This window comes from Typopeltis vanoorti, chromosome 5 (genome assembly GCF_054136105.1).
Source record: "Typopeltis vanoorti isolate ZY-2024b chromosome 5, IOZ_Tvanoo_1.0, whole genome shotgun sequence".
NCBI classification, from domain to species: domain Eukaryota; kingdom Metazoa; phylum Arthropoda; class Arachnida; order Uropygi; family Thelyphonidae; genus Typopeltis; species Typopeltis vanoorti.
Window position 1 is genome coordinate 162,225,654 of NC_143553.1, and position 72,089 is coordinate 162,297,742.

Genomic DNA, 72,089 nt, shown 5'->3' on the forward strand with positions numbered 1-72,089 from the left:
TCCACCACTCTACTTCTGTGTCAAGTCTCATGGTATCCGATGAAATTATGAGAAAAGTAAAAAAAAAAAAAACAACAACTGATGTTTGTTTCACGGGATCAGCGACGGCTCGTGCACAAGCACTACAGAACTGCAGCAGTCCCAATTTGTTTCGATATATATAAATATATTTATTAATTTATTTATATTTGCTTGTAATATTTAATTTTATCATCAAAAATTCTCTTATTTTGTATAAAAATAATAAAAATCCATCTTATAGCACTTAGGAGGGCGAAGGACGCTAGCAGCACTGTGTTTACCACGGTGTCATATTGCTATGCGCTCAAGCATATGCACGTCATAGTGAGATGCAAGCTATTAGCGTCATGCGGCACTGTCCGTCGCGCAGTTCCACTGTTGTTTATATGCAGTTTGCGCCAGTAGTAGAGTGTTCGTAGTGATTATCGTGTTTACTCCGTCTCTTTAAATATTTGGACATTACAATTAAAGGATTTAATTGTAATGTTCAAAAATTGTAAATCCATTCCTTTAATTACATTAAAGGAATGGATTTTATTTAAAAATAATTTTGTAAACTGTATAATTTTATCGATAATAAAAATATTTTTCATGTTTAAATTGTTTTTAATCATAATTTTGATATTTTATCCAAACACGTATACACTGTACTTATAGTGTGTATGTATATTTCAAAAGTTGCAGCATCCGCACAATTTCAAGCCACGAGCCGCCATTGCACAGGATGAAGAGTTATCAGGAGGAAAATTCATTTTACCTCCATGTAAGCAAAGCTAACACACCTTTATTTGAAAGGCTATATCGACATTCCCTTCTTTCCGTACAATATTAGAATACAGAGCTTTTGGACTGAAGAACAAATGTTTCATCATCCTTGAGACTTTCTTATGGAGGCCCTGACTCACAACTCACAAAAGAATTAAATCGATGAGTAAATATGCAGAATCATATATTATCTTCTAAAGCTCTTTTGTGTTTGTTCAATAAAGGGGACGGAAGGGACTCTCTTAAACCTAATTTTGGAATAATCGGTTGCAGACGGACTCTTAACGCCCCGATATACGAGTTTATATCTATAAATATTTTCAAGACTTCGAGTGCCAGAGAATGGTAGCCACCTACTTCATGTAATTAACCCTAACTGCTGTAGTTGTAAAACGGTGTGACTTCTAGACTCGCATATTCTCATTTGGATGGGTAAATATCCAAGCTTCGGAACTATTTTAGTCATCTCATATTTTTGTACGATTACCATACCATACAGCAAAGTTCAGTAAGTATAATAATGTCGAATAATGTCTAAAGAATTCTTCTTAATGTGAATTATGCTTCAAAGAATTAGGCCTTGAAGAAATGTGTCATGCTTGTCATTGATACGAATTCAATTGTTTTTATAGGAGGAAATACTCCAAAATTTCGGAATGGAAAACTTCTTTCTTTCTTTCTCTGAGACCAGCTCGCTTCTTTATTTAGAAATTACAACTTTATCAAGACATAATTAAATAAACGTAGTTGTCAATTAAATACTGTCGACAGTGAAGTGTTGCATGGAATATTTGGCATTGAATCTTACAAATAAGGACGTGTATTGAACGCTAAACAAAGGCTTCTATAACGAACCGTGACAAGGAGGGCTAATCATGTCGAAATCAAATTACAACAAAATTATAACGTAAGAGCGAAAGAACGAACATCATTCGTTCGCTTCAATTTAATTACACTAAAACAGCGCGCGCATTTCGAAGGTGCAGGAAAGTTAATTAATTTAATCTTAACTAATTAGTGTACTTTAGAATAAATTTATCTTCAGAATAAACTTGAATGTTCACTTAATTTTCTATTCTTTTTAATGATGAAGGGGGACTTCGTTAAATGTGTTTCTTTATTCAAACATTGCAAGACGAGGGTTTACATCTATTCGTCAACGTGGAACGAAGAGAAAAATGAAAGGTTTGAACGTTGTTTAGGCCTGCAAAAGGAGGACAAGAAGTGATGCTCTAAACGAGAGAGAGATTTTATATTTAATATGAAAGTTTCAAAGCTTTAGACCGCTGAATTAAGGACAAACTTCAATAATCAAAAACCCATGTAGTGATACACAATCATCAGAATGTTATTATGTATTTCTTGAATAAGAGGGTTTATTTATTTATTTCGCACCTGATTTGTTTTGCCCAATAACACCTTATCCCTACACTGTCCTCTACAGATAACGGAGAAGAAGAAAGCATTCTTTCTCCCCCCCCCCAGTCCTTATAAGGACATGATTTAGAGAATAAATATGAAATTGATTAATCGACTGTAAGATGCGGTGATTAATTAATACCCGTGGAGGGTAATGGATGGCAATACTGTAGCCAATGAAGTTCTAACTGAGGCTCGGCTATTGCTGTTACCCTCTTGCCGTGATCAAAGCTTCAATAGCCAATAACACCTTATCCCTACACTGTCCTCTACAGATAACGCGGAAGATGAAAAGCATTCTTGCTTCGCCCCTTTAAGCCAGTCCTTATAAGGACATGATTTAGATGTATCGTTAGTTATGTTTATAGTCTGTTTTTATGTTATCTTAAAGAAGTATGAAAATTTTAGCAGATAAATGAAATCTTTCCATAACTAAAAGAAAACAATTCGAAGTACAATTGATGTATTATCAATTGTACTTCGAATAGATATATGTGAAGATGCATATATATCTATTAGTATGGGGGTTCGTTTGCTGTACATTGAGATAATTCGTTTCACGCATACTTTCGTTAGTTTGAATCCAAAAGAAATACTTTAATCATTAATATAGTTTTGCTGACCTGTTTAGTTGGTTGGCAGAGTTCTTGGCGTATCAGCTCAACAACGAACAACATAAGGATTTGAATCCATCCATGGGCATGGTGTGTATGATTGTCTCTAGGTGTGAGATAAATTTCATCTGTCGTTGGTATACTACCATCGAACGTTTTTAGAGGCCGAATCTGGCTTAAAACATCTTCCATGTTTATCTCTGAGCAGTGTTTGTTTCCGGATTACCCAAAAAAATAAATATATTTAAAAATAACAGAAAATATCTCTATCCCCAAGTTAGTAGTAACGTACTAAAGGTTTGTAATCTTCTGTAGGGTGGAAATCATACATTTTATACGTATAAGCATGTTTGAAGGAACAATTAAGAGAGAGATGCACAATAATTATATCAAATGACTTCTTAGAAATAATATAGTTTGTTTTACCTGAAAGCAACTTCTAAGTATACATGTGTACTTCAAGTGGCCATGAACGCGTTATAACTTTTCGGTCAAGTGGCTACTCCGGATTAATAAACCAAAGATGAATGCCTCTTTAGATCAACGAATGTAAATCGTTCAAAGGGATGTAAAGTTTGGAAAATGTCTTAAAATTCTAGGAAGTTTGCATCTTTTAACTATGTTGTTGTTGTATGAAACCATTCCAAAGAAGCTATTAATGCATTCTCTTTACGCGACTTATATCTGCTGTCAAATGTCTATTTTTCTTAGCCTAATCACTTCGTACTTAAATTAGTTTCCACTAGAAGTTTTCTGCATTGCTTACTGTAGCTGGAAGTGATTTTGCACAGAGGATTTGTAAAGGGTAAAGCCTGCTATCCAAGCAGACTGCGCGAGCTCAAATGTTCTTAATGATAATCCAGGGACCGCTGACTTAGCTAAAATTGCTGCGAATGGCTTTAATTAAAGAGGAAACTGTGCAGCTGGCCGCACGTCGTAGTTACTAGATCATGATATTATTTTATGACAGTCTTATACGCTTTCGTCTTTTGGATATTAAAATCCAAATTATGATTCCATGGTCACAGTGTTAGGCAATTAACTCGGTTTTATTTCATCCTTAATAAAGTTTTTTCCACAAAAACAAAACAAAATATAAATAAGAGCGAGATAATCCATTAGCCTAAGGTGTAATATTAAATTATTAAATCAAAATTCTCCCTCTGCTCAAATAAAACAAATTCACACTAGAGTTTGTTATTAATTACCATGAAAACCATAAGCGTGTGCACAGTTAGTTAAGAAAAGAAGGGATGTCTATTATATTATTGTACGTTTTTGCACAAATCGCCACACAAGCGTTTACGTATGTACAAAACTAAACTAAAATCGTCTAATGCCTTTTATTCTCCAGAGAGAGAGAGAGAGAGAGAGAGAGTAGTCGGAGTTCCTTTAGCCCTAACTAGCATTTTAAAGACAATTTGGCTTCTTCCAGTTTCCTTAAACCTACATTGATAATGAGCTCAAATTATTAATGAATCAAAGCTTTTCAGGGGAGAGAGTACATTATAGACAACATCGCGGCGCATGCTCTCTATAAAATACAATATGTTTCTTAGAATAATGGAATACCAGGGTTCTGGAAGATTTCACAGATATAATAAACACTGGATCATGTAAAAATAGAACAGCGTTAGTCGTTTTATTGACCTATCGAAAGCATCCGACACACTAACACACAAAACCTTTTTACCCGCAATCTGTGGACTCACAAAGGGAGCTGTTCTCTCTCTCTCTCTCTCTCTCTCTCTGTCCTTCCAGTTCTGTTTAATATATGTGCACGATATTAACTAACTCCATTTCAATAGTAAGATTTTCCAATACGTATATGACAGGGCCATTTTGTCCATTCATGATAATGTTAACACAGCCTCCACAAACGGAGGCTGTGTTTACATTATAAAACGGAGTTTTATTGATCTGAAATACTTCTGCTGATATCTGAGATACCTCTGCTGATATCTTTATATACTCAGGTCTTTCCGACCAAAGGGCTTCTGATATAAACTGGAATAGCCACATAAACTATCTGCACAATAAATTCCCGTATTGTCATATCTCCTAATGCTGAACAAACTGTAAAACACACATCTTTTTAAGCAGCCATTGCAAGCATAAGACAGAGCCTCCGTAGCTCAGTCGATATAGACGAATCCCTTTGGTCGGAAAGATCTGGACTCGATTCCCGTCTATGACTTGAGGAACCTTTATCTGGTCTCTTTCAACGAAAGATGAGTTAGTCGATCTCATACGAAAGTAGGGGATTTTTTCACCCGGAAACTCGGGTTTTTCGTTCCACAGAACACACACACACACACACACACACACACACGCATATGAATTTACAGCCATGAATAACAATATGCGGAAGAGATAGGGTCCTCACTACATGTTGTTTCGCCCGTAGTCAACCATGAGTCAAATCATAGTTGACTACGGGTGTCCTAACATCTTGGATAGGAGACGGCACTTGAATGGAGTATGCATAGAAGATAAAGTGAACATAATATAATAAAATAATTCTAAAATAATTATTTTATAATTCTTATTTAAAATGATTTAATTTATAATTATGTTATGATAATTATTTATATTTTATTTATAATTATAAATAAAATCTTCAATCGTGTCAAAAGGCTCTCTTTCAGCCTGAATTTCATCTCTGGAAACAGGAATAAGTTGCAGGGGAGAGGTCAGATAAACAGAGGACATGGGGAATGACTGCCGTGGTTTTGGAAGCCAGGAATGATGTGTGGGCGGATGCACTGAACCGTCCCATACGACAGTCCTACGCTCTCAGAAACATCATGAATAGTTTGCTTACGATCTGCAAGTATGACATGCTGCACGTTTGTGATGTTATCCGGTAATGATCTCGTCGATAGTCGTCCAGGACGATGATCGTCGTTCGGCAGACGTTGATCCATCCTTGAAGCGTTTGTACCACCAAAAAAAAAAAAAGGTTGGCAGTTGGCTTATAGCGTTACGTTTATCACCAAAAGCTTACTTAATCATTCGGTGGTTTCTGCAACAGATGTTTTGAGGCTGAAGCAAACTTTCATGCAGATTTTTTTGGAGCAGAAATTCGTTGAACCATTAAAATATAAATAAAAATAATAATAAAACTCTAAACACACCCATACCAAATCTTCTATGAGAGTGTTCTAATTCAGCAAATTAATACTTTTATAAAACACATAAAAACAGGATCCTAAAACCGGACATTTTGGTGCCTCGTTCCAAGCACTTCGCCTCGTCTATTTTTCACCAGTTTCCTGGTGACTATCACTACTTATTGAGCACATTTTAATCAGCAGATTCTTATGTGAAACGGTATAAAAAGCTTTGCTGAAATCAGTATAAATCCCATAAAAAGTAAGAAAATTTGTTATACCAAACAATGCTACGGTAATGCAAATATTGGATAATGTTTTATCCATCTTATAGGAAATTATGCTTGCCTCTTTGACCGAGTGGTTAGCTTGGAAAAGTTCTTGAAGTGGCTTGAATAGTTCTATCTTACTCTCTAGATCAGGGTTCTGACTAGTGTAAAAGTTGAATTTAAAAATGTAAAAATTAATAAAAAAAAAAATCCTTAACCTAGTCGCAACAGCAATGTCTATAGCTTTTCAACCTTTCATGGGTATGAGACAAATATAATTTGAATTTCTGAAAACAATCCGATGCATGTTACCTGATTCTACTCGTTCATCGGATTTGAGGCTATGGTCCATTGATAGACGGTATTTGAGCATGGCATTGCGAGTAGTTAAAATCCCAAATTACAGTTGTTTCATTACAAATTCAGCCTCAAGTATTAATGTAATATGTGACGCGTACATCATAAAAAAGACGCACGAGGTTTCCAAAAGTTGTTACTACGCTAAAAGTGTTATTCCCAAAACATCCCTTTCTTTTATTTTTCTGCGAACGTCTTGTTATTGATTCATAGTTTTATCGTTTGCCTCTTTCTTCGGAACACGCCCATTCCTAGATTCAGAAATAATGTTAGCACCCATCGTAGTTTTATTCCCACCCAAAACAAGATCTTTCTCTTGCAGTTCAAATCCTACTTCGAACTTGACGGATTTCTCGAAACGTTGTAAACCCAAGAAAAGAATTTATTTCTTCCGCGGTAAGCTTTATTTAACGATTTCAGGAGATAGAAAATGGTTCTCGTAGCGAGGTAATGATCCAGGTTTTGCTCATACGACTTACGAACCTTTTTTGTAACTTTAAAATAAGAAGAAAATATTTGCGGCAAAAGCATCAAAAATGGTTTTTCACTTCCACAAAGTCTTCTTAAACTAATGGCAAATGTTTTTAATACAATGTTCGCTGCAAATCTTTAGAGCGAATGGAAGTTTGAGCTTTCAAGTAAGGTACAAATTGTTACATGATTTCATTTGCTATTTGTAAAACGATTTTAAACGCCTCCACAGAAAGGTTCTATTGGCAAGTAGATATATGCGTTGCGTAAAATAGTTATGGAGATATCACTAATAAAGTATTTTCAATATAATTGAATAATCTTGTAAAATACATACATTAAACAGAACTTTGTTTTAAATCAATTTTTTAAAACCCAAAAGTATTAATATCATATATTCTACGCATGGTGCATAAAAGTGACTTCATGTCTACCTGTACAAAATACCGAACCCCTTTTCATAATATTATCATCTTCTTACAGACTCACATATACTTATTTCATTTATACAATTTCATCTAAAGAAGAAATAAGATGATAGACGCACAGTGGTAATTACATGTTCAAGATAATTCGGTTAATGAAACTGAATTGCGTTTGTATTTTGATGTGACTCCCACCCATAAATGATTGCAAAGATTATTAGCATTATTAATAAGGTGGATAGGTTGCTTATTTTATTTTAATTCATTTTTATATATTAAATGTGTTGAAATATATAGAAATGTAAGTGTATCGTGCAACATGTAATACTAAATGCCATTTCACCTCGCTAGGTGGCGCTACTATCATGATGGAAACCAGTATACATGATAGTGAAGAACACACTTTTCATTCGAAGCTGTTGATTTCGTAAAAGGCAGGACAGTAGGCTAACGGTTCAAGAAAGTCAGTATCAAGGAAACCGCCACTATTGTAAACTGTTCATATATTGTAGTTTAGGGTGTTCCAGGAGTGTAAAGATACGGAGCAGAACAGAAGTTGCTAGACCGCACGTAGGTAAATGTGGGTGCCCACGTGCATTGATGCACACAGTGAGCGCTGGTTGCCTTGCCTTCTGCAATATGTTAGACGAAAAATTGTGGAAAGGATGACTATGAAATTTAACCACCCAACTAAGTATGTGATCAATCCAGGTACCCACACATACGCCTAATCATCAATGGCGAGTCTACACTTTGCATTTGAGAGAAGTCATTGGACCATTGAAGACTGGAAAAAAGTCATTTCGGATGAATTCACATTTCCAGCTATGCCATGTAGACAAGGTGGAGAGTTAAGCGAAACCTTGGGACAGAAATCATCCCAAAGTCATAGTCCATCAATAACAGACAGGAGGACGGGGAAGAGTTATGGTATGGAGATGTTCTCATTGGAATCTCTTAGACCTTGATGTTCGTATCTCTCTATTGTAGCTGATCAGGTGCACCACGTTCATAGCAACGTCTTCTCCGATAGAACATCTCTCAGATTACGTGCATTGAGAGAGAGAGAGAGAGAGAGAGAGAGAGAGAGAGATCCAACGTGTGAATCATCCATTCTGAACACTGGCAGATCTGTGGGAAGCAATCCAGACTACGTGGTACAATATGTTATAGAGTCTATGATATAAGCCATAATATTTTGACTGTACATTGGAGATCTCTTCATTTGACTGTACATTGGAGATCTCTTCATTTGACTGTACATTGGAGATCTCTTCATTTGACTGTACATTGGAGATCTCTTCATTCTAGTCTCATTCTTTAATTTACTTGTCCTCTTTTGTATCCGTAAAATGTAGTTTTTCTACCCTCTAAAAAATCAACCAAAGTCTTCATGCTATTCGAAGACATTACCACTAGATGATTTTATCCTCCTTGGCGATATATCTAAGCCATCAACGATCCTCGATGCAGAAGCGGTGTTGACAGCCCGTTGATATCTGTTTCAAGCCACTTGTGAGTTTACTACTGTTGGTTCCGCTTTGTGGTATCTACCAATTAGTTATCTGATAAAGATTTTTTGCCACATCTATTAAGATGATTCATTGTGGCATAAAGTTCAGTAGTTATTTTAAAGCAAGTTGCACTTTTTATAAGAGAAAGAAAGAAAAACTTTACTGAAACCATATCTGAACTAGGATTATAAGAAAGCACCTAAAACAACAGGTTCTAAAAAGAACTGGGCGATGGACTGAGTCCTTGACTCTTTATCCCGTCATCTGAATGAAGTAAATCTGTGTGGATGGGGTGTTATTGAGCTAAAAGCCCTTATTATGCCTGGGTAACGGCAATAGCAGAGCCTCAGTTAAAACTACTTCATTGGCTACAGCATTGCCATTCGTTACCCTGGAAGTCCTAAAAATGACTGTTTCATATCGTCCACTACCTCCGTCTAAAACAACAGGTCCTTATAAGGACTGGCTTAAAGAGGCGAAGCAAGAATGCTGTTCATCTTCCCCGTTATCTGTAGAGGACAGTGTAGGGATAAGGTGTTATTGAGCTATTAAAGCTCTGATCATGACAGGAGGGTAATATAGCAATAACCGAACCTCAGTTGGAACTTCATTGGCTACAGCATTGCCATCCATTACCCTCCAAGGGTATTAATCACCGCCTGCTCCCCAACTCATCTCTACCCACTTTCTCATTCTAATGATGTAAATTAAAACCTTTCATAATTCTTCTCCTAATTTATAAAAAAGGATGTAGGAATATTACAACAGTTAATTTCGAAATTTTTAAGTAACTAAGTTTAAAGTGTAATTTAATCGTTATGATATTTATATATATACTTTATATTAGAGTTTTAGTTATTCCAGAGATAAAGTCATCAGTTCACAATAAGAACACCGATTTAAGTGTGATGAATTTCTGATATGCAATTAGTTCTTGGTATAAACACACAAAAATATTCCCTTCATAGTATCCAAAAATATTAGATTTGCCCTTTCGCTCAAGGAGATATTTTACCTCAAAAAGAGCTGTTAATTCTATACAAACTACAAATCCGTCCGACCATTGGAATGCGAATACTTTTCTCAGATTTCCGATGGTGCCTGTAAACATTCCATAAAACTATTTAACATCCTATTAACTAGTGCAATTAGGTTGATTATTTATCCCACTTTTTCTCATTCTCTGGACTTTCTTTCACAAGTCTTCGGTTTGAGCTGTTTGCATTTTCCGTAAAAAGTCTATAGTTTGAGACTGTTTTTTTTTTTAATTAAAAACAATGAATGTTATATTTATTATAACATTCATTGTTATAATAAATTATAACAACTATAACATAACAATGAATGTTATATTATAGTTGTAGTTTCCGTGGAAAACATTTTGGTAACTCACCAAATGCCATAAGTAGAATTCAACAAGTATGCCTCAGATTTAAAGGGACTGGAGAAGTGATTCGATGTCCAATCCAATGCAATAAAAAACAAGGCATTATTTAAACCACCTTTGTTCAACATTTATCAAAAAGACCTTCCTATTAATGAATTAAACTATGAGAGAAGTTACAGAACACTGCAATAATGAGTCACACGATTCACATTTCAACGGTAGATGCATCATCTGGCTTATATTCATTCAAAGTATAACAGTTATAAAAATCTATTAAAACTAATAAAGATTATGTTAAAACTATAAAACAAATGCATCATTTGTTTTATGAAATCGTTCTTATATTTTCCCCATACATGTATTAGTATTGCGTTTTTTCAGGGAAATAGCAACCGCATTTACACTCATGAGCCAAGAGCCTGTTGCCGGTAAACCTAACTGTATGGTTTGCCAGAAAAAGGCCGGTGGCGGCGTGCTCTACCAAGGTGATGTGTTCTTATTGGCATAACTGGGTCCTGTGATCCCTGTTGAAACATTCTGATCCCTAATTTTTATCTGGGGATTATTTCGGACCATACCAGCGAACCTGGTGACATGAGACATTGTCTGAGGTCAGATAGATCTTGATCACATTCTGTAAGCACATCCAAGCCTTCCGTGATTTTGTGGCCACCTACTTCTATCCTGACTTGAATCCCACAGAACAAGGTTTCCCAAACTTTTTTTCCGTGGCCCGGTTATTTTAATACTTCATCTTTGTGACCCACTAAAATTTGTATGGCCAATAGGTAAAATAAAACAGATTTTAATGTTCCTAGAGTTTTCATTTATTATTATTATTAAGAAGCATTAACTCTTACAAAAATATAAAGAAATTAAACTAAAGACAAGTAATTTATTAATGAGAAGTGTGATGCTGTTGTTTGTTAACTAGAAACTTCAGGTTTGGAGGAAAAGATGATAACTTTATTCTTAAATTATTCTTAAATTAACTTAAATTCTTAAATCCGGTTCGACTTCCAATCGGTATCTATATTTATTTTTTAGAAAAATCAGTGTTGAAAAGCCTGTTTCACACTTATAGGTGCTGACGGCAAGACAGCCAAAAATCCATCCGTGGTATTGTGTTGAAGATGTCTTTGAGTGCCGTATCACACGACGTGTGTTTCGTTTCTATTAATCAAATTATTTATTCATTAGTTCCGATTAAACTCCATTTACTTGTATTTTAGAGTTTCGTGGGGAAAAAAAAGAAAACTCAAAAACGAAAAACCTAGGTTTTCGAGAGTTTCTTTAGGCGATCCGGCATTTAGCTTTCGTGACCCGGTGCTGGGTCGTGACCCACCATTTGGGAAATGTTGCCATAGAACATTTCCAGGATCGTGTGGAACGCGACAGGCAACAGACTGTCGATGCCAGTGTTTCGCTTGGTTGGTGACCTGTAGAACGTTATTCTGTCTAGTTGATCCAGAATACCTCAAGGCACTTTCCGAAGTCTAGTGAAGTCAGTGAGAAGACGGGTAAAAGCGGTTATCTCGGCCAGACGAGGCACAATACGGTAACTACTCATCGCTAGTTGCCCATAAGTATATCTCTCTCTTTGTGGAGATTAATATGAAAGAATGGATGGTATTCGTTTTCTTAATGTTCTGGTTTAAACTACTCATCATAAAATGCTGTGTGCATTATATGCTCACTGTGAGAGTGCGTCACTTACAGTGTATCAGAGGAACTAGCACGAAACTTCACCGTAAACTACATGAGTGTCTTTTACATAAAGCTTCATTTATATTTTTTGTAGTCTTTATTCTCAAGGACAAATTCACACAGTTGTAAATAGTAGTCTTTTATGTTTTCCCAATTAGCAGATGCAGAGGATTTAACCTTTTTTGAAAGCAGGAGCAACAATAAAAAAGTCCTTTTTTATCACAGTTTTTTCTCAGGTTTTTTTTTTTTATTGATAGTTCAGTTTACACTCATCGAGTACGAAGACGTCTTTGCTTGTCTTGTGCAGCTGTTGTGTCATTTTATGTTTATAAAATGAAACATCGCACGTCAAAGGAAGGATCGACTGATCATTCTCGTAGCCGCCCTGGATCCGCACGAGTGTTTACTACTTTGACTCTTAAGGAAACACAATCAGTTTTTTTTTTTTTTTTTAGTGAACACTGGTTTCAGAAATCGCTTACATTCTAATTTGTATTTCGTTAGCCACAATTCTTCGACATCATTCTGTCAAGAACAGACATCTTTCATAAAATGTTCAAGGATTTAAAAAAAAAAGAAAATCGGTTTCGAGAAACTGTAGTTTGTTTGATTTGAGCAGAGTTCTCAATTTTTTTTATAGCATTTTTGTTTACAAAAGAGAGTTGCTCGATTTAAAAACATTCGGCTACAACATATCTGATAATGATAAAGTATATTTCTTATTTAATCAAAATGTATACAAAACAAAATATAAACATAAATAAGATAAAAAATTAAATAACTAAAATAATATTTTCAAAACTCAAGTATGAAATAAAATAAAATTTATACACCTTAATTAATTTTATATATTTATTTATAAAATAAATAAACGAATGAAGACTAGAATGAAATGCATGTAGAGTGGAAGGAAGATCGTCGACCGATGAGATGCGGTCGACTGGTTCATTAATGCCCTTGGGGGTAACGGATGGCAACAATGCAATGCTGTACGAATGAAGTTTAACTGAGGTTCGGCTGTTGCTGTTATCTCCTTGGGCGATGAGCTTTTGAGTTCGCTCTCTTAGGGTTTTTACCTTAAGGGAGCACTTTGAGTCTCCGGGGAAGGTGTTCTCCGCCACGGCCCGTTGAGGGGCTTTGTCGGTGAATTATTTTCCTCGGAATTTGAGCGGTTCTGCTCAGTGGTCGGGGAGCCCGTCACTGAGTGGAACCAACGCTGAGATTAGGACGGTCTTTCGCCCACTATGGAGTGGCCTAGAGATCGTCCGTATTTTTGAGATTTCACCTTTACTTACATAGTCGGTGATTGATTTTATATGAGATGCCCATATAGGGTAACGGATGGCAATGCTGAACCAATGAAGTTTAACTGAGGTCGGCTGTTGCTGTTATCCTGGGTTAATGAGTTCGCTCTCTTAGGGTTTGCCCTAAGGGAGCACTTTGAGTCTCCGGGGAAAGTGTTCTCCGGCACGGCCCGCTGAGGGGTACTTGCCGGTGAATTATTTTCCTCGGAATATGAGCGGTTCTGCTCAGTGGTCGGGGAGCCCGTCACTGAGTGGAACCAACGCTGAGATTAGGACGGTCTTTCGCCCACTATGGAGTGGCCTACAGATCGTCCGTATTTTTGAGATTTCACCTTTACTTACATAGTCGGTGATTGATTTATTAATGCCCTTGGGGGTAACGGATGGCAACAATGCAATGCTGTACCAATGAAGTTTAACTGAGGTTCGGCTGTTGCTGTTAACCCCTTGGGCGATGAGTTTTTGAGTTCGCTCTCTTAAGGTTTTTGCCTTAAGGGAGCACTTTGAGTCTCCGGGGAAAGTGTTCTCCGGCACGGCCCGCTGAGGGGCTTTGTCGGTGAATTATTTTTCTCGGAATTTGAGCGGTTCCACTCAGTGGTCGGGGAGCCCGTCACTGAGTGGAACCAACGCTGAGACAGGGACGGTCTTTCGCCCACTATGGAGTGGCCTAGAGATCGTCCGATTTTTTGAGATTTCACCTTTACTTACATAGTCGGTGATTAATACCCTTGGAGGGTAATGGATGGCAATGGCAATGCTGTAGCCAATGAAGTTCTAACTAAGGCTCGGCTATTGCTGTTACCCTCTTGCCATGATCAGAGCTTTAATAGCTCAATCACACCTTATCCCTACACTGTCCTCTACAGATAACGGGGAAGATGAAAAGCATTCTTGCTTCGCCCCTTTAAGCCAGTCCTTATAAGGACTATATGGAAATGCATTTATTCACACTTCACGATCAAACATTTCAAAACTATTAAGAATCTAAAATAAGTGCCTAACGATGATCCTAGACATCTCATGGTTTATCAGAAATTCACAGATCCATCGAGAAACCGGCATTCCATACATTTCCTCCTTTCTCCACAATCTCGCAAAAAAATTCTTCGTCAAGTCAAGTTTGCATTCAAACTGATCGTAAAATCTGTCAATTACAATGAAACAGATTACTACAAATACAAAATACCGAAGGCTATTCTACTCGCGACTGATCATACCTAACACAACTGCCCCCAGAGGGCGAGCTTAATTTCTCACAAAACTCCTTTCCCAAACAACTTTCATTACAAACAAACGGGAATATGAAAAACACTTGTGCTTCACCCATCTTGATATGTGTAAAGTAATATATAAAAACATAAAATTTAAAATATATAAAATTATAAAAAATCGTTCACGACCAAGGATAGCACCGAAAAGAGCAATGTAAAATCGCAAACCTTTTGCACTCTTAAATCGAAATTATTCTCACCATGAAAAGGTTTTTTGAAATTACTGTACGTCGTTATACATCGGAGGGAAAAAGTACCAGGACTCATAAACGTTTTTGTTTTGTATACGAACCTAAAATAACCTGTTCTGATTATTTATGACCTCTTACTCATTTGAAACTTGCGAATCTAATACCCATCACTGTGTTGACGCTTAGTGCTAAGTAAAAAAAAATTACTTGATAGCACACACCATTCCTAAACCTAGAGTTATATCACCTGCTGTCACTATGGGGTTAGTAATTTGTTTAAGTTTTTCACTTTTCCATGAAAGTTTATTAAATTATATTCATTATCACATGAATAACTATATTAATGTGGTAGTTTGGAGCAATCATTTACCATTTAAATATTAATTCGCATTCACAGAATGAATATGTACGAAAATTGTCTCAAAACGCTTTTTTCCTTATTTTTCTTCTGATTGGTTGCCTATATTTCTTACCCTCTGAAAATGAAAAACATTTTACCGTACAAGATGGTAACGGATAGAATTTTACGAATCCTGGTGGAGAAAAGCAATATTCAAAGCCGGTATAAATTGCAGGCATGTGATGCTCACAAGTCAGTGCAACAACTGTGTCCGGGCAAAATGGCTGCGAGAAGAAAATTGACTGAGTTTCAAGGCAAACTGTTGACAGTTTAACAAATTGGGCTATCACAGCTCAACATTCAATGATACCATACTAAGATGGAAGCGCAGCGAGTCAACTGCACGTTCTACCCGCAGAGGACGACCCACACACTCAGCAAACGTCACCGTAGGGTGCGACAAACGATTACATGCAAACACCGCCATTTGTCGGTCGATATATTGAATGAGTTTATAGAATGAGTTTCCGAGGCTCAACATTGCTTTCCATGGTAGGACTGCAATATACAAACCTCACATTATCCGATCGGATAATGTGGGACGTGGAGTCTTAGAAAGCCCCTACCAAGCAGATTGACGGGTGTGGGATTGGTGGATGCCCGGTGAACGTCTCTTACCCGAGTGCGTAATCCCAAAAATGAAATTTCGAGTTGGCTGTGTGATGGTATGGTTCTATATTTGCAGGTTTGGCCTCGGACGTCTGTTTGTGGTGCCACGAACATTGAACTCCGAGAGTTATCTGAATATTCTGGACAATGCTACTTTGTGGTGTTTCTACGAAATTGGTCACTGTCTCTTTCAACAAGGCAGTGTCGTAAGGCTGTTGCTGTAACTGCGTGTTTGTGAGCATGAAGATCATCACACTTGACTAGCCTCTACACAGCTTTGATCTCAACTCTATTGAATATCTATGGGATGAACTAGACCGTCGGATGGATTAAAGGGAGTCCTCCCCACGGCAGTTCAGGACCTCATTATATTCCTGCAGGAACAATGGTCCAAAATTCCCATTGATTGCTATCGTATGCTTATGGAAAAGTATACTCGTAGATTGCTTCAGTCATAGCGCGAAAGGAGGTCCTACATCTTACTAAAGCGAGTGCCTTGGCTGTTTGTTCCTCACACAATGGCGCTCGTTGACCTCTTTTCAAGAAGTGTATTTGGAGTAAAATTTATTAAGAATAACTCTTGGGTGTTAGGTGAATAAGGAGGAATTTGTGATATTGTTAATAGGTTTACAATTTGTATCAGACTATCATCGACAGTAAATCATTTGTCTTCTTCGAGCTTTATCTGTGAAATTACAGAGGGGAAGGCATTCTGAATGAACTCAGAGGAACACACTCTCAAAGTAAATAATTAAACAGCGTCGCTGTTTTTAGAATGCTAGAGGCAGTTATCCATTTACTTATTTTTATGCATTTTACAAGTGGTGGGAGAATCCTTTTGCTCATACTTTTAAGTAATTCTTAAAATGTTTTAAATTTCAAAACACTCTTCTATTCATCACAAGCACACCTACCAGCCACTGCATTAGAAACTTTTATGCAGATATTCTTCACTTAGAGAATTGCAGGGTATATGCAAAATACTTGGTCACGTGTTCTGGGAAACTATTTAAGAATGCTGCTGGTCGGTAATCGTCAAAATTGATGATCACAATGAGGGGGGGGGAGGATTTTTACACACACATACTTGTACACGATAACAACAGTCGAAAAACTGTTCTGTCGTGGTAATTAAATCTCATCTTATGATCACGTCCTTAATCCATTTTACTAATCATACGAGAAATTTTAAACAATCATGGCAAAATTAGATAACTAAAATGATCACAGAATAGTAAAAGGCTTGATTCTGGCGATATACAAAAAAATGGGGGATATCCTCCGTTTATGATTACATAATTAAAGGAATGGTAAGCAAATGTAAAATGCATGAGGAAATAATTTTCTCTACTTTTGAAATGTATTGTCTAAAAAAATTACTTCGGCTGGTATTTCAAAATTTCCTGCGTCGATAACCTTTGTAAAAATTTACATAGTTTAAGGTATTTTCCCACATGTCGAGCTATACTCGACAATATTATACTGTATACTTAAGGGGGGATACCCCCCTTGCGCCCAAACCCCCCGTGTTCCAGACTGGTAGGAGGGTTCTCCTTGAATTCTGATGATTCGAATTTTGAAGACTCGACACTCAGGGTGTCGAGACTTTGAAGTCTCGACAAAGTCCCTGAAGTTGGCGCCAGAGGACTCCACCCCCCCTGTCGCCAACGGCACCCAACCCCCCCGAGTTCCGGACTGGTAAGCTGGTTTTCTTGAATTCTGATGACTCGAATTTTGAAGACTCAAAAGGGGGGGGGGGTTACCGCCGCCCTGTCGCCCAACCCCCCGAGTTCCGGACTGGTAGGCTGGTTTTCTTTGAATTCTGATGACTCGAAAGGGGGATTCCACCCCACCCACCGAATTCCGGACTGGTAGGCCGGTTCTCCTTGAATTCTAATGACTCGAAATTTGAAGACACGAAAGGGGGTTTCTCTCCCCCCCCCCCCCGAGTTCCTGACTGGTAGGCCGGTTCTCCTTGAATTCTGATGACTCGAATTTTGAAGACTGAAACTCAGGATAACCCCTGAGTTTCAAAATGTTTTAAAAAACGTGACATAAACAGGCATATTATTTTATATATATAAAGGGTGGATTTATCGACATGTTCCAAATGACCATTTAATTCCATATATATATATATATATATATATATATATAGGGTAGATTCATCGATCGACATGTTACAAATGACCATTTAATTGCATATATAACGTCTACATTTAAAATTTATTTTCAATATATTTTCTTGAAATCAAATTCAGCAATCATTATTGTAATATCACCCAACATGTAGAATTTTAAGTCTAACACTTACATTACCCAATACGTAGAATGTATAATTTCAAGTCTAACACATACAGCAGCATCACACAAATAATAGCCCTTATAGTCCTTATAAGGACTGGCTTAAAGGGGCGAAGCAAGAATGCTTTTCATCATCTTCCCGTTATCTGTAGAGCACACAAATAATTTTTGCAGTTACTCTAGATAAAGTTAAATAACAAAAAAATTATTTTTGGTGTTTCAATTACAATTTAATTTACTAGAAAATAATTTTTAACTAGGAAACATTTTAAAGAAATTTATTATTTCAATTATTACTTACAAACATTTATTTAATCAAACTGGTAAAATTTAAAATATATCTGATTGGAATTTGAATCTCAAACACCTCTTTTAAATTTTTCTGAAGAAATCTCAAAAATGTGCAGCTTCGTTTCCATACACTGATTTCTCCAATCACTGTGACGTTTAAAATTTTGGCGGGTTAAATCTTAGTGATTACTGTATTGGTTAATTAATTATATGAGTAACTAAAATGCTGTTTGATTTATAAGATGAACTTATAAAAATGAAGATGAGAAGATGGGTCTAGAAGAAAAGTACAGTGGGAAAATAACGAAGAAGAAACGGTACATCATTTTAAGTATAACTGGTCACATTCAGTGAAAAGAGAGGACTGCTTCGGCAATCTTCCCTGTTTAAAGGGAAGGGCAGTGCACATTTTTAGATATTAGATAAAAATTGAAACGTGTGTTAGAAAAAAATATGCATCAAAGAGAAAAAAGTAACAGACTGGCACAGAAGTTTGGAGACTATCAGGTAAAATACATTTTACCAGACAGCTTTCATATGCTTCAGCCAATTGTTGCACACAGGAAGTTCCATTTGTTCGTACAAGCTTTCTCGGGTGACAGCGACCTCGTCCAATGACGGATTCTCTTAGAACCACAGTTAGTACCTCTTACACAAGCAATGTGCGTTATTTCTCCCTGATTGAACAACCGGGTTATCTTACTTTTTGAGAAAATCAGTCTGCTATGCTGTTTTCAAAACCGTGTCTGCAGTCAGAGGGGAGCTGAAAATAAGCCCTTTTATCGAATCCCGAACGATCCTTTGTTTTTCACATTGTGATCAATACTATTGACGACGATTACTGGCCACTTGATTCTTAAATCTAGTTGTCTAGAACACGTGATGACTCCCGTGACCACCTATTTTTCATAAAGGCTGCGAATGTGACGTTTGCGCCTATCTGCATAAAGGTTTTTAATTTAGAAATTTGCTGGATGTGAAGATTTGATAAACAGAAAATACTACGAATGAAAATATGACGAAACTATGGATTTTGTCAGTGTCTCAACACAAGAATTGCAAGGGGGAAGCACCACAAAAACTAATATTAAAAAATGGGTCGGACATGAAAGAAGGTTGAGAAACACTGCCGTAAGTGCTTCGGTTGAATGTGTAAATAAAAAAAATAGTAAACTGTTTTGGGGTCACATTTCATGTTGTTTATCGATCTCGACCAGCACAAGTGACTAACCTTGATATTCAAATTCTAGATTTGAAATTTTATCGACACTTCAGGAGTCATTTCCGTGAGTGTGTGTGTGTGTGTGCATCACTGCACAGACCGTTTTCGCTGATAGGAGAGATCTTTCTACTCCTTTTCTCCTTCTCTCTCTCTTAACGAGTGTGGCTTACAATGGAGTGGTATGGATATTACTAAGTCAAAAATATTCAGACATTCGTCGGGGTTACAATCTATGCCACGTTAGGAGATTATTCTCAAGCAGGTTAGTGATTTTTCTCAGTAGGAAGTGAGCTGTTCAAACTCCAGCTTCTCTCAGCAGTATGCAATGGAAAGAACTCTGTTTCGAGCATTCGCGCGAATAGTCACATAAATTTGAGAAGATAGGAATTCTCCTCAATAATATTTATTCGTAACTAGATCACAAATGCACATTTAAGTCAAAATACCATGCGAACTATATAGATGTAGAATTACAAAAAGAAAGAAAGAAAGAAAGAAAGAAAGAAACCGCGATGTTCTCTCTAAAATCATAATTACCGAAAAGAACGATAAAAATCATAATTACCGAAAAGAATGACATCAAAGTCCTTCTACAAGCTCTTCGAAATAAGTCCAACTCGTAGATTCAAGAAAAAACATGCTAACTTAAAAAAAATTTTTTTTAGAAATAAACGTATTAACATATTATTAAAACATACAGAAAATTTGAAATGGTAGATGAATACATTCAGAGTAGTAAAGAAAATTTCAAGCAAAATTTTATTCTGTTAAATTAATTATTTAGAAGATAATTATAGTTTTCATAATTTTTTTTTAAAAATAATAAATATTTAAGAAACTTAAGAATGCACCTTTCTTTTTTCAAGTAAATTAAGCTTGAATTACAATTGCGAGAGTGGCGTCATTGTGTAGAAGTTTTAATTTGATTAAAATATTTTGAACAACATTTTTGAACAAAATGTGAATAAATATTTATTCACATTTTAATAGCAAAATATGAATAAATATTTATTCCATTTTGACGCTGGGAGAGGGATATTTATATTATCTGAATTATTATATATAAATTACGATTTATTTTATTAAATAATTGGACGTGACGCTGAGATACAAGTTGTTTTTCAATTGCATATATGTGGCCCACTTCCCATTACGTTCTACCTCAGAATGGAAAGTCATTGCAGCAAACATGATCAATACGAAAGACACACGAAAAATAATCACTTTAGTAACCATTTACGTGAGCGTAAATCAGGGAACAGGGGAAAATTTATATAATATTATAGGATTATATCAGGTATATATTATAGGAAAATTTATAATAAACTGGCTTTAAATAAAAAAGGCAATTATAACATACAAGGAAAAATATTTATTATGCAGTTTAACTGAAAGAATTACAAGAATTAACTATAAACTTTTGCATATTTGTGTTCATATCACAAGCATCAGATTTACCACAATTACACAATTTTATATTTTAATATTATACTCCATCTACATGCATTGCAAACATTTTGTTTGAACTCTTAGAATTTTGTCTAAATATCAAGATCGAAATTATATCAGCTATCAAATGTTATTTAAAATAAAGCATGTTATTTAATTTTGTTATCTTATACATCATGAACAGAAGGGTTTTAAATATATATATATATATATATATATAATATTAATAAACCATTTTGTGAATTGTATCGGTAACTATGATGTTATTTTATGTTATGTTTTTTTTGTTACATGTTGACATGTTGATTAATCGACCGTGAGATGCGGTGATTGATTCAATATGAGATGCCCATATAGGGTAACGAATGGCAGTGCTGAACCAATGAAGTTTAACTGAGGTTCGGCTGTTGCTGTTATCCTGGGTTAATGAGTTCGCTCTCTTAGGTTTTGCCCTAAGGGAGCACTTTGAGTCTCCGGGGAAAGTGTTCTCCGGCATGGCCCGCTGAGGGGCTTTGTCGGTGAATTATTTTCCTCGGAATTTGAGCGGTTCTGCTCAGTGGTCGGGGAGCCCGTCACTGAGTGGAACCAACGCTGAGATTAGGACGGTCTTTCGCCCACTATGGAGTGGCCTAGAGATCGTCCGTATCCGTATTTTTGAGATTTCACCTTTACTTACATAGTCGGTGATTGATTCAATATGAGATGCCCATATAGGGTAACGGATGGCAATGCTGAACCAATGAAGTTTAACTGAGGTTCGGCAGTTGCTGTTATCCTGGGTAAATGAGTTCGCTCTCTTAGGTTTTGCCCTAAGGGAGCACTTTGAGTCTCCGGGGAGAGTGTTCTCCGGCACTGCCCGCTGAGGGGTACTTGCCGGTGAATTAAATTATTTTTTTCGGAATGTGAGCGGTTCTGCTCGGTACTCGAGTTTCACTGAGTAGAACCAACGCTGAGATTTGGACGGTCTTTCGCCCACGAATGAGTGGCCTAGAGATCGTCCGATATTTTTGAGATATCACCTTTACTTACACATACGGTGATTGATTTTATATGAGATGCCCATATAGGGTAACGGATGGCAATGCTGAACCAATGAAGTTTAACTGAGGTTCGGCAGTTGCTGTTATCCTGGGTTAATGAGTTCGCTCTCTTAGGTTTTGCCCTAAGGGAGCACTTTGAGTCTCTGGGGAAAGTGTTCTCCGGCACGGCCCGCTGAGGGGTACTTGCCGGTGAATTATTTTCCTCGGAATATGAGTGGTTCTGCTCGGTACTCGAGTTTCACTGAGTAGAACCAACGCTGAGATTTGGACGGTCTTTTGCCCACGAATGAGTGGCCTAGAGATCGTCCGATATTTTTGAGATATCACCTTTACTTACACATACGGTGATTGATTTTATATGAGATGCGTTGGTTCCCAACGCTGAGATTAGGACGGTCTTTCGCCCACTATGGAGTGGCCTAGAGATCGTCCGTATTTTTGAGATTTCACCTCTACTTACATAGTCGGTGATTGATTTTATATGAGATGCCCATATAGGGTAACGGATGGCAATGCTGAACCAATGAAGTTTAACTGAGGTTCGGCTGTTGCTGTTATCCTGGGTAAATGAGTTCGCTCTCTTAGGTTTTGCCCTAAGTGAGCACTTTGAGTCTCCGGGGAAAGTGTTCTCCGGCACGGCCCGCTGAGGGGTACTTGCCGGTGAATTATTTTCCTCGGAATATGAGCGGTTCTGCTCAGTGGTCGGGGAGCCCGTCACTGAGTGGAACCAACGCTGAGATTAGGACGGTCTTTCTTTTTGGAGTGGCCTAGAGATCGTCCGTATTTTTGAGATTTCACCTTTACTTACATAGTCTGTGATTAATAGTTATTGTTCGCTTCTCGGCCTTTTGGCCTTTTTAGGTCCTAACCTAAAAGACAGCTGTGCGGACTACAGTCAAATTGTAGTATCTGTTCTTACACGCTTAAGGACTAAACGTAGCATCTGTTCTGTAAAGTTAAAATCGGATACGGACTCCACCCGGAGTTCACGATCTTTACCGACCAGCACAGATAAAACAAACCCCGGACAGGGGAAAGGAAAAACACTTGGTGGGAAGAATAGTTAGGCCCCCCTAATGTCTTCGGATCTTCCGAGAGTCAGGACCCTCGGGTTCGAGGTTGACAGTGGTGTCGATAAGAGAGCATTCGCCAAGACTATAATTGAATGCGTCGGGGCAGACAATATTTCTGGCTTCACCCCCTATGGAGGGGAAGGTATCAGGTTGTCTGCACAAACGTGGCAACAATAGAAAAACTACTGAAGGGAATCGAGTGCCAAGGTAAAATCTTTCATCCTTTTCTGGTAGGCAGCTCTTCAAAACGAGCAAGAATAGACCGGTTTCCCTTAGAATATCTCGAAGAAGACAGTGACATCACCACAAGGTCTTCTCGAGATGGGGAGCCGTCCGAGACATACGAATCGGCATGGATGCTGACTTACCCCAATGGAAGTCAGGAGAGGTCACCTTCTCAATTATGATGAAGGACGAAATTCCTAACTTCGTCAAGATAGGGTCGGCCAGGGTAATGGTCAGCTACCCTGGCATGAAGAGAGAATGCTTTAAGTGTGGTGCACTCACGCATCTCGGGGCTCTGTGCCCTAAAATGAAATGTAGAAATTGCCTCACACCAGGCCACACTTTGGATAAGTGCCAGTCAGACTACCTAAAATGCGGCGGAAAAGACCATAAAGTGGACACCTGTCCAGACGGAAACCTTGCTGAAAGAGTGGGAGGCACTATCACGCCTAACACTCCAACATCAGGAATCAACATCAGTGGCAAGAACGGCTTCCCACCTCTGCAGGCTGCACATGCAAGGGCAGCAACCGCCACATCCGACGCACCAACAAAGAAAGTAATAGAAAATCCACCAGCAGAAACTGTACAAGCAGCCAAGAAAGAGGCAAAGCTGGAGAAGCCAACCAAACCGCCATTGCAGACAATAAACAGAAAAACCAGCCAGAAGGTCCTACTACCACAGCTGAAGAAACAACAGTGCATATGGAAATTAATAGCGAAGAGACCACCCAAAAAAGGCCAGGCAGCCCTGAAGAAGCCAATGTTAAAAAACAAAAACCAGGGAGCCCAGGTATAGTTGAGACGGAAAAAACAAATTTTCCTTATGCAAAGGCAAATGCTCCACTTCTGCATCTTCTAAAGGACTTTGATGACCTTGTGACCATAATGCGTAATGGAATAGAAACATCATTCGGGGATGTTCTACTCACACTGACAGGAAAACACGGGCCAAATGTGGTCAGTGCAGAGTGGAGCGACTACTTCGTCGACAACATCAATGCAATAACCCCAGAAAAAATCAACGAATTTATCGACGCAAACGACGATGTGGGTTTAGCTTTATACAGAGGCTTGTACATGCTAAACTACACTCGTGGAGACAAGTTAGCAGAGCATATTCTTCGAACCTACAACAACAGAAACCAGCAGGATTCAAACCTCAGCTAACTCCTCGTATAGCCCCCCCCCCCCAAAAAAAAACGGGCAATGTTTCTAAAGTTCTTTGTATGTCCATATCTAGTTCACACAGGAAGGGGAAGACCTGAGAACCCGAGCGGCGAAGGCCTACATCGAGGCGGTGCAACTCCTTGTGGGCTGCATCACTCGGACCAGGCTTCTTTCCCCTCTCCTTTCAGTTCCCAATCTGTTTCTTTGTATGTGTGTGTATATGAGTCCTCTTTCATTTGTTTTTTCACTCACTTTCCTTGGACAGCCACCTGAAGAGGTGACTGGCCGGGGAAAGCTGAAAAAGAACGGATGGAGAGAGGAAATGTCAGAGATCTGCTTGGTGCCTGCCATTAAGTAAGACCAAGTAGATCAACTGAGGCCTCTTTAACTACCTACTACTATCAACTCTATCTTTCTCCTCCTCTCTTACTATCAAGCTGGCCCTCAGCACAACTTTTTGACTCTAAAGAGGCCAATGATGAGAAGATATGAACTCCCATTCTATCTGTTCTTATCAGCTTGGATATCTGCATGGGTCCCTAATGGGAAACAAGATATTGTAAGCTGATAGGCTAATCAAAAGTGTAGTACCTGTTATCTAACACTACTTCTTTGGTCCTTGCGACCTAAAAACCCCGGACTGGGGAAAAGATAAACATTATATTTTTTTCAGAGGTGATAGTAGTCCTTACATTGCACTGGTCTTCCAGCTTGTTTACCTCAACACAATCGTGTTTGAGGATATAGCCGGAAGGCTCCACCCGCTACGAAGACCAGTGGTGGCCGTGTGTATCACAGTTAGGGCCAAGGTATACAAAGCTCAGACCAAGTGAGGCTTCGTCATATTCCACCGTCTACTATTCTATAAGGTTGGGCTGCCCAACACTAATCCAACTTCGTAGTATAGTATCTGTTCTTAGGAATTGCTGTCTTGTATAAAGCAGTCAAAACTAAAAAAGTAGTATCTGTTCTGTGAATTTGCTGTCTTCTATAAAGCAGTCTAAAAACTAACAAGTAGTATCTGTTCTGACTATCCTTTTAAAGTCATGGCAAACAGCAAACTCATTAGAGATTTAACAGTGAGATATACCTTCAAAAAAGCAGTCCAGCCAGAAGGCTTAGCGGATGCTTTAGTCAAAATCATAGATGTTAACAGTATCAAGAATATAAATTGCTGGGATTACCAGAAAGGTCTTTACGAAGTTACCACCACTAATAATTACAAAGCCAAAGACAGTCTCTTTGAAACACCACTTGAACTTGAAAATGAAAAGTTTTTTCTCAACACCATAGGTGGCGAAGGTCTTAAATTTGTCTACCTTAGATTAGAAAACTTCCAGCGGAAATTGATGACTTAACATTAAAAAATACTTTCCAAGAGTTCGGCCAAGTCATAGCAGTGGTTCGAAGCAATTTCACCAAGTACCCTACTATTGAGCAAGGGGATAAAATTTACGTTAAAGTCATTATGAAAAAAACTATCCCAAACTTCATAACAATTAAAGGTTACACTATAATGACCAACTATCAAGGGATGACAAGATTGTGCAGTAGTTGCCAACAAGAAGGTCATCCTGCAAAAGACTGCCCCTCAAACAGATGTGGCAACTGTGAAACTATAGGACATTCTCAACCCAACTGTACTTCTCCTTGTAAAAAATGTGGAAACTCATTTCATAGAAGATACCAAAGTCAACATCAGTAGTAGTGTCTTTAGAGGATTTTCCCCCTCTAAATCCTACAACAGAAAATATCCCTATTCAGCCTACACCCAAAAGTGCTCCTTCTACTTCAGACAAGAAGTTTTCTACGGTTGAGGAAGAAGGAACAAAGCTGTCTACTATAGAGGAGGAAGGAATTCTTACTTCTAAACCCATGGTTATTGATGCGCCAAAAAATACTTCAAAAGAAAATCAAAAGTTAATCAAGGTTCCAGATCCAGACCCTATTAGGGAAGAATATGCTTCAATATTAGAAGAAATGTTCAATAATCCTAGTCCTGAAGGCGATATTGAAATTCTTAATCGACAGTATGAAATGCTCGACGAATTACTAAAGTCAGAAGAAATTTGTAACAACCCCACAGTTCAAGAAAGTAATAAAAAAACATAATAACAAAGTAAAGTTAATGAAACAGTGCTCAGTTATTGTCGATGACATGGCTGTCCAAAACTCAGAAAAAGTGGGTCCTAAGAAACCTAGATCAACCAGTGGAGACACTGACGTTTCTAAAAGTTCTGATCAAGTTAAGAAAAAGTATAAAAAGAAAAACACAACAATAACCATTTCGTAAGGTAATTTCTTATTTCTTACTTTAAAGTCTTCTTTCTTGTTAAAAGGTGAGATAAATTTAAAATAATAACTATTTAAAGTTAACTTTAAACTGCCTTGCTAAATTTTTTTTTAATTTTCCATGTCCCTGGTTTCTTGAAAGGCTGCGAAGCATGCTTCTCCAGACAACAGGGTCAATTTTTTTGTAGACTAATAGCAGGGTCAGTCAATGATGTTGTATACAGAGACTGTCAGTTGCTAAAGTTATAGATTGTTTTTAAAGTTTTAGGTCTTACTTTATCTAAAGGTTTCACTGCAGCCTCGTGGATGTGGTTTTCTCGCTACTCCACGTAACGCAGGTATAAGCAAAAAGTTAGGTTCTGATTTAGGGATTATAGAATCCCTTTTCTAAAAGTTTACCCACGTTTCACAAAGAGCTTTTTAGCTCTTGAACAGAAATGATGACTGGGTAAATATTTCACCAAAGTGATCGATACTCGGCTGATCTTGATGATTAATTAATAGTTGTTGATTGAGTATTATTGCAACGATTGATATTGAGAAGGAGAAAAGTTCTTTTTAGGACTTTTTCCTAAAAGTAACGAATGGCAATGCTGTAGCCAATGAAGTTTTAACTGAGGGCTCAGCTACTGCCGTTACCCCCAACCATGACTAGAGCTTTTAGTTCTATGAACTTTTATTATTGCAACATGTTGCCACATGACACATTTCCGGAATATTATTAGTGTCTCCTTTTTTTACTTGTTCGTTTTTTTTCCTCTACAAGTTTACTGTGGGATCCACCGCTACATTATAGCATGTACTAAATAACGTTCGCGGGAAGTTTTCTTTTTTGTGTTAGGTGAGAAAAACTTGAATTTTGAGATGAAAAATTTGTCTCAATATTATGACATTGACTGAATGACTCAACTGAGAAGAACTTCTAAAAGCTCCTTTCGTTTTAGAAAGGAATCGAACTCAACCAAAGTAGAAATGTTGGAACGTCATTCCGACTACGCTACGCTACGGAGACGTTTGCACTTTGGGAAAGCAGTTTATTAAACAAACTAGTTGCTAGACAGCTTCCCATTAATAATATTCTAAATTGAATTAGCTTCTAAAGTTTAAATAAATGAAAGAATTAAATTAATTATTTCTGTAATTTCAAATGAAGATGTACTTTAGCTGAGTTTTCTGTCTTAATTCCTTTTTAAACTTATCAGAAATGGTACTTTCAGTGGGAAGATTTTGATTAAGGTACACTGTGATTGATGCAATTTTATATTCTTAGCAACAAACAGAATTGATCATATAAATCGACCAAAATATGATTGACTACTAGAGCAAGCAGTGTGTTAGAGAATGTTAGAGAATTGAAACGTCCTGGTATGGGCAGGATGGGGGGGGGGCTTGTCTTTGGCAATCGAAAAAAAAATGAAATTTTCAGGATACAACGAGTTGCTATTGAATATTAAGTGGCTTGTGAATCTTTCAAGTTACGTTCACACACTCTGTTGACATGATACACGCTAATGCAATTTATCTAGAGCTCCGGTATCCTGTATGTTTTTCTATTTCCTAAAAGGGATAATAGTCTTAGAAATATTTAGTCCATTTTCTTAGATAATGATTTCAACTAGTCCTTTAGCTGAGTTGCAAAGTAATCGGAAATTTATGGCAAAGCCTCCATCTTCTTTCTCTAATTACGAAATTATCTTATTCCCATGTGCAATGTCAAACAGGTATCTGAACTTATCTTCTTGGACTTTGAAAGTGTTTACCAGATCTCTTGATCCTGCAGTCTATCATGTTTCACTCAATCAGGGAGATCTACCTCTGTTCGTTGAGAATATAAATATTATACCATTTCTCATGAAGCAGAGAGAGATATCAGGCTTTGTGGAACATGTTACATCGTGTAATCACATTGTCTTTTGGGGAGAAAATAACCTTCCTGACAATTGGTTCAGATGGAAAGGCTCCTTCAAGAAAGTTTTATTAAATCGTTTCCAATTTCAACAGGTTTGATGGACTATCCTTTTCTTCCTCATTGGAAACAATGATTCTGAACTCTGATGGAATTTTTTAAAGCTTTTTTTGCTATTTTTGACTTACTAAGCCATGTTGTGCTCATGTAATTCTCTCCATTCATTTCATATCGAAGATGCCTGTGGAACATTAGCCAATTTGTTTTCACAGGTAAAGTATCCCTGTTATTATTAGCTCATATTCGTCTAATAGCATATCTATTTCTAATGTAAAATTAAGCAGAAACAAAGTTTCAGAAGCAGACTCAGAAGCTTATTATAACGACAGTTCTATATAAAGGAAATTTGGATATCCTAAAATATGCTAAACCTTTTGATGGGAAAGGGGAGATGAATTAAACCTTGTTTAGATCATGTTACGTTCCCTATTTCCTTTACAGTTGCTCGATTACACTCATTCTAGTGCGAAGTGACGGTCCCTCCACCTCCAAAAATCATTGTATTTAGAGAAGAATTGAGATTAAGAAAACAGTTCTGGATTCTGAATTTATTTCATCTTTTTCAGTCTGGTGTGTTTGATCTTGAATTATAAATGCAAGTGAAAATAACAACTGTGGTCCCCATTCACGTACTCCAAAGGAAAAACGTAATTTCGGTCATTCTCCAAGAGAAAAAGTCAATGAAGGAAACGAAAATTCATTGAAGTCCGCTCGAAATCTTTTAGACTTGTTCTTCTTCTATAAATCCATTTCTCTGTGACGTTGAGTTTTATTTTTAAATATATATTTGAAATCGGTCAAATTATTTCTGCTTATGTTATACGTATAATTAAGAAGTTCAATATTTAATATCTTACCTAGAATTACATGAACAAATAAGATAAAATTATTGGCCTCATGCGAAAATACGAATCTGTATTATGATATTAATGCCTATTGAAATTTTCTTTGGATGATTGAACGAAAAATGTTATGGGAATAAAACGATAAATTCATTTACAAACAGCTTTGCACTTATTTTTATTATTTATTTATTTATTAAAGTTTGGATATTTCTGTGTTTCTGAAATTCTGATTGGTATTTTGCATTAAGTGCCAAACGATTGGTTTTGAACCTTAATTTCCGGCGGACATAAGAGAGCAGCAGTTTTTTATTTTCCAGAAGTTGTTTCTATTAATCTTGCGTGATTTTTCTTTTTTGATGCAAGTGTATCAAAGAGAAAAAAAAACTGAATAAAATAAAGCTCCTTTATAGAATTTCATTGATCATTAATGATGTTAGTGTTCGCATCCTAAAACCATATTGAATTCTTTAAAAATGAATTAATATTTTATAACTACTATAAAGAATTTAAAGGTCCCCCCCCCCCTTTCTAACACATTGAATACCTCCGAACTCAACATCACGGCGAGTTAGCATGTCAACAAAATGTTTGTCGAAAATATCTGGAAACTACATTTCCAAATATTTTCGTTAGTTCATATCTTAAAGGGATGAATTGACCGAGAGAGTCCTCTTGCATTAGTAGCAGAATTCAGTAATACTCAAAAGAAAGAATGAACAACAGTGGTGTTAGCTTTCCATAATGTTAGTAGAAGGCCTTCCACCAATAACTGAAGTAATTCTAGTAATAAAAAGACAGGGCAATATGGTATTGATTTTTGTTCATAACGGCATGTTTATTTATTTGTTTGTTTAGTAATCCAAAACAAAATTGTGGTTTTTTCCCTTTATATCTTAGATGAATCATTATGTTTGCATAATTTATGTATACCTTTTTTCTTTTAATTATGTTTTTTTTATTAATAAATAAATTATTATTCACGTCTTTATTAACACAGCGTCTTATAACAAATATACCTGAATTTGTCTTTGAATAATATGCCATTACTCATGGCATATTATTCAATTTTCATCTTACTGGGTGGGAAATACAGTACATAAACAAAGTCTAAATATTAATTTAATATACTGTTATTTGTATTTATGAATATTTTATCAATAAAACTACTTTGTAAGAAATATAACAGACTAAATAAATTAAAAATTAATGAAATAATTGAAGACTTTATTTAAATAAATATCACAGTTTAATTCGCCTCTTATATTTTAGACAACTTTTAATATATGTTATAGACTGAAATATTTCTATCCTGTTCATGTAATTTAATGATTGTTGAAATCGATAGGATAGGATAGGATATTTGCGTGTAAGCATTGCATTTTTGATTTTGGACGAGATCCGTATGTCGTGTGGATCGTATTTCAATAAAAACAAATGCAGAACTATATTATTAAGTTGACGTTATTATTAATCTCCTCTCAAGGATTTTACCCCAAATCAATCTATCACTTGTGAGCATTCCAAAATTGTCAAATCTAACACCTTCTAAAGCACTTCTGACAATCAAAACACTAGACCCTGATCTTCCTCTGGGCCTCTTTCTTGTTTTGCCTAGCCTTTCCCCAACTATTCTATCTAAGTGGCCATATCACCTTACGTTAGCTCTGCTGACACATTCCTGGATGCTAACAATGTCAAGTTCCTTTCTAATATCTTCATTTTTAATATGATTCTGTCATTGGTTCACTCCCCTAATTTTTCTCAGCACTCTCATGTCTGTCGTTTCTATTATTTGATCAAGTGATTCATTTCTAACCCATTTTTTATTAACCCATTAATAACTGGGTCGATAGCAGACCAGCAAATTTATTTTCACAAATCGTTTATTGATGATCCTCTTTGGTCATCCTTCTTTGAAACTTTACGCATCACCTCCATAAGAATCCAAGGACTCAACTCAGGTGAACGCTTCAAAACTATCCATTCCAACTTTGCTATTATGAATAAATCAATATTTATAACTGACTACGTATATAGTTGACAAGAATTCATTTTCATTCGTGACACATTTGAATTACTGTATGTTATGTAGTGTAGAACTGTGTAATAATGTTTTATCTGAGAGAAGTGCAGGTCTAGGACCGTTGATCGCACTCCGATTCCATCTAGTCATTGTCTGTTTCAATGGTCTGCTTTATTATTAGAGGTAACGGCCCTGACATGACCAATGAATTTAGGCTTTAAAGTATCTACTGTCTATAGTTTTGTACTAATCAATGTTATTACTGGTATTAACTCAAAATAGCATTTTTATTTAAATACGATATTCCAAGAAATTAACTTCACTTAAAAGTCTCTAAACGAAATAAATATTAATCTACGTAATATCAGTCAATGGAGCGAAGACATGTGGTAACTTTCAATGTCACCAAAGCACAGTCTTCTCATTAATCTCGTAAAAAAGATCTCAGATGACCCACTCCCACCCTGAGTAACTCAAAAGTCACCAGACAAAATCAGATCCCTCTTCTTGGACTAACATGCACGTGCAGACTCTCCTAGCACAACAAACGCATCACTCAATTGCTTCCTCAGCGTCCAAAAATTAGGAATCCTCTTTCGTTCAAGATGTATACACGAAACCAGCTCTTAACTTTATACAAGTCACAAATGTATTAGAAAACTGCTCACATGTTTGGGTCGGTGCATCTAAAATTTTTCTAACCATTCTTCACGCGCTGTTCAAAGATGCCTTACAGCTCATAATTGACGAGATTATGAATTCAGTTAAGAGTAATCGCTCAGTTTTGTAGGAATTTGAACAGCTTTTCTTTTGGCATCTTGTCATACGCCTTTTCCAGATCCTTAAATACGCATCTTTTTATTTTTTCAGATCTCTTGAAAAATCTGACTATTGATAAGTTTTCTTCCACTCCTTGAGTACCTCTTTAACTTCCCGAGTTGAAGTTTTGATTTTTCGAACCATGACGACAACCTCACTACGTCTCTCTAGCTGAATGATGTTGATCTGCCTTGAACCCCAAGGTTGGTCTCTTGTTTTCAAGCGCCCAATCTTGTTCCTTTCAATTTTTTTCTTGAATAATATTTGTTTATTTGAGTCTGCAATTCATCTCTGAAAGTCGCTCAGTTTCTCTTCTTTTCAATCTGATATTCCATTTTATCCTACTCAAACTAAATGGTGATCACTTCATATTTCAAATCCTCTGTACACTCCAGTGTCCTGCACCAGTGAGAAAACATCAGTATCAACAACAACATGTTCAAAAAAAATTAATACATCAAGTAACTTTCTACTTTACCTATCTTATACTTGGATAAACGTTTTTCATCGAAAATAAAGAGATAAAATCGTTTCAAACATCTCATAACAAACGAAACTACTCAATGTTGAGTGCATAAAATCATGGAGTATTCTGCAGTGCAAAATAATCCACCAATACCCTCAACGTTAAGGTAGTTTCTTCAAAGACTAAACAATATCGCAATGTAGACTCGTGAGTGTATTAGAATCACATGCTCTTTTAGAAGGATGCAAAGTTTTTTTTTATCAAGTCCTACTCACTAATTATTCTCATTATTAAAATAGTTAACTATCTACCTTTGCTCTGATTTAAAAATCGTAGGAATTCTTAAGCATGTTGACTTGTAAAACAAGGTTATTAGCTTTTATTTGGAGCAAAGGTAGATGGTTAGTTATTTTAATTACGCATAAATCAAGAGACACGCAGCCAGAAAAGCGTCTATGAATAATGTTGTTGAACTTCTCTGTTTCTAGAGAACTAGTAGAAAACAAGAGAGATAAAACCTGTACTCTTTTCCACACCACTTCAGAGATAGAGTATCTATCTGGCGCGCTTTCTTTTAAGTGGTATCCCAATACGCTTAATCCACGATTTGGTAGTAGTAGTAGTAGGAAATAATGTGGATAACTTTATTTGTATCAAATCAAGAAGAGAAAATGATATTATTAATATAAACAGTGATTAAAAATGGACCAAAGACTAATCCCTGGGAGACAACGCTGATCACCTTAAATCTTGGAGACTCACCTTCCCCCTACAACTGTATTTGATATCTGTCACAGCCATCCTCTTATCCAAAATGGTAATTTATATCCCAGTTCCATATCGTATACTTATGCAAACAATCATCAATGCTTATTCAGTCAAAACCTTTGACAAAGTATAAAATTCTCACGCTGTAACCATTCACCTAGTCTAACTCAACCGTGGCTTTGTTATATAACGTGAGCAAATTACCCAAGCAACCATCCCTTAGTAAACCCATGCCGTTCAACGCAGAGCACAAAATCTCTGCCAACTCGATTCTGTATGCGGTAACCTTATCAACTTCTTTTTTTTTTTTTTTCAAAATATCCCCACTGCTCTAGAGCTGATATGTCGTTTATCAGACACATTAGTCTTTGTACCACCCTTGGGCATTAAGTGTGACCTCAGAATTGTATTCTACTGTGATACACACATCTAAGAATATTTAACATGGATAAAGATCTTCGATACGTGTCTATCGTTAATCGAAGTTAGATCGTAGACATTTTGTTTAATCGATTGTATACGAATTCGCTCAGCTGCAGGATGGACGCTAGCAGAATGCGATGAATTGTATAGATACTAAAGAGCTGGCGTTGTTTCACGAGCACATATCTAGTACGCTATCGTTGTGATTCACAAGGAATAGAAATCTTTTTGGTATCCAGGTAATCCAGGTAAAGAAGGAAGTGATTTGTCTTGGTCATTTCTCGCGTGTTAGATGCGTCGGCAGTATTGTATTAGGAAACCTCCGCTTGTATTTTAGCGATTTCAGCAACGGTATTTCTTATTGTGGCATCTATAAAACCCATCTTATCACCATGTCACGGACTGGTCAAACTAAAAATCACCAACGAACTTCAACGCATGTTTCGATTTAAATATTTTCTCCACGATGACGTTGCCTTTAAATTTCATTTTTTAAAATGACCCAAATGCATCCCTGATTATTGAAGAATTGAAATCACTTGGTTAAACTATGAAAAAACTTTTAAAAGTACTTTTCATTTTATTTGTTGATATTATTGCATTCGACGTGGATTATATTTAAGATATATTAAGAAAAGTAAATGCCAAAATAACCTTTAAATAAAATAGAATTTTTGCCAACTGTTTGTTTCAATCAAAAGAATTTAATTGAAAAGTGTACAGATAAGAAAAAAAAAATATATATATATATATATATATATAAAGAAAAAAGAAATAATAAAGAAATTCGAAACGCAATCAAGACTGTAGTCCAATGTAATAAATTTTCATGGTTTAGAGTTAACACATTCATGTCCATTTTAAATAATACAATCACGTATGCCTATATTATATGGAAAAGATTGTAGACAAAGTTTTTCATTATATTTGGAGAAATAATTTAAAAAATCCTGAATTTTGAATACGGGCTGTCCATTGCTCGAAAGTATTAATTTTGCAATAAGTTTTAATTTTTTTAATCAATTTTCGTTAAATATTAAAACAAAAACTATAAAAAATAAATTTTATAAAAATAATAATCATATCTCACCAATTGAAGTTTTACATAAACTTCCTTAAAATAATCGCCTAGAAATATAAAAAATCATTCATTGACTTTGGTAGGAAAGCAGAATCGACCGTGAGATGCGGTGATCAATACCCTTGGAGGGTAATGGATGGCAATGCTGTAGCCAATGAAGTTCTAACTGAGGCTCGGCTATTGCTGTTACCCTCTTGCCATGATCAGAGCTTTAATAGCTCAATAACACCTTATCCCTACACTGTCCTCTACAGATAACGGGGAAGATGAAAAGCATTCTTGCTTCGCTCCTTTAAATCAGTCCTTATGATTATAAAATCAAAATCATTCTTGAAATTTGAGAACCAATAAATCTCTCCAGATCTATGAGCAATTTTTTGCTCATTTCATTTGAAAAAGATAAATGTTTTACTGTATTCAGACTTTTTTTGTCTGACCTCACTCGGAAACCTAAGTGGGGTTTCTGGATATCTTCAAAAATAGGTCTCTCTCTCTCTCTCTCTCTCTCTCTCACACACACACACACACTCACGAAATAGGGTATAACGAGAGTTACATGTACAACATCCTTACTTGTGGTAAAAATGACCGATTTGGTATTCAATCCAAATCGACACAAAAAATAATATAAGAATAAATAGAATGTAATATTTCAAATGTTTCTCCAAAGTTTTACAAAACCCTTATTAGATTATTTATAGGATTGAAATATATTAATTATTTCGATTTTTTATTCATTTTATAAAACAAATAATACTCATATCTTACCAATGGTAGTTTTACATAAACTTCAATCATTAAATAGAAGTAGCCCAATTAGATCTAGATTTCTGAGCAATTTTTGCCAGCAACTCGTGTTTTCCTACTGTTAAGATTAAAGACTGTAGTGATGATAATGTGAGAATGCAAGGCGTGAAGATGAAAGAGATATTTATTTTGGCAGGTACCAATGATTAACATTGTAGTGTAGTATATGAAATTATATGGAAGAGTCGCTTGGTGTGTGTGAAAAAGAAGAGCGAGGAAGTAAATGTTGTGCGTCTGTTACTATGGTCTCTCATCTAATAAAACATGCCAACGAACAGAACCCGCACGCTGTTTACACTTTAATGTATTAGGCTAAGTGAGACGAAAAGCATTGATCGCGAATGAGTTACTGGAAAGACTCCACAGATGGTATGGCGTGAGCTTGTTGGATGTGTGGAGTGACGTTGATGGAAGGAAGGATGTATAGAAAGCGGATGTCTCTTCAGTCTAAATGGATTTAGTGTTAGGAGTCTTCAGAAAGTATTGTTAAGTGAGAATTCCCAAGTGGAAAGTCAGGGAAAGTAGAATGTTTAGGGGGGGGGGATCCAGAGGAACATGGGTCCAGGCAACCTCGAGGTTAGTTAAATGGGAGGGGTAGTCAAGTGATGCCAAATGTAGCACGCCAAGTTCTTATTTGTATTGGGCTAAGCAACACAAGATGTAAAGAAGGTTGTGGGAGGATTAAAGGGTGTTGCAGTTTATGTTTACTAATACCAGAAGTAATCGAAGTAAGGGTGGGGAATTTTTGGCATTGGTCAGCCACCCTGGCCAAAAGTGACAGGCATCAGTGAGACTTGGTTGACCGAAGATCACATAGTCATAGGAAAAGAATGCAAAGGGTGTCGTGTCTCCAGAGAGGACAGAAAAAACAAGACCGAGAAAGGGGGGTGCTAATAAGATCAGAAGAATTGAAGCCAAAAAATGTCAAGTACATCAGGGAGGGAGGAATGCAGAAGGAAGTTCGTTCGAAGCCATCTGGTGTGAAACAGAGACGAAAAGGACGAAATTGGTTGCTACCATAATTCAGCGGGTATAGAGGAGAAGGTAAATGACATCACTGGCATATTAGCATGATGAGTGCAGGTCGAATAATTATTATGGGGATTTCAACTATGGGGACACCGATTGGGAGAAGGAATGGTCACAGGGAGGCAAGAAAATAGAATTTATGCATCTGCTGAGAGAGAGATAATTACCTAAAGCATAATTTAAGGGACTTTGATAGTATCAGATCAATAGCTTCAGGGAACTTAACAATCAACAATCTACGGTATTTTTTAATGAAATACTTATTCTGAATAACTCTGTCTATCGCGCGTACGTAAACAATAAAGCTGTACCATAAATTAAATCAGAATTATTATTAGTAAAATATTGAAACAAACATAACTTATCTTTCAGCAGTACGAACCAACGACCTTCACTAAATATCCTCGACCTCAAAAGGGTGATTAGTTCTTCCAATTTTTAAGCACATGCTGTTGATCCTGTTCCACTATTAAATAACATCCATTTAATTATTAATTCTAAAAATGATCCAACTAATTTCAATAGGATTTTCATTCTATTAAAATACACCTTGAAAACATAGAAAGGTAAACTCCGAAAAAATAAAAGAATTATTGGTTGACTGAATATTTCTCAAAACTTGCTCACATCTGCATGCTTCTCATTCTACAACTTCATTTGTCTGGTTTAAGATTGAATTTAGAAATGATAGAAATTCTCAGGTGAATCGAGAAATGGAGAAAATGTAAAGGAGATTTTTTTAGAGCGAGTTCAGTTGATCATGAAAACCTGAATGGTGAACTTATATGAAATGCGTGCGTTGGATCTGTCTGAAGAGTAATCGCATTTTGTTTTCGTGAATAGGCCGATCTGCTAGAAGTGTTATAAGACGACTCGTCGTCCCACTAACCTTCTTTGTTTCTCTGTTTGTATACTTAACGAACTTAATGTTTCAAAACGTGTGCATTGTAAATGAGCATTTTAGTATGGTGAATTATTGACAGAACAGAAGAAAAATGTGTGTGTGTGTGTGTGTGTGTGTGTGTGTGTGTGTGTGTGTGTGTGTGTGTGTGTGTGTGTGTGTGTGTGTGTGTGTGTGTGCGTGCGTGCGCGCGTGCGTGCGTGCGTGCGTGCGTGTACGTGCAAAGGAAAATTTTTCAAAACCAAAGCAACCTGTGTGGGTTTTCACGCACTTACAGAATAATCAGAACTACACGATTAAGAAAATAAAAATATTGAAAGTGAATGAATAAATGCTCATTCATCGAAACCTCTGACTTGAACAAGTAAGAGAAAACACAGTTGAGATATCCAAAAAGTGTATTTGTGGACCCATCTACACGACAATTGCCCACGACACGACAATGTCTACATCTACACGACAATGTCCACGCAAGCTGATGTTGGGAAGAGTCCGTGGAATACGCAAATGTTTTTTACGTGCACTATTGTCGCCCTTCGCGTTGAGAATCCTACAGTATTTTGATATTCTGATATTTTGAATGCAAATAACGAAAGAATAAAGCAAAACACAGAGGCGTACAGAATTATGAAAGAAATATGATGAAACGAATATGAAAGGAAGAAAATGGCAAAGGATGCGTAACTAGTCTGATTTGCTGTCCGATCTTCTCTTGTTGAGAATTCTGGAAATTACTGGCAGAAGAATAGAATGAAACGAGCATAAATATTTAAGAAGTGATTGAAACATAAAACAAGACATTTTCGATACTCCTAAAGTGAACACTAAAGAAAGGGACATGTGTTTGGGCTTGGCCGAACAGCAATTCCTTTTCTAATTAATAGTTCGGCTTTCCACTGTTAGGAATCCATTTCGCGACACAAATACTTCTTAATTCATCAGCCCTGCTTACTTGTTCAGCTATCTTTGGTTTTTTAGCCGTTTCAATTCTTGATTAATATCTTCATGGGGTGAATAACTGATCAGATTTCAAGTGGAACAAAAATAAGAATCTGAAGCACACAGTTTAGAAACTCAAAATAAAAGGGAAATTTTTTTTTTTTTTTTTTGCAGAACAGAGCAATTTGAGGGAATTCTTAGGAGAGGTTTTAAATATATCACCCTCGTTTCTTCACCAATTCTATTGTGAAAACATACTTAAGTGTTTTTTTTTATTATTATTTCAAAACAAGAGCATATGTTGAACTAAAATAGTGCCCAGAATGTCACGGATTAATGATTACCGATGGTCGTCCGATTCTCTTTAACCCAGCACGGACTTAATTTTTTTTTATAATAATCCAGATTTTCTTTAAGGCGATTGCAACTAACTTGAGAAGTCTGCTAAAGAATGAAATGAGTTCTTATAAAGAAGCCCATTCTGATTATACAGAGTTGGATAAAAAGAGACGAGGGAAATTTCACAAATAAACTGAGAAAATGTGCTGGATTAAAGAAATAACACTCGAGATATTAATTTGTTATTGAAGGGCATTGCAGAAGCCTTCAAGATAGCTGGTTTGCCAACTAAAGTAAAAAAAAAAAAAAAATCGTCAGAGCAGTGTCTTCGACTTATTTATCCCTTGGTTCATTCGAGGATAAAATAAACTGAAAATTTTATTTTATCCTTAGTTTAATGTATTAAAATAATACATTAAACTATTTTCTTTAAACTAATACTCCAATAAATGATAAAAACATTCAAGAAATGATAATAAAACAGATTCATATGAAAACAAAGAATGAAAAAGAGGACAAAATCGTTTAAGAAGTTAGAATGACAACAAAAGTGGAATTAATTGATAAAAAAATAATAATGGAGATACATAAGACATGGAAGTATTCAGAGAAAGAAATATGTGATGAAATTTAGTAGAAAAAGGAGAATGTATATATAAATAAAAGTGTAGCGATCCATATTATTATAATTATTATTGCGTATAAGAAATAAAAGTTTTATTAAAATTTTGTTATAGATTTAGTACACCTATTTATAAATTGAAGACATATTTCATAAATTTTCGTACTGAGAATTCATTCCGGCATGGTTATGAATTTAAAATCGATCGTGAGATGCGGTGATTAATACCCTTGGAGGGTAATGGATGGCAATGCTGTAGTCAATGAAGTTCTAACTGAGGCTCGGCTATTGCTGTTACCCCCTGCCATGATCAGAGCTTTAATAGCTCAATAACACCTTATCCCTACACTGTCCTCTACAGATATAACGGGGAAGATGAAAGCATTCTGGCTTCGCCCCTTTAAGCCAGTCCTTATAATGATAAGGTCATTCCGACATTTTTAACTATAAACACTATCAATAAGATACATTTCTATTTCATTTAATTTGCAAATATAATTTAGACATAAAGTATAATTGCATTTATACGTGTAAAGGGTTAAATTTAATCAATTATAAATATTAAAGAGTGGAACGCATTCAGATTCAGATATCATCGCTAACATCCATTCCGGAGTGGGGAGGGGATGACTCAAGTTGGAGATCAGCAACGTCCTTTCAATGAAAATGCTTTGGGAAAGAATATTTGTAAAAGCCGACTCTGGTAAGACAATCTGCGTTTTTTTTGGGGGGGGGGGTTGCTAAAACGAAATTCGAAATCTGAATGATTAATTAGAAAAGAAAACTAAAGGTCTATTTCATAAAATATATAGATTCTTTTAATTTGTAATTAAAAGGAAGAATGATAGGACAGCGTTTTTGTATAATTCTAATTCTAACTCGCGACCTCAGTGTTTGTGCGTAGCTTTGGCAAATCACAACTTCCCATAACGATTTACAGTCTCGCCATCTAGCGACGAGAAAACGGAAGTTGAGAAGTTATTTTGGTTTGCGATGGAAAGAGAAATGCTAACTATAAGCATAACTATTACAGTATAACAATTATAAACATCCTAATATATATATAATTAATTTGCTTAAATCTATTATAATGTTGACATTATTATGTGTAAGAATATTAAATAGACAATACAATAAAATATATAATGAATATATTCAAATGTATCAACTACTGCATATAAATTCATCGGCAGATAGACTATCCGGAATTTAAATCAAAATATCTTAAATTTCTCGTTTCTGTTCTACTTTTAGATACTCCACAGTGCTGGACCTTCGATTGTTTTAAAATTTACTGTAATATTTAACGTAATCTCTAATATGTGCTCGCTCTTTTATTCCTCTTGATCGTTCCAATTAAGCGATTATTTGGATTATTGCAAAATTAATTGCTTGTTTTTCCGGTAACGTCCACAACAGTAAGCACTGATGCAATAATACCTTCAGCTTCTCAAGTCTCAAACTACTAATTCAAACAAATTCGTTATCGTTAACACAGAAAAAGAAACACTTTAGATATAAAATATATAATGTTTAAGTACCAGATAAGTTAGCTGGAAAGATTTGTTACTGTAATTGTTTCCTTTCTCTGGTCAAGATGATATGTGTACGCATTGTAAGGCAGAAATCTCTAAGTGTCGCTTTAAGGTCTTGACAGCAATGCGAACTGATATCATTGTTTCATCTCTATTAGCAATCCCAGAGCTTGAATTATCTGTTGATTAGAAAGATTCCGGTAATTGGACCACATGTTCATTAAGCTAAATGACAATAAAAAAACAAACTCGACAAGTTTCGTAAGTCGTTTAACATACATTTTCAGGGGTCAAAGATAATTAAAAGTTTAAACACAAGAAATGAGAAATTACTCAAAATAATTCATTATATACAGTTGTGGCTGTCTAACTGTTATTAAATTGAATATCCGAATGTAGATTCAGTGCAATGCTAAGTTTCAACAATGCTGGATGCTTCCACGTTCTGCTGTTCACGTTCACATTGTCCGAGGTCTGACTTGGGTATATATTTTTATGAATGCTGACCAAACTTGGTATAGAATTAGGCCCTGGGTTTTTTTACACTGCGTTGGAAGTCTAAGCATGTTTGCAGCTTCCTTAAATTTCCTTATGTAACAATTTTTTCAATGTAAGACATATTTGTTTTTTGCCAGAGTACATTATGGCCGGTGGAAGTTGTATGCTATGCTAGGCCTGATTTGTGTTCTCTTCTTTTTTGTACGTCTTTTTGGTGTTCGTTCATGCAGATTTCCTCCGATCTTCCCGTCTAGCCTACATAGCAGATGCGACAAGAACAATGAATTTTATATACACCTGGTTTTTTAAACGATGATGTGGAGGTTTTGGGGGATGTAGAAATCCTGACATTTTTTCCAGCGGTAGAAAAGCCACTTTGATGTTATGTTTGTTTAGTAATTTGGCCATTTTGTCTTCAACATTCTTGATGTATGGAAGCGTGATTGCGTTCTTGAAATCTTGCTTTTGTGAGATGTTTGTAGGAGGTGTGTTGAGGATTCTTTTTATTGTGTTAGCTTCATAACCATTTTTTGAGGATCTTGTTAAATTTTGAAAGTCTTCATTTATCTGTTTTTCTGTGCTGAAATATTATAAGCTCTGTCCCTCAAGGTTTTAATTAAACCTATTTTTTGCGAGGGATGGTGGTGTGAGGCAGTATTAAGAAATCTTCCTGTGTTGGTGGGTTTTCTAAAGATGGAGAAGGGTAATTTATTATCTTTTTCATTCACTTCTATTAAGATATCAAGAAAGGGAAGTTTTTTATGTTCTTCTTGTTCCAAAGTAAATTGTATGTTGTTGTGTATTATTCAGGTAATCGTTGTAAGCAGTTAGTTCCTCTGTTTTTCCTGGCCATATGATGAAAATATCATCTACATAGTGTACCCAAATTTTCGGTTTTTTAAGATAATTGTTTAAAGCATTATTTTCAAAATGTTCCATATATAGATTTGCTAAAGGCGGGGAGAGGGGGGGGGGAGCCCATAGCCAGTCCTTTTTGTTCCCAAAATTTATTTTGATACATGAAAAAAGTATTTTTTATGCATTGTTTGTAAAGTTCTACGACGTCCAGAGGAAAGAGGTCCTCAAGGAGATTCACTGTTTCATCTCTACGTACATTTGTAAACAGGTTGATTACACCCAAACTTGCTAAGATGTCTGAAGGTCCTATGCATATATCCTTTACCTTCTCAATAAAATGTGCATTGTTCTTAATGAAAGATATTGTTTTTCCTATGTGTGGTAAAATCATGTTGGTGAGATGTTTTGCCAGATTCGAGGTCGGAGACTCTCTTCCATCCACTATCGGTCTTAAAGGAATACCCATCTAGTGTATTTTTGGAACACCATATATTCTTGGAACTAATCGGTGTTTTGATTGTAGAGTTCGTTTTAGTTCTTCAGTCCAATTGGGTATTTTTTTAATAGATCATTGGTTTTATTGTGAGCTCGCCAGGTGGGATCTCTGTCTAAAGGTGTATAGGTATTAGTATCTTCAAGAAGAGTTTTCATGTTTTTGTTATAATCCTCTGAGTTCAAAACTACCGTTGCATTTCCTTTATCCCCCTTAATTATAACGATATTTTTGTCTGATTTCAGTTCTTTGAGGGCTGTATATTCCGTGTAGGTAGGCTCTTTGGTGGTAATTTGCTTTTTTAATAGCAATGCTGAACTCTGTACGGATGATACCTGATGTATCACCAGGCAAATTTCGTATTCCTTTCTCTATTTGAGCTATGATGTCAATTTTTGGTAAGTAGCGTGGCGTTAAAGCGAAGTTGAAACCTTTCAGAAGTAGATTTTTTTCCGTTCTTGATAGGACTCTTGAAGAAAGGTTAATTACTACTTTGGAGTAATCTAAATGTCTTCTTTCTTTTTCTTTTCCGTGAAGTAGTAAGTTAAATTGATTTTAATTAAATTACGTTTCTTTTGATCAGAAATCGCTGCAGCTTTGTTTTATGTGATATTGTCAATGTTGTTCCACAGATATGGAGGAAGCGATGTGGCTAACTCATAAAGGAACTAACTGCTTACAAAGATTACCTGAATAATACACAACAACATAAAATTTACTTTGGAACAAGAAGAACATAAAAAACTTCCCTTTCTTGATATCTTAATAGAAGTGAATGAAAAAGATAATAAATTACCCTTCTCCATCTATAGAAAACCCGCCAACACAGGAAGGTTTCTTAATACCGCCTCACACCACCATCCCTCGCAAACAATAGGTTTAATTAAAACCTTGAGGGACAGAGCTTATAATATTTCAGCACAGAAAAACAGATAAATGAAGACTTTCAAAATTTAACAAGATCCTCAAAAAATGGTTATGAAGCTAAGACAATAAAAAGAATCCTCAACACACCTCCTACAAACATCTCACAAAATCAAGATTTCAAGAACGCAATCACGCTTCCATACATCAAGAATGTTGAAGACAAAATGGCCAAATTACTAAACAAACATAACATCAAAGTGGCTTTTCTACCGCTGGAAAAAAATCTCCAAAACCTCCACATCATCGTTTAAAAAAGCAGGTGTATATAAAATTCATTGTTCCTGAGGCATCTGCTACGTAGGCCAGACGGGAAGATCGGGGGAAATTCGCATGAAGGAACACAAAAAGATGTATAAAAAAAGAAGAGAATACAAATAAGGCCTAGCATACCATACCATACAACGTCCACCGGCCATAATGTACTCTGACAAAAAACAAACATTTCTTACATTGAAAAAAATTGTTTCATAAGGAAATTTAAGGAAGCTGCAAACATGCTTAGACTTCCAACGCAGTGTAAAAAAACCCGGGGCCAAATTCTACACCAAGTTTGGTCAGCATTCATAAAAAAATATACCCAAGTCAGACCTCGGACAATGTGAACGTGAACAGCAGAACGTGACAGCATCCAGCATTGCTGAAACTTAGCATTGCACTGAATCTACATTCGGATATTCAATTTAATAACAGCTAGACGGCCACAACTGCATACAATGAATTATTTTGAGTAATTTCTCATTTCTTGTGTTTAAACTTTTAGTTACCTTTGACCCCTGAAGATGTAAGTAAAACGACTTACGAAACTTGTCGACTTTGTTTTTTTATTGTTATTTAGCTTAATGAACATGTGGTCCAATTACTGGAATTTTTCTTATGAATTGCTAAACCACAAAAAAGTTCGCATACAATATCTGTTTATTGATTGTTAAACTAGCAATAGCGTTATTGACCGGGACGATATAGACCCTCGGGTTTCAAAAGAATTTTTATTAGGACTTCCAGGGTAACAAATGTTATGTTGGAGGTTTAATGGACTTTTTACAGCACTCACAAAGAATTAAAATATAATTTAATACTTCCTATATTTCGTCCTAGTCACTAGGACATCTACGGGGATTACAAAGACAATTAATGTAACATGCACACAAAAACTTACAATACTAAGCCCAACCACGTGGGTGACAATAAAGTCCTATCTAGGTGGAGCGCCCTCTAAGGGCAGTTGTAGGTGGCCTGGAATGTAAGGTGGGACCTCTGGCGATGACTGTTTCCCAAATCTTCGGAAGCTTAATGCAACCGTATTTGTTAAGATTTGGTTGGTTTTTGAGAGCTGCTGCTGCTTCTAAGAAAAGTCTCTCTTTCTTGAATTTGCTGTGGTGGAGCATGGTGGTTTTTTTCCATGATACTCTGTGGGTGGTGTCCAAAACATGGTCAGCCAAGCCTGAATGGCCATATGTTTTGGAATGGTGTTTTGGACACCACCCACAGAGTATCATGGAAAAAAACCACCATGCTCCACCACAGCAAATTCAAGAAAGAGAGACTTTTCTTAGAAGCAGCAGCAGCTCTCAAAAACCAACCAAATCTTAACAAATACGGTTGCATTAAGCTTCCGAAGATTTGGGAAACAGTCATCGCCAGAGGTCCCACCTTACATTCCAGGCCACCTACAACTGCCCTTAGAGGGCGCTCCACCTAGATAGGACTTTATTGTGACCCACGTGGTTGGGCTTAGTATTGTAAGTTTTTGTGTGCATGTTACATTAATTGTCTTTGTAATCCCCGTAGATGTCCTAGTGACTAGGACGAAATATAGGAAGTATTCAATTCTATTTTAATTCTTTGTGAGTGCTGTAAAAAGTCCATTAAACCTCCAACATAATGTCCTCACAGCACTTAAGCCTCTACACAAGGGTAACAAATGGCAATGCTGTAGCCAATGAAGTTTTAACTGAGGCTCGGCTTTTGCCGTTACCCACCATGACTAGAGCTTTTTAACTCAATAACACTCCATCAACACAGATTTTCTTCATTCAGATGATGGGATAGATAAAGAGTCAAGGACTCAGTCCATCGCCCAGTTCTTTTAAGAACTTAAGAATAGCGTTATTATTTCCACAAATCACAGAAACCAAATAATATAAACAGTACGCGTATGTATTAGAACAATGAATAGGGAGGGGCGGTGAAATAAACGATATTGCACTGATGTAATCAACAGAGACAACAAGAGAAGAATGCATAGAGAAAGTATAAATTTGGGAACAAATTGACTACTTACAAATGACTATACAGGAAAAAAAATTATTTGCAAACTGGAAAATGATTTCCAACACGAATGGAAGCATATCACGTATAAAATGTATCTACCCGCCTAAGAAAAAAAAAACAATAGGATCCGGTAATATATCACAAAACACATGCTTTGGTATAAATGACTTCATCGAATGAAAAGAGAAATCATAAAAAAATAATAATAATAAAACTGCTCTTTTTAAAGTTACTGTGTCGTTAAGCAAAAATAATAATTTTTTTACTAACGCAAAGTAATCCTGTTACGATTGTTACATCACAATCAACGCATGCGTAAAAACTTCAAAACTGCAACTTCAATGTCCATAATACGCTTAAAACGTATACACATCAAAATTAACCAAGAACGTCTTGGATTGATGTTGTAAAGAAGTGAATGCTAAACAAGGGCTATTAAGGGATGAAAGATTGCTGATTTAAATATTAGAGGAGATATTTAAGAAGGAATTAATAAGTATCATGGGTAGATCGTACGGTCGGTGGATATGTACACAATAAGAAGATTACGTATACAAGAATTTATGAATAAAATGCAATAATTATCGTAAAGTTATTACAGTAGACCATCTGAGCCTTCTCTGTATCTAGAGGCAAAGGATTGTTCAGTATCGGAAGACCAAAATCTTTAACACTTTTGTCACTTATTGGCTTAACAAGTGATTCAAGCCTCAGTAATGCCTCGTTATATTGGTTCATTAAACTGATTCTGAGAATGAGTAGAACGTTCTTGGTGTAAGATATCTTCCGAAAAATGATTTTTGTAAGTTGACCATAGCAATAGAGGGTCAGTCATGTTTGAGTCAGCGTACAAAAGGGGAAAAGATGACGGTGAATTTTGAACTTATTGCATCTCCAAGACAATTGGACCAGTGGGAATCATCTTCTATCAAATTCGAAGCCTTGTCTGCATCCTGGTATGTCGGACTTAGCATACCATTTACTGTTCTTAGGTCGCCGAATTATTTTGGTCCTTTCACACGCATCAAGAGTATTCGTAAATAAAATAATTAAATAAATAAATAAAATAAAAAATAACAAATTCTTATTTACTTCCGTTATGTAGTAAGAAATGCATGGTTGATCATTCCGGCTTCCACAAAATATTCTCGAAGAATTTCCTATGCAGATTGACCAATGTGGAGGGGCCCCACCCTGCATGAAAATGACTGAATCCATGCAAAGGCACAGTTGTGTAGGTGTTGCACCTTGAAATTGTTTAGCATATCACGATATCTCTCAGCAGTAACTGAGCAGGTCACAGGCCTGACTGGCGAATGTCCTCAAAGAAGAATAGTAGAATTATAAACGAAGCTGTGAACCCGCACTAGACTAACTTGGGGTGAATGCAAAGGTATTGGTTGCATTGCATGCGGGTTTTGCGTAGCCCATACCCGGCAGTTCTGGGTATTCACAGCTCGTTTTAGGTGAAAGTGAGCCTCATCTTCCCACAAAATCATTCACAGTCACGCAGCTTTCAAATCCACTCGAGCAAAACTAATGTCAATCGACTTGCCAAGTCCTGCGAGTGCAACTCCTGTGTCAGGGTTGTCTTGAATATGTAGAAATGCACAATCTTCCGTAGAATTTTCCAGACAGTTGTGTAGGACACACACGAATGTGTGTGTCCTACACAACTATAGCCTACTTTACAACGGCAGAAAAAATTTCATTCACATGTGTTGAAAGTTTTCCCACTTGGTTATATTATAAATTAAAGATGCAAAGAAGTTATATTTTGGTTTCATCCTTTGCTCAAGTAACTCGTATATATTGAGGCTAATAATGGCTTCATATCGATTGCCTTAGTATACCATAACGCAATGCACATATCCATAAACAGACATGTATAATGCAATACATGGAAAGGACCAGACCGGTATCAATCTAGGTATCCTTACGGTAATGTTAAGGTGCGGTGTAAGATCCCATGGCTGAGCGGTCCGCATGACCAAGTCGGAATCTCGGAGAACCGGTAGGCTCTGAACCGTGGCAAGTTCCCCCACCACTGAGCATAGCCACTCATTTGCGTATCTAAGGGATAACAGCAATAGCCAGCGTCAGTTCCAAACGTCTAATCGGTGGCAGTTACACCGATAAGTGAAATATATAAGTGATACAAAGTCCTTATAGTCCTTATAAGGACTGGCTTAAAGGGGCGAAGCAAGAATGCTTTTCATATTTTCCGTTATCTGGAGAGGACAGTGTAGGTATAAGTTGTTATTGGGCAATTAAAGCTCTGATCATGGCAGGAGGGTAACAGCAATAGCCGAGCCTCAGTTAGAACTTCATTGGCTACAGCATTGCCATCCATTACCCTCCAAGGGTATTGGATTGAATGAATAAATCACCGCATCTCACGGTTCGAAGTAATGCAAAAGTCATATTTCTATATACAAATATATAAATGGCGTTTTAACATATTATTAAAATACTTTGGAATAAAGAGAAACTTTATAAAAATTTTATAACTTTTATTATAAATTAAAGATGCCAAGAAATTATATTCTTGGTTTCATCTTTATCTAAGTAGAAGTAAGCAAAGGTTGCGCAAGAAGTTTGCTTACAGTTGGATAAAGGATGAAACGAAAAATATAATTTCTTGACACCTTTAATTTATTATTCATTCACTTTTGAGCAAATTGGTTTGTCACGTCCGAGATCTTCCAATGGTCCCGTTTCTTCTAAACGACTAATCATTCGTCGCAGAGCACATTTAGTAGGTCGACATCTCTTCAGGCGACGAAATTCGCGGAGTGCAGCAACATTGCAGTTGCTTAGGTAGTACAGCTTCACGAGCAAAGCACGTTGGGGCAAGGTTAGTGCAATCACTGCGGAGTATTAACAACTAGTATGAAGGGGAAAATCCCGTGTCCATCTTTGTAAATCCTCCTGACCCCTGCCGAGTTACGTGATATGCAAATTCCATGTATTTGATGTTTACAACGCCCCTGGTGGTGACGTTTGGAACTTTTGTTTTCTCAGATATTGTTTTCGCATGACGTACAATTTATTCCTGCAAAGTTTCGCAGCATTTGGGTCACCGGATAACGCTTCACAATGCCTTAAACAGGGATACTTGATCACACACACACACACACACACACACACACATTTTACAAACTACTAGTTTAGTATTTTCTCTCATTTCCCTCTTATTCCGTATAAATTTGGCTTCCATTACTAGCTTTTCTTCCAAGAACATTGCTTATTCTGTTTTCCATTTCCAAGTTTCATTTATCATCATCATCACTAAAATCTGTGGGGAAATAATAGTAATAATAATAAATAGAATCAGAGACCTCTCTGGAATACCAAACACGTTGATAATTTAACTGAAGTACTTATCGTTGCGAACTGGTTAAAATTACAATAAAATAAACTCATGTCCTCATATATAAATAAATAAAAACTTTTTTTTCACAGATGTTCTACATTAAAGCTTCTAGTGATTGCGAAGATGTTGTTCAACGTACGACTTCAGCGTCAAAAGAAAGCTTACGGCCTTTCAGATGATTTTGCTATTTCTTCTAAATTTGCGAATAACTCAATTGAGATTTCGTTATTCATCAGTCTTCCATAACGGAAGACTGATGCTTATTATGATTATGATTTGACAGACAAAATTTGCAAATTAATCAAAGTTTGTCTGTCACCTTACTGTGTGCAAGGTGACAACATAGCATTTTAATGAAAAGTACGTAAGTGACATATATTCCGGTGATATTTCGAAATATTCTCTAATTTACGTACAGGAACACTGTGGAGTTCGCATATTTATGAAAAGGGGAGGAAATAAGAGCATGAAATAATAAATAATAATATGAAACATAACAAGTGATACAAAATTGTAATACGATTGGAAACAGTCATGAATGCTACAAGCCGGTCTTCAATTATTCGGGATTCAAAGGCAATTCGAAATCGGGTAGAATAGAAGTGAAGCACTTACTGCGTATAATCTTCGTCTTAATTTTTAGCGTCTAAGAAATCTTTTTTCTTTTACTTTATTGTTTATCAAGAACATTTTAAGTTACCTTTTGGAGCTATCTCGGCAGTTGTAACAAATGCTTAACAATTAATCATAAAATGAAAGCTAATTCTTTCTGCGATGAAATGTTAACAATTAAATACGTTGTTTTAGTGTTTAGCATTTGCATATTGTTTACGAAATTTTGGCGGTTATGTCCACATCATTGTTCCACCTGAATTCAAATTCTGTAAGAACAGTCACCTTTCATTAGGTGAAACCTTTGTCAGGACACAACATTTTAATTCCTTATTGTTTGTTTTTTTTATTTTTATCACCATTGTCAATAGAAATATATGGGTTACCAAGTAATTTTATAAGCTTGGTTATTTAACTCCTAATCCCAAGTAAGCAAACAGTTAAGTTTGCACCTGAAACATAGTTCAAGTCTAAAGATGGTACAACACCAGGGCAACTCATTGTAAAGGTGGGTAAAGCTCTGATCACTATTCTTAGTATTTCCCACAATGTAAAGCAAATCTCACTAAAAGATGTATACTGCAATACATTATTGCTCGGGTCACTACCTAGACCGATTTCAACCTTTTTTGAGTGTAAAAGTGAAACGGGCTCTAAAAATAAGACTATCCCGAAAGATCGTCCAACTCTGCGTTGTTCTACTCAATGATAGCTCACCCCGTCACCGAGAAGAACTTCTCAGTATTGGCTCTACCCAGCGTCAGACTCACCCCCACCACCAAGCAGAGTCATAATCTCAACGGTGGCCCCACTCAGAGACAGACATAGATAAACATTTATAAGGATGTTAAAGTTTCTCTATTTTATATGAGTGATTATTAACGTTTGATAATATTAGTTTCCAAATGATGTTTTATATTGATTAATAAGTTGCAGAACAACAGAGCACTTGATAGCTAACCCACGATTTCCAATATGAATTCCAAAATGATTTCCAACTCACCATATTTCCCAGAAGCCCAGCATAACACATATGCTCAAAAATAGAGCTAAGAACATCATCTCAGAAGAAAAAGAACTGTATAATAAAATTACTCATATATCAGAGACATTAATAAAAAAATGACTATCCGAAGAATCTAATCAAGAAGATTCTTCATAAACCTCCACACAACAACAACAACAACAACAACAAACTACCATCACTCAATGCAGTTCATCCTTAGTTATTCCTTATGCAGGTACAGTGTCAGTGAAGATCGCAAAAGCTTTTAAACCTTTCATCATCAGACTTGCGTTCAAACCTGCGGTCAAGACTGTCCTTCACATTTTAAGATTGCCAAAAGACATTAATGCTTTTTTTCAAACACGCTGGAGTGTACAACATCCGATGTGCTTGTGGTCTAAGCTATATAGGACAGACGTCGAGAAGCCTTAAAATCCGAAAAAAAAAATTGAACGTATAGGTGATGTTAATAACAACAGAACAGAAAACTCATGTCTATCCTATCATTTCGCGATTACTGACCATTCCATTGATTGGGATAGCAGCTCCATGCCTTACCTAGAAGAAGATTTCCCTTGTAGAAATTTCAAAGAAGCCGTTGTAGTCATCGGTTCTGAAGAAAATCTTAACAGAAACCAGGGAATGACAATAGCTGACATACAGGAAAACCTTAATAAGATCGCTCACTCTGCCAGAATTTAATTTCGCTCAAAACTATAGAACGTGCTCTCATAACAGCGACTAACACAACACGCTAATAGCCTAACTACAATAGCCTAAAAAGAGCCCTAAGGACATACTACGAATAAGAAACATGCACCTTACAAACTTAATGAAACGCAGCATATTAGTTCAGGCTTTCTAGTTCAGCGATGCGTCGAGTCGTTGTGTGTGTGTGTGTGTGTGTGTGTGTGTGTGTGTGTGTGTGTGTGTGTGTGTGTGTGTGTGTGTGTGTGTGTGTGTGTGTGTGTGTGTGTGTGTGCGTGCGTGCGTGCGTGCGTGCGTGCGTGCGTGCGTGAGTGATTTAACTTCAGCAGTCACCAAATGGTTACACTCACTCACTCACTGCTTTGTCAAAGAAAAATCTAGCTCTCTTAACTATTCACAAATTCAACTCTTCCATAGATGTCCCCCCTCTTGTCCCCTCCCCAACTTCCATATAATGAACAACTTCATCAACCGGTGACCAATAATTCCCTTTCAGAAGTTCATAATCCATCATATCATCTCTCTTTCTCCTCCTGTTTGCCATTGCCTGCAGTTCACAAAGGCATCGATATCATATGTGTAGTGAACCTTTCTCCATTTACACTTCTTCATCGCTTTGAAATCCATGAGACTAAATCTACGCATAGTAGTCCACGTGTGGTCGTATCAACGCCTCGTAAAAAGACCAAATGACCTCCTTATCCTTACATCAGTTCTTTTCAGCATTTCAATTATCTTATGAGTTATATTTGCAATGCAGTTATTATTTTTTTCTAATTTTATAAACTCTGATAAAAAAGATCCTACCGAAATATTAATCAAAATTTTTTATGTTATGTTTTTTTTTGTTGTTGACAAAAAATCACTTATTTATATTCTGTTATCCGTAGAACAAATTCTCATGGGAAAAATGATTCCTTACTTTGTATGGAGTCAATTTAATCTGTTATTTGCCAAGATTCACTTCTAGTAGATCATTTAAATGTGAGCATTATTTGAATGATGGATTTAGTAGAATAAAGCTTATGCAGAGAAAGAAGATGAAATTTTCGCAGGGTCTGGAATTTTCCCAGTTAGCTGAAGTGAATTCTACAAATATTACAATAGTTCCTGGCTTTTAAAATACGAATCAGGTAAAAAGCATGGTCATTGTAATTATCCTACAGCTCACAGATCATCAGTGGATTTAATAATGCTAGAAGCACAGATCTCTACACTTAGCCAACAATATGGAAGTGTGCCAATGGCTTTAGAGGAGTGATTCTCAACCTATCGGGCGCGTAGGTAACAATAACAATGAATCTAAAACTTAATGGCCTCCTTAGGCCTTTGTTGCGGAGCAAAGCTTTTCATTTTATGACGGATAATTTGGAAATTGATTTTAAGGCAGCCACTGCAGAAAAACCCGATTTCACAAAGATAAGATATTGTAAATGGCACAATTGCGCGAAACGTTCTTGACTTTAGTGCAAAGAATTCATTATCAACACCGGCACAAAATTCAAACAGCGATTTAGATGCAAATTGTCTTTTGATTTCACCGCTTGACGTGAAGGTCTATAAACTGTTCCTCTTCTTCAATTGAGAATTCTTCAGGGGTAATTTGAAATGGCTTTCTAACCCACTCGTAATTGCCATGATGCTGTCGTCGGTTATAAAATAGTTTCTAAAATTCTTCAACACCGTTAAATGATTTTCAATAGCTGCAAATAAAACATTGATGTGTTATCCCTTCTTTACCCTTTTGTCCTATTACGATTTTTTTTATAAAAAACATTAATTTTGTCACTCATCTCTAAGATATGTGTATGTTTTCCTTGGAGTTGCAGGTTTAACATATTTAGTTTCTCATAAATGTGCACCATTTAGCTCAATTTCATCTTAAATAAGTGATCGCTAAACTTCTCTGCTTCTTCGTTATTTTCCTCTTCGAAGAAGATTGCTATTTCGTCTCTTAAGTCGTAAAAACTTTCAGTGTGATAATCATCTTGTCTCATAGTAAAATATTAACAATGAATGTTCCGCTCCAGCTGTGTCTTTGCAAAGTTCAGAAAACAGTCTTGAATTTAAGGGTGTCATCTTTATGTAATTCACCACGGTTATAATTGTCAACACAATATTTAGACCAGCACTCATTCCACTTGCAGCAAGAACTTCTCTATGAATCATGCAAAGTGTCCAAATACATTGTGGGGATTTTTCCCTCACAAGGGCTTGTAAACTTTTAAACCTTCCACACATAACTCGAGCACCATCAGTGCAAATTCCAACACAATATTTCCACTGTATGTTTGCCATGCATATAAAATCGTCCAATATTTTCAACAATTCAGGTACTGTGGCTCTTCTTTCTATTATTTTACAAAACAATAACTTCCAACTGCTCATAATCCATCGTAAAATCCAACATAAGCAATTAAATGACAATCCGTGTTGCTATCTGTTGCCTCGTCAAGCTGAATTGAGAATAATTGATCACAAAACATCGAAAAAGGTTGTTGCTGCATATCTTCACATAGATCACCAATTAGCGGTGCAACACCATCATTTGATAGTGGTGTGCAGTGCAGTTGTTTAGTAAAACGTTCTCCAAGCATAGTTTCTACAATATCAACCGCAACTGGCAGAATTAGGTTTTCCCCGATAGTGTGGGGCTTTTTGCATCTAGCTATTTCATATGCAACTTTCTAAGAAGCTAGCAAAGCTTTTTCATTTACAGACGAAGCTTTATAATGCTAGTTTTTTGCTTTTCAGAACATTTCAGTTTGGCAGCGAAGACCTCCCGAGGTTTGTTAACATACTCTTTATGAAGTGTTTCCAAATGTCTTTTAAGTTTATTGGGTTTCACGTATCAACTGCAAAAATGTTCGAACAAATAACACACAGTGGTCTTTCTTAATCATTTACTTAAGTCTTTGTAAAACAGAAATCTAAATATTTTGCTGCATACTTTCTTGATTTTACTTACGGAGTGATATTCTGTGAACCTGAATTTGTTGACGTCAACGCTCCACAGTCGTCAGATGTCCGCTTACGTCCGATTAAAAATTCATCCCTTTTTCTACACTAGAAAAGATTGTTTTTATACCGTGTATCACAGTCGTTGAGAATAGGAGTAAAATAATTCCAACGATCGACTTCTCACTATTGGTCGCTGTTGCAGTATTATTGCCGTCTTTATATTCACAGAACCATTTCCAGAACATTCGAGACTTCCCCTGATGAAATCGCGAATGTTTCCGAAAGGCCAATACGATTCAACGGTCTGTGCAGTGATGCCAGTTCTATTCAATTTTTGAAAGATTTAATGATGTATTTAAATTTGTACGAATATTTAAAAATGTTAATTAATTCTTAGTGTTTTTGTTGTTGTAGTTTTGCTTACTTATGGGTTTATCAGTGTCTCAACACAAAAATTGCAAGGGGAAAAGCTGGGGAGGGGACGCCACAAAAACTAATATTAAAAATGGAGCACACATGAAAGAAGGTTGAGAAACACTGCTTTAAATTCTTTTTTTATTATTATTAATTATTTAGCAGTTTTAGAGCTCACCGTTGTAAAAATTAAATATTAGCATTCACCCAAGATCTGCGTTGTACATATGTAGATATTTAGTAATAAAGATTGAAGATTTAAACAACTCTATTATTATTAATATACAGTACTTTAAAATGGATAGTAAAATATTAACTGTTGTTATAGCTGGAATACCAAACATTAATTCGTGCATGGAATCGACTCAACATAAGCAGCTCATGATTTGTTTGTATTATCCTAGCGTAGTCGTTGTTAACATTCTGATGTTGCTTACGGGTGGCAAATACTAAGCTAATGAGATACCTTACTGATCAACCACAAGTAGAATATTGATTTTAGATTCCTGTGCTTATTGTAGAACTTTGTGACCTACAGAAATGTATCAGAAATATTTTAAAAAATTTTCCATTATTGTTTTTTCCTTATTCATATCAGGTTATCTAGATTTGAAAAATATCGCAATAAATAAATAAAATATTAAATCTTCTAACGCCTCTTTTATTCCTTGAATGGAGTAAATGAAGCTCTTTCAGGCTTAGCTACCATTTGGAAATTAGTGGACAGATCGTTTTTGCTTTTGACGTCACCGAAAGGTGAATCCATAGCCACCAATAATTCTGAAGACTTCTGGAAGTTATTGCTGCGATTAACTTCGCCACCTCACCTATCTAAACTGAAACCGGTATTATTGTCTGAACAGGGAGAATTCTACGGTCTTTCCCTCCAAGATGCAGGGTTAAATCCGAGTCTCAAAATTCTCAAAATCATAGAAACTTTCTTCTGGTAAGTTTATAATCGAACCTATGAAAGTTTATTTTTCTGACGAACGATCACTATAAACTAGAAACATTCAAGAAGATGGTTATATACACATACCGGCCGCTGATTTAGAAACATTTATGCAACTATATGTAAATATCACTCACGAAGCATAAAATCGTAGGTAAAATATTGAACACATGCTTTACCATGTGTTCTACACTTTTAATAATGCGGCTGGTCAGTAATCGTCAATAGTATTTTGTTTTCAATAGGAAACACAAAGGGTCTTTCAGAATTCGATAAAAGGCTTATTGCGGGTGGAAACCACCCCGCCTGGCTGAAGCCACGATTTTGAAAACAACAGAGCTGACTGTTTTCTCAAAAGGTGAGATATCCCAGGTGTTTAATCAGTACAAAAATAACCCGCCATGCTTGTCTAAGAGGTGTAATTGTGGTGGTAAGACACTTCTTCAGGAACGAGATCAACGTCGTCTGAGAAGGCTTGTACGGACAAACAGAACTTTCTGTGTGCAGCAATTGTTTGAATCATTTGATGAAGGCTGTTCCCAAACAATATCTCACCGAACTATGCACAGGGAACTGAAGAGGATCGGTATTGGTAGTTGCATGCCTATACGGAAAACCACTGATTTTTGCGAAGACCCTGACCGGAAAATTCACCTTCAATGGTGTCAGCAACATCGTGACTGATCACTAGACTACTGGATTTGCCCTGAAAAAAATGATGTGGTCCGACGAAATACGGTGTACGAGTAGTTTGTCTGACACTGTGCACAGTTTGCTTTGTCCACACAGCCCAATGTTCTAGAGGTGGTGGCATGGTATGGAGGCATGGTCTGTTAGTACGGAACGGGAGCATGAACGACAATGTCCATCGCACATGAATTATTCAGCAGTGGTTCTGCAAGCATTACAGCGACTTCCATCATCTTCTCTGGTCATCACTAACCCTGGATCTGAACTCCATTTAGAATGTGCAGGACATGTTAGAACATCAGATCCGGAGCACAGTTCTCTTCCGTCAAATGTGAGACTGTTACAGGATTGTCTGTTGAACGACTGTATGTTGTAGACGTAGATGCAATCCGACACCTTGTGAAATCTACACCAAACCGCATATGTGCTATAATTCGGGCTGAAAGAGGTCCAACACGGTATTAATTGAAAGTTTCTAATTCAGTGGCTGGTATGTGTACTATTATCAATGTTCGTTTAAGTTTACTTCTAAGTATTGCTTTCATGAATTCATTTCTCCATGAATATTCATGCAGAGGCATTTTTGTTTTCATATTAAACAATTTTAGTCGATGAATATCGCATAATTTGCTACTTAACATGTTCATTGCCAATCATGCGATATCGCACGATGCGAATTCTCACCAAACGGCCGATCACGCGTTATCGCGTGGACGCCGCTAACTAAATAAAAAAATAAAAACAAAAATTGGCCACCACACGAAATTCCAATTTTCAGCTTGGCAATGAAAGTGTTAAAAGAGGACCCATAAGCATAATGAAGCATTTGTTGATATAAGATATTTTATTAGTTTTCACTCTAGATTTCGGTAAGAAATTATTTCTTTTAGGGTTACACGGTGATCAGCACTCATATTTGTAGATTTAGGGACTCAAAAACACACGTGTTGAACAGATTATTTTATTAATTACAAATAAAATAAAACTTGACGTTTCGACCTCTATATCGAGGTCATCATCGGAAGAATACAACTGTATGCAGAACCAAGCTACATGCTCATGCTTTCTATACCAGTAAACTAAATCTACGTAGTTAATAAATCTTTTTTCTAGCCTGACCTCTAGTGATAGAAAAGAAAAACAAATGGGAAAAAAAAAAAAAATAATAATAATAAAAATTATATATATTATAAATAGATAAATGCAACTACAATAAACTGTTAGAGTCCTCCTGTATTAATATTCCGGATAGTTACAAAATGATTTCTTTCAGTTGCTATTGAATGTTCTAAACACTTCACCAAGTCACCAGGTTGTCTTCTTGTAGTGGGAATTTTTCTAATGCTAGTTTAGGATGTTATATAGGTTGTAGATCGGTCCTCCACATTCTTGAAATGGTGAGGCCATCATTTTTGTTGAGATTTGGGTTGTGTTTGAGCATTTCACAAGACTCTTTAAATTTTCTCTCAAACCAGGTTTTGGTGCGGTGTAGGGACTTGGTATTTTTCCAATCAATTCTATGGTATGTTTGGAGTTTACCGCAAACCTACACACACAGGCCAATACATACACAAAAATTCCTACCACCACCCAACACAAAAATTAGGTGTCATAAGCACCCTTAAACACAAAGCCCTAACTATCTGTTCAAATGAACAGGCTCTAAACCAAGAATACAAAATCATCAACCAAACATTTATCAAAAATGGATACAATAAAAAAACTATTCACAAGATCTTCCATAAAGACACCAGTAAGAACAAAAAAGATTTCAAGAATGCTATTGCCATTCCTTATGTTAGAGGCATTTCTGAAAAAATAGACAGAACACTTCGCAAATACAACATTAAAACCACCTTTAAACCCCCAAATAAGCTAACACACCTACTCAGTTCCTCTAAAGATCCTTTTCCACACCTAGCACACCCAGGGGTATACAAAATACACTGCACATGTAACATACCATACATAGGGGAAACAGGGCGAACTATCCCAATCAGACAAGACGAACACAAACGACACATTAAATACCTCCACTTCGGTAAAACAGGCCTTTCTGACCATGCACTCCAAACATACCATAGAATTGACTGGAAAAATACCAAGTCCCTACATCGCACCAAAACCTGGTTTGAGAGAAAATTTAAAGAGTCTTGTGAAATGCTCAAACACAACCCAAATCTCAACAAAAATGATGGCCTCACCATTTCAAGAATGTGGAGGACCCATCTACAACCTATATAACATCCTAAACTAGCATTAGAAAAATTCCCACTACAAGAAGACAACCTGGTGACTTGGTGAAGTGTTTAGAACATTCAATAGCAACTGAAAGAAATCATTTTGTAACTATCCGGAATATTAATACAGGAGGACTCTAACAGTTTATTGTAGTTGCATTTATCTATTTATAATATATATAATTTTTTTATTATTATTATTATTATTATTTTTTTTTTATTTTTTTATTTTTTTTTTCCCATTTGTTTTTCTTTTCTATCACTAGAGGTCAGGCTAGAAAAAAGATTTATTAACTACGTAGATTTAGTTTACTGGTATAGAAAGCATGAGCATGTAGCTTGGTTCTGCATACAGTTGTATTCTTCCGATGATAACCTCGATATAGAGGTCGAAACGTCAAGTTTTATTTTATTTGTAATTAATAAAATAATCTGTTCAACACGTGTGTTTTTGAGTCCCTAAATCTACAAATATGAGCGGTAAGAAATTAGATTACATATTCATTACTTATTCCTTCTCGTGTGCCTTAATTTATGAATACCTTCATTGACATAACAATAACAACAAAACAATAATATTAACAATAAATTCGTTTTAATGGATTACATATTAACATTATTTTGATCCAATAATTTTTTTATGTATCTGCTTGTATCAATAAACATGAATTAATTTTTAATTTATTAAAAACAGTAGCTAAAAATTTAAATTTTTTAAATTGTCATTGTCAATACTGCTTTCCCGGTGTATTGTCCAGATTAGTCTCAATATCAAATGTTGAAATGAATGCAAATTTAAGACTTTATATAAGCCTGTATAACCACCCCATCTTTTTATGCGACTTTTACTTCTATACTTTTACTTTTACTTTTATGCCTATTTCCGACTGCACGGTTGTCCAGGGAAAGGCTTAGCAGTTGTATCCTAGTATCAAGATTGTTCTTATAGACATAATGAGTTTTGTCATTCCCACTGAATACATCTTTACAGCTCATTCTACCAGAGGATGGCTTCGGGCCATGTATTGCTCTATATGTTGACAATGTGACCTGATGGATCGGGGTTCCTCCAGCAAGGCTACGCCCTTATAAGGTCGCATTGTGTACACATGGCTCAAACAGCATATTCGAGTATTCAATGTGTTCACTTGGCATCTCAATTCTCCTAATTGGAATTCCATCGAAAGTGAACACTCAGGTCACTTTCCATGATCTAAATGAGTCAATGCCAAGACTGGTGCAAATAGTCAATGTTTTGGCCCATTGGTGTATACTTGACATGCCATTAAGGTATAATATTTATTATTATTGTTATTACGTGACATCTCGGAGTCAAAGGACTCGTCGTGGGAGGGCACGCCACTCTACTTCGCTAAATACATCTCATCCTCTCAACTACTATTTAATTCTCCAACTACGACTACTATCATCAACGCCATCTACCGCTCATCATCACCAACAACAGTATTTTTTGTCTGTAAATTGCGTGTGTTCTATAGGCCGATTTTCTCTGTATTTAGTACTAATTACGAAAACGAAGCGAAATACTAATGCATAAGGGAAGAAGAGAATATATATGTTAACCGTCCCTGACTAATGATTGTAATTTAGGATAAGAAGGAAAACGGGGAATTATCTGAAATGTGTTGTTGTTGAACATATTTAGTTCCTCGTCATAACTCCAAGAGCAGAATTCTTACGTCTATCATGTATCACGTTCGTTCGTTAAGAGGTTTCTTTTAAATATTTCAGCATATTTTAATTACTCTGCATTTCGGGTATGTAACTGTAGGAATGTGTTCAATTTGCAGTTTTTAGGAGCATCTTTCGAATTATAATTCCGTGCGTGGGAATTTCAGAAATTAGTTTTCGAAGAACTTTTGGTGTTATAAAAGTAAACACAAATTGGATGAGTGGATTTTAATTAAATGAAAACTTTCGACCTCATTTGAGAATTTTGACTGGCGACGAACATTTAACAGAGCGAGACGTTCACTTCCAACGCGAAAGAGAAAATTCTTAATTAATGCATGTGCATTGAGGGAGAAATTCGCAAATGTCCACCGAACTGTGGAGAATGTTGAAATGATGCGGATGGAGCGTTTCCGATTGTATTTGGCTCAAGCGAGTCGTGCGTGAGTTCGCTTTGTTCCATGCCGAATATTCGTTGTTGGTTCCGATCACTAATTAAGGAAATATCTTTTGTAAAGTTAATGATTGGTAATAATGAGTTTTGGCTATTTTATGGTTTGCAATAAATCACACTCTTTGTTGTGTGTGTGTGTGTGTGTGTGTGTGTGTGCGCGTAAGAAAAAATTTCTAAAACCTTTATCTAAAAATTAAAAAAAATATATTGAAACAATAATAAATAATTAAAATAATGAAATAATTACAATCATAATTAAAACAATGATAATAAATTATTAAAAATTTATATAAAAAATAAGATTGCGTATGATATTAATTTTTTTAAAATAATTTTTGATGAATTGAATGTCGTCAGTTTTTTAGGAATTTATTATGGGAGCATACAGTGCGAGGGCGAAAAACCAGCGAACATGATATTTCTATTGAGGAAAAAAACTAAGTTTCTTGTCCAGGTTTAGTATCGATAGTGTCTCTGTACAGTGTCGCCATTTAGCTTCCTGCTCTAGTGGTGATCTGTCAAAGTAACAGGCAGCGGGATGGTTTCTAACTCCCCTAATGCCTTTCCAAGTCCTGTGTATTACCTAAGTGTCAACCTACAGAATCAATTTACTGCCATACTCTTAAAAGACGAAAGTTCTGGGTGCTTACACTCTATTTGGCTTTCCCTTCAAGAGTGTTATCTGCACTGTATATCAGAAGAGATGAGAGGGTAGCAAAAACCGGAGGTCCGGCACTAGAGACCAAACGTAGCAATAGGCACTTCAAGTTCCTAACAAACAAGGTAATGTTTTACCACATTGCCATGATATTAGAGGCTAAACAGCTTTTACCTGTCTATAAAACGACAACCGCTTAGGAGTGTACTTGGCATTTCGTCTAAATAGGGAAAGTATGCTTTTATGGCAGCTGTATTTGTCAGTTTCTCCAGAATTCAGAAGTTACATGGTGGCATCATTGGACCAGGGGTGGCTTTAAATCGAACATGAAACACTACACCTGAGCATTATTCGTAGTTGTAAATTGTCTCTTTATATTTTATAGAATAATATATCAAATATAAGTCCATTTTTTTATATAATGATGTAAAGTACCCTTTCCTAATAATTTCACTCAGAGCAATCCGTTAATAAGGATAAATTTATACAAATAGTTTTAGGTGTATTAGGAATGTTATAAAATGCAAATGATTTATTATTATAATCCATTTGAAATGAAATGTATTAGTCACCATAACATGGTTTCTTATTTGCATTATTTCAAAACTAGTTAAAGTATAAAGGAAATCAAGTTCGAGTGTAATTTAATGCGCATATCATAACTAGTATTTAGAGTGGTAATGCATTAGCCAACTTTCGAGTGACAATCGTTTCTTTGTCTTCAATTCTATCCACTTTATTAAAAAATACAGGAGTACAATAGAACTAAAAGAATTACTGTTTGTCATTACCTAAAGAAAAAAAAAAGATAAATGAAAAAAACAACAACATTGAACCATGCATATTAGATAACCTATTAGAAAACATAGTTTAATTACTGTTTAGATACAACGGATAGAAATAATTGCTATCATCTGAAGAATTCGACACCTCTGCAGTTTAAATAGATTTTGGACTGGACAAGGCCGCTGTGTCCCCTTACTACATCTGTGGGAAAATTTTGAGTTTGTTATTATGCATAGTATCATTAATCACACACACACACACACACACACACACACACACACACACACACACACACACACACACACACACACACACACACACACACACACACACACGCGCGCGCGCGCGCGCGCGCAATCCTCTCCTGGAGGTCCCAGGAACTTGTACTTACTCCTCTATAGTGCTATCGATTGGTGAACCGAACTATCAACCTATATACTGTATATTTTGCTCTTAGTTGTATTATATTTTTACCCATACGATAGATAAATAAATCTGGAGAATTACTAAAATGATAAACAATTATGAATATGTATATATATAAGAATGGTTTCTTATTCTGTTGTAAGGAAACTGCTGCTTCTAACACGACAATTCATCTCTCATCATTTCCCTCTTGTATTGAAGAGGGAAATGATGAGATTCGGTCACTTTTCTTTCTTGTCGCGATCTCAGATCCCAATGAAATTCGAATTAAATAGTGTATATCAAAGTCCGTAATCAGTAGTCTACTTTCATCGGGACAATTTCAGTCAGATAAAGATCATTCATACGACACAAGCTTTGAAAGCATTGATTAAAAGTTAGGTGCTGATCAAGATGAGAAAAACAGAATGTAAAATGGAGAAAAGAATGGTTTAATTTATTAAACCATTCTTTTCTGCATTTCACAGTAAATAATGTTTTAATGTATTACTGATATTTCTTCTTTTATCTTCAATAAACGGGCTTAGATCTGAGCAAAATCAATCATTGGTTGATATCTTTCACTTCCTCAGCCCCTGATCACTAATAAATCACCCACTGAGAGATAGATGATGAGGGAAGAAAATGTTTCTCAGTTCCTGTCTGCTATAATAATTAATGAACCAATTATCTTGCCACAAAAGCTTAATTATGATTGTCGAGTTGCTTATTTACATGAAACACTTCATTATGCAGATCTTAATTGAACAAGAAGTTTAAAGTAGCCTGCGAACATTTGCGCAGTTCTTTTGCCATCGTGATCTTTCATTCTTAAGATACACAATCGTTCATCTTCGTTCTGAGCTTCGGTCAAGTGAAGTTCAATTAGAAGAAGATGAACTGAAATTCTTGACCAGACCGGAAAGAATCTTAAAGGGGAATGGAACGACAAAGTCTTCCCAGAAACAATAGCACGCATGTGTGTGTGTGTGTGTGTGTGTGTGTGTGTGTGTGTGTGTGTGTGTGTGTGTGTGTGTGTGTGTGTGTGTGTGTGTGTGTGTGTGTGTGTGTGTGTGTGGAGAGAGAGAGAAAAGAGTAAGTGGGTGAATATTATGGTATAATCATTCTTGTGATCCAGCTTTTAATATACGAAACTTCTAACATTCATAGTGAAATGTATTGTACCTCCTTCAGATATGCATTTAATGTCATGTCATAATAGTATTCAGGACATTATTTATACCGAAAGTCAGCACCACTATAATATGATATGAAAACAGAAGAATATTGCATTGGAGATAAAGTTACTTGAATATCTGACAGCTTCCTAGTTGCATCCGCAGGGAACTATGTCTTGTGCAGTGTTTACATCTCTTATATTACGTAACTTTCTAGCAAGTCATAAGATGCCCCTAGGAAACAAAGCAATAACCGACTCGAGTTGCCGATATAACTGCGATTGAGCCACCCCAACCGAGATGGAAGGAGAAATTGAGTTGTCAATCAGTGGTTATTGGAAGTGCCAACGGTATATGAGTTGTTTTCGAAAATACTTCAGACAAAAAGGATGCTTAGCTGGAGAAAGTGAACTCGAAGAGAACAAAAGATGTTTTATATTAAGGCACTGAAGTGTGTTCTTATTGGATAAAAAAATAACAGACCCAAATAAAAAGAAAATACGAGAGTGGGTTGTACCGAGGTTTTCTTCACACTCTGAGAAACAGAAGAAATCCAATAAACAATACGTCATTGAACGAAATGCAAACAAAGATACACACATTTAATTTTTTTTTTTTTTTTTTTTTTTTTTTTTGTAGTGGCGTTGTACGAAACTAATCGTTTTCATGGGAAAAATAGATGCCGTCCTAACAATTTAAATTTCATTTTGGGTGATATAATTTAATTTATTAAACTATCAGAAAATTTATTAGAATTAATTATATAAAAAACTTTAGCATACTTTTAATCTATTCTTTACTTGAAGTTTAAATTTTCAATTCTTTAAGATTACTTGGTATATTAAAATAATGTATACACGCCTTATTATTTTTATAATTAATTTATCTTAATTTGTTCCTTTTACATATTGTGTTCTTGGATTTCTGTTCTCTGAAATGTTCTAATAACTTTATTTAACTTTACGGACATTTTGTAAGAGTTATCAGTTCTTTAAAACAAAGAATTTATGTAGTAGTCCGTGTGATTTTGGTATGCATTAGTTCTCAGTTCTAGCAAGTATTGCCAAATTTGTTGTCAGCTGTGTCTACAGCTTAAATGATTTTGAACTTTACTATTCTTTAATTTCCTGTAAATGGAAAATTCATTTTATATTTATAGTTCTGTCCTGTAAATGGAAAATCCATCTCTTCTGAGTAGACATTTAGCATTTTAGAACTCCACGAAGATTGTCGCAAGCAACACCAAAGAAAGTTTTAAACAGCAATTTGCATAACAGATCTCGTACACTGAATGTTGCGATTAGTACCATGATTGAACTAAGAGAATATATAATCCGAATTAGCTGTTCTTGAGGCTTTTTTGAAATACTTCTGTCCTCTAATAAAGATAGTAGTTTCACTCCTGGCGATGCAAGTCATCTATCCAGTTAATGTCCTACAATGGGAATATTAGGCCTAATGGCAGGGGTGCGGAAACTATCCCGCCGATTAGAATTATAGAATGCTTAGCTGAAGAAAGCTGATGTAAATTTACGTCCATGTATAACGATTATTATCCATGCATAGCAGATTATCTATTCCTCCACTTACTTGCGAAACATATTTTAACTGAAATAAAAAAATGAAACTAATAATAAAAAAACCGTTCCCCAAATAATGCAGGTTGGGTAACGGATGCAGTGCATTATGTTCGTGGTTTCTGGCCAGATTACACTGCTGTATTCATGTTTGTAAACGATTTTAGGTGGTGGTAGAAGGATTGCATTGTCCAGTGTGGCAATTTTAAAACATCTAAGAGATTGCCTGTCATGAATTTGAGGTGCCTGTAAGAGCTTTGAAAGACATTAGTAGTGTGAAGATTTGTGAATTATGTACTGTAACAACAATAGATTTAAGATAAAGAAAGGAGAGATTTCTAAAAATATTTCTGACAACAAATATTTCTGCTATCGGTGAAATGTTTGGATGCTTGAATGAATTAACTGTACGGACTCGAAATGCGCACCTGTGTTTCTAGCTAACGCACGCTCGCACACACACAATTTTTATTCCTATTTTCATCTAAACAGCTTAAGATTTTATAGACTAGCTCAGCCCTTTCCACAACTTTTTATCGGCGTTTATATGCTTTTTTTATTATTTATTTTATTTTTCAACTTTTTGTTTTGTGCATCAATGTGTTCACTTCGTTACGTTTACTAACCCATCTTTGAAAATGTATAATTCAGTGGACTACTCACAGATGGCGATTTACATTTTTGTATTCATATACACTTAGTGACCAGTTTATTGAAGACACCCTTAATAATGTTTTGGACAACGTTTGCCTTGACAACAGAATCGATTCACACACATTGTGTTTTACACTAGAAATATATTGTTGTCGTTTTGAATTTACAGCTGAAGAAACTCAAGCTATGGGCCAGTGTATTGTATTATATCTCTTAATAAAGTGTGTTTCTTCTGTTCAAGTTTCTTGTTTTGCAGCATAACAATCCTTAGTTTTAGGAGGAAGAAGCCGACAACGACGGTATGAAGCCGCTAACTCATCGCCAGTTAAAAACCCTTATAAATAATCTTCACGTCCTGATTAAGTCCGTGGCAACAACGCACTCAAATGTTCCTGAATTTCCATCAAATTTCCAACAACGGGATCCCTGTGACGAATATCTTGTTCGATGACATCCCAGAGATGGTTAATGAGACTGAGAGTTAAGATCCAGTGAAGGAGAAGAGATACAATCTGTTAGGACAGGAAAACTTGTACTCATTCTTGGAGGAGACATGTTTTGTAACATGGTACGTTATTTTGTTCAGAATGTCTGTCAAGTGCACGGTAAATGATCAACATGGATGGACGTATACTTGGCCAGCTTGATGCTCAGGTAGGCTGCATCGTTCATTATTTATTTTTCTGATATTAAGGGGGTAAAGGAATGTCAAAAGAAGATATTTATTATGACCGTTATGGATATCTATTATGGATCCTTCCGTATTTTATAGCGAAATATAGAAAAAAACTTTAATTTTTTGAAATTTAACAGACAACTTATGAGAATAAAATCTTCAGCATCTGCGCAGGTGTCAGTATGTTTTCCTTATTATTATTATTATTATTATTACGTGACACCTCCAGAGAGTCCAAAAACTCATCGAGGGAGGGCACCTGCTCTACAAATATCTCCACCACTCAATCCACGAACTGACTGTAACTGCACCAACGCCATCTTCCGCCAACCACCACCACTACTATTTCCACAGAAAACCACAAACATCCATGCTCATGCCGGGATTCGAACCCGCAGCCCTTTAGCTGGAGAGTGGATACGCTGACCACGCTTTTATCTGCTAAATGTTGGTTAATCAAAAACGTTATCAGGTTAACTTTTAATGGAACCTGAAACAAATTGACAATTTTTTATATATGATAGCCTAGTGTAAATAAAAAAGAGTAGATAAAAATATGGTAGTCTAAATTTTAATAATAGTAAGTGATGAAAGTGGTTTTTCTATGAAATAGATTATCCATTCATTATAAGTACAAAATACTATTAAGGAAATTTATAAAAGAATCGGAAGACTAACGGCCGACATGGTTTCATTTACGTCATCTTTGAACTACAGCAATGTTTTTAATCTCTCTTTGTGAAACAAAAGGAAAAAAAAAAAGCGCTGCCACTTAGTTGAAACGAGCTCCTGGAGTGTTGCTTATTTGAAGCACTAGACGAACGGCGACGAGTTTACGCAGTACATTTTTACCTGCAAGAGTTAATCTGGCTGAAGGACACCGTAATACTTTGTGGGTTGTTTTTGTGTCGTTTATTGGATGGTCGAAATCAGCTGTTGGTAAGAGACAAGAAAAGTCGATTTGAAGGAAGGAACTTTCCTCTGATTCCGCTACTTAATCTTCTTACCGCAGAATCTTCTTTCTTTGCTGGAAGACTAAATGGGAAAGAAGGAGGAAGTAGTAAGATAAAAATAAAACCTCGGACCCTGATTGCAAAGTGTTCCTCGCTATGTTTAAGTATCTGCGATGCGAAATATAATCAATCAAATTTCAATTCATTTTTTGCTACTAATGTAAGAAATTTATACTTTAGTTTTATTTAATTTACAACCTGACTAAAGGACCAACGTTTACAATTTCTTACGTTGTTAACTATGACTTACCGAAATTCATAACAGAATTAGTAGAAATTGTGTATTCAGTTATTCGTGGGATACATTGGTCACTTCAATGTAACCCCCCCCTCCCAAAAGTACGTACTTGTTCTAACGTACCTACCATGTGGTATAACAGGATTGGAATTCCTCCTCTGTTGGGTCGTTTATTGCCCCTGTCACAATGTTTTTGATGTTTTCTACTATCTTGTACTTGAGTAAAAGAAGTCATACAAAGACAAGTCGGGCGAAAACGGCAGCTATTTAAACATTGCAATGCAATTTTGGCTAAATACTTCCGACTGATAGCGCAGAATGAGCAGGCGCATTGTCGTGATGTAAAATCCAATCGTCCACAATTTGAAGGATTTCATCATCATTATCATCAAATTCCTGACATGTACCCTCAAGGGGTGTACATGATATGATAGTACTACATGAAAAATTTACATCATTACTAACTTCCTATCTACAATTTTCCTCCAAATCAGTCTGTTACCTGTCAAGACTCCAACATTATCAGATCTTATATTTTAATCTTCTAAGGTACTTTTTAGTGTATCAATCCACCTATATCTTGGTCTTCCTCTGGGTCGTTTTCCTGCCAACCTGGCAGAGAACACTTGTTTTGTTAATCTTTCTTCACCCATTCTGTTTAAGTGACCATACCACCAGAGATTAGATCTGCTAACGCATTTCTGGATGCTGACAATGTCAAATTATTTCCTAATATCCTCATTTTTAATATGATATTGCCATTGATGCCATCTCTTCATGACTCCGATCATTCTCAGCACTCTCATATCTGTGGTCTCTAGTCTTTGATCAAGCGTTTTATTTCTAACCCAGTCCTCAGATCCATAAGTTAAAATTGGTTTGAACACTGTCTTGTATCAGCTAATTTCAAAGATTTCTTTGGAGTATATTTTATTGACAGTCGCTCCACAGGGGAAAATTCTCGTTGATCCACACCAAGGCTATCAAATAAGACGACAATCATGTTTTTTTTGTTTGTTTGTTTCAATTTTGCTCATGCTTTCTCTTCATTTCAAAAATAACTTGTTGCATAATTTCAAAAATATCTTGTTGCGTTTAGACATTTGAGCACGTGATAATGAATCATTACCATATACAAAGTTAATTTTATCAAACATTTCGATAGTACTGTTATTCAGTTTAACACAAAAAAAAAATATTTTCACAACATTGTTCAGAATTTCTCTTCTCCATTTTCGTGACGAACACACCAGACTTTCACTTAATAAAAAAAAAAACATAATGATAAAATAATAATTCGACAAGTGTTTACTCTACACACAAGAATCTAGTACTAAAAGAGGGGGAACCACTCTAAAATACTACGTAATCATTGGTTCTAGATTAATGCTAATTTTTGCGATTAAATAAAAAATCTCATTGCTTTTCTGCTAGACCGCGTATATATATATATATATAAATGCCGGAACGTTAAAACAGATCTATAGTCCTCTAGCTGTTGTTATGGCAATCGAAAACTTACAGTGATCATTGTATGAATTAAAGATTAAAGATCATCCAGAAGTCGCAGAAAGATTTTTTAAAACATTCATTAATTACATTCTTTCCTAGTTCATCTTAGGGTATCAGGCGTTCATGTGATTTCGATATAGCTAGTCTCTTGATCCTTATGGACTTATAAGAAATGCAATTCAAGATTCTTGTTGTTGAACATGAAGTATAATTAAGAAGATATTTGCAGAAATTGAAATGACATTTAAACATTTCTTAATTTCTGCAAATATCTTTTTATTAGTATTCTTCATGTTCATCACTGTCCACGTTCCCGTGTAATCGACGAGGTATATCATGCACTTTACTTTTCCTGTCTGAATCGGAATGTGAAACCAGAGTGAAAGGATTCCCAGACAAACGGAAAGAAATAACGATAATTATAAATAAATGTGGAGTGGAGGGAAATTAGCATACCTTCAGAACCGCAACCAATTCTTTTTCGAAAATTTTGATTAACAGTTATATCTTTAACAGTTAAAGCATGAGAATAATAAAGTAAAATCTCCCGGCTTAGTTGCGATATGTTTTCGGCTAGATGGATGAAGCAAAAATGCTTTTCATATTCTCCGTTATCTGAAGAGGACAGCGTAAGGACAGGATGTTATTGAGCTATATAAAGCTCTGATCATGGCAGGAGGGTAACAGCAATAGCTGATATTGCTGTTACCCTCCTGCTATGTTACCCTATAGCTGAGCCTCAGTTAGAACTTCATTGGCTACAGCATTGCCATCCATTACCCTCCTTGTATACTCATTTTAGTCGTCTCGTACAACATGCAAGGACTACACTGGAGCGATTTTTAAGTAAGGCCCTTTCTAAAAATTAAGGCGATCGCCCAACGCTGTGTTGAACGATCTTTCGGCCACCCTACGGGTGGCCGAAAGATCGTCCAACACAGCGTTGCTTCCACTTAGTGACGCCGCCCACCACCACTGAGCAGAGCCGCTCAAGGGCCATAGAGAGCTTCATTGATTACAGCATTACCCTCCCTGGGTTCCAATTTTGGTTGCCTCGTGCGACATGCATGGACTACAGTGGTGCTCTTCTTAGTCCTTATATAAGGAATATTTCTTATATATAAGGACTGGCTTAAAGGGGCAAAGCAAGTAGGCTTTTCATCTTCCCCGTTATAAATTCTCCCCGGAGTATTATTCCTTATAAGGACTGGCTTAAAGGGGTGAAGCAAGAATGCTTTTCATCTTCCCCGTTATCTGTAGAGGACAGTGTAAGGATAAGGTGTTATTGGGCTATTAAAGCTCTGATCATGGCAAGAGGGTAACGGCAATAGCCGAGCCTCAGGATTACCCTCCAAGGGTATTGGGTTGAATGAATCAATCCTTTACCCGGGGTTCTTAAAAGAACTGGGCTATGGACTGAGTCCTTGACTCTTTATCCCGTCATCTGAATGAAGAAAATCTGTGTGGATGGAGTGTTATTGAGCTAAAAAGCTGTGTCATGGCTAGGTAACGGCAATAGCCGAGCCTCAGTTAAAACTTCATTGGCTACAACATTGCCATTTGTTACCCTGATTAGTAAGTAAAGGGTAAAATCTCAAAAAATCGGACGATCTCTAGGCCACTCCATAGTGGGCGAAAGACCGTCCATATCTCAGCGTTGGTTCCACTCAGTGACGGGCTCCCCGACCACTGAGCAGAACCGCTCAAATTCCGAGGAAAATAATTCACCGACAAGAACCTCTCAGCGGGCCGTGCCGGAGAACGCCTGCCCCGA